Below are 72089 nucleotides of genomic sequence, written 5' to 3'. Positions count from 1 at the left end.
ACACCAAGACAGTTATCTAACTACAACACCAAGACAGTTAACTAACTACACCACCAAGACAGTTATCTAACTACACCACCAAGACAGTTATCTAACTACAACACCAAGACAGTTATCTAACTACAACACCAAGACAGTTATCTAACTACAACACCAAGACAGTTATCTAACTACAACACCAAGACAGTTAACTAACTACAACACCAAGACAGTTATCTAACTACAACACCAAGACAGTTAACTAACTACAACACCAAGACAGTTAACTAACTACAACACCAAGACAGTTAACTAACTACAACACCAAGACAGTTAACTAACTACAACACCAAGACAGTTAACTAACTACAACACCAAGACAGTTATCTAACTACAACACCAAGACAGTTATCTAACTACAACACCAAGACAGTTAACTAACTACAACACCAAGACAGTTAACTAACTACAACACCAAGACAGTTAACTAACTACAACACCAAGACAGTTAACTAACTACAACACCAAGACAGTTAACTAACTACAACACCAAGACAGTTAACTAACTACAACACCAAGACAGTTATCTAACTACAACACCAAGACAGTTATCTAACTACAACACCAAGACAGTTAACTAACTACAACACCAAGACAGTTAACTAACTACAACACCAAGACAGTTAACTAACTACAACACCAAGACAGTTAACTAACTACAACACCAAGACAGTTAACTAACTACAACACCAAGACAGTTAACTAACTACAACACCAAGACAGTTAACTAACTACAACACCAAGACAGTTATCTAACTACAACACCAAGACAGTTATCTAACTACAACACCAAGACAGTTATCTAACTACACCACCAAGACAGTTATCTAACTACAACACCAAGACAGTTAACTAACTACAACACCAAGACAGTTATCTAACTACAACACCAAGACAGTTATCTAACTACAACACCAAGACAGTTATCTAACTACAACACCAAGACAGTTATCTAACTACACCACCAAGACAGTTAACTAACTACAACACCAAGACAGTTAACTAACTACAACACCAAGACAGTTAACTAACTACAACACCAAGACAGTTAACTAACTACAACACCAAGACAGTTAACTAACTACAACACCAAGACAGTTAACTAACTACACCACCAAGACAGTTATCTAACTACAACACCAAGACAGTTATCTAACTACAACACCAAGACAGTTAACTAACTACAACACCAAGACAGTTATCTAACTACAACACCAAGACAGTTATCTAACTACAACACAAAGACAGTTATCTAGCTACAACACCAAGACAGTTAACTAACTACAACACCAAGACAGTTATCTAACTACAACACCAAGACAGTTATCTAACTACAACACCAAGACAGTTAACTAACTACAACACCAAGACAGTTAACTAACTACAACACCAAGACAGTTATCTAACTACAACACCAAGACAGTTATCTAACTACAACACCAAGACAGTTAACTAACTACAACACCAAGACAGTTAACTAACTACAACACCAAGACAGTTATCTAACTACAACACCAAGACAGTTAACTAACTACAACACCAAGACAGTTATCTAACTACAACACCAAGACAGTTATCTAACTACAACACCAAGACAGTTAACTAACTACAACACCAAGACAGTTATCTAACTACAACACCAAGACAGTTAACTAACTACAACACCAAGACAGTTATCTAACTACAACACCAAGACAGTTATCTAACTACACCACCAAGACAGTTAACTAACTACAACACCAAGACAGTTAACTAACTACAACACCAAGACAGTTAACTAACTACAACACCAAGACAGTTATCTAACTACAACACCAAGACAGTTATCTAACTACAACACCAAGACAGTTATCTAACTACAACACCAAGACAGTTATCTAACTACAACACCAAGACAGTTATCTAACTACACCACCAAGACAGTTATCTAACTACAACACCAAGACAGTTATCTAACTACAACACCAAGACAGTTAACTAACTACGACACCAAGACAGTTATCTAACTACAACACCAAGACAGTTATCTAACTACAACACCAAGACAGTTAACTAACTACAACACCAAGACAGTTATCTAACTACAACACCAAGACAGTTATCTAACTACAACACCAAGACAGTTATCTAACTACAACACCAAGACAGTTATCTAACTACAACACCAAGACAGTTATCTAACTACAACACCAAGACAGTTATCTAACTACAACACCAAGACAGTTATCTAACTACAACACCAAGACAGTTAACTAACTACAACACCAAGACAGTTATCTAACTACAACACCAAGACAGTTATCTAACTACAACACCAAGACAGTTATCTAACTACAACACCAAGACAGTTATCTAACACCAAGACAGTTAACTAACTACAACACCAAGACAGTTAACTAACTACAACACCAAGACAGTTATCTAACTACAACACCAAGACAGTTATCTAACTACAACACCAAGACAGTTATCTAACTACAACACCAAGACAGTTATCTAACTACAACACCAAGACAGTTATCTAACTACAACACCAAGACAGTTAACTAACTACAACACCAAGACAGTTAACTAACTACGACACCAAGACAGTTATCTAACTACAACACCAAGACAGTTATCTAACTACAACACCAAGACAGTTAACTAACTACAACACCAAGACAGTTATCTAACTACAACACCAAGATAGTTATCTAACTACAACACCAAGACAGTTATCTAACTACAACACCAAGACAGTTATCTAACTACAACACCAAGACAGTTAACTAACTACAACACCAAGACAGTTAACTAACTACAACACCAAGACAGTTATCTAACTACAACACCAAGACAGTTAACTAACTACAACACCAAGACAGTTAACTAACTACAACACCAAGACAGTTATCTAACTACAACACCAAGACAGTTAACTAACTACAACACCAAGACAGTTATCTAACTACAACACCAAGACAGTTAACTAACTACAACACCAAGACAGTTAACTAACTACAACACCAAGACAGTTAACTAACTACAACACCAAGACAGTTATCTAACTACAACACCAAGACAGTTATCTAACTACAACACCAAGACAGTTATCTAACTACAACACCAAGACAGTTAACTAACTACAACACCAAGACAGTTAACTAACTACAACACCAAGACAGTTATCTAACTACAACACCAAGACAGTTATCTAACTACAACACCAAGACAGTTATCTAACTACAACACCAAGACAGTTATCTAACTACAACACCAAGACAGTTATCTAACTACAACACCAAGACAGTTAACTAGCTACAACACCAAGACAGTTATCTAACTACAACACCAAGACAGTTAACTAGCTACAACACCAAGACAGTTATCTAACTACAACACCAAGACAGTTATCTAACTACAACACCAAGACAGTTAACTAACTACAACACCAAGACAGTTAACTAACTACAACACCAAGACAGTTATCTAACTACAACACCAAGACAGTTATCTAACTACAACACCAAGACAGTTATCTAACTACAACACCAAGACAGTTAACTAGCTACAACACCAAGACAGTTATCTAACTACAACACCAAGACAGTTATCTAACTACAACACCAAGACAGTTAACTAACTACAACACCAAGACAGTTATCTAACTACAACACCAAGACAGTTATCTAACTACAACACCAAGACAGTTATCTAACTACAACACCAAGACAGTTAACTAACTACAACACCAAGACAGTTAACTAACTACACCACCAAGACAGTTATCTAACTACAACACCAAGACAGTTAACTAACTACAACACCAAGACAGTTAACTAACTACAACACCAAGACAGTTATCTAACTACAACACCAAGACAGTTAACTAACTACAACACCAAGACAGTTATCTAACTACAACACCAAGACAGTTAACTAACTACAACACCAAGACAGTTAACTAACTACAACACCAAGACAGTTAACTAACTACAACACCAAGACAGTTATCTAACTACAACACCAAGACAGTTATCTAACTACACCACCAAGACAGTTAACTAACTACACCACCAAGACAGTTATCTAACTACAACACCAAGACAGTTAACTAACTACAACACCAAGACAGTTATCTAACTACAACACCAAGACAGTTATCTAACTACAACACCAAGACAGTTATCTAACTACAACACCAAGACAGTTATCTAACTACAACACCAATACAGTTATCTAACTACAACACCAAGACAGTTATCTAACTACAACACCAAGACAGTTAACTAACTACAACACCAAGACAGTTAACTAACTACAACACCAAGACAGTTATCTAACTACAACACCAAGACAGTTAACTAACTACAACACCAAGACAGTTAACTAACTACAACACCAAGACAGTTATCTAACTACAACACCAAGACAGTTATCTAACTACAACACCAAGACAGTTATCTAACTACAACACCAAGACAGTTATCTAACTACAACACCAAGACAGTTAACTAACTACAACACCAAGACAGTTAACTAACTACAACACCAAGACAGTTATCTAACTACAACACCAAGACAGTTATCTAACTACAACACCAAGACAGTTAACTAACTACAACACCAAGACAGTTAACTAACTACAACACCAAGACAGTTATCTAACTACACCACCAAGACAGTTATCTAACTACAACACCAAGACAGTTATCTAACTACACCACCAAGACAGTTATCTAACTACAACACCAAGACAGTTAACTAACTACAACACCAAGACAGTTAGCTAACTACAACACCAAGACAGTTATCTAACTACAACACCAAGACAGTTAACTAACTACAACACCAAGACAGTTATCTAACTACAACACCAAGACAGTTATCTAACTACAACACCAAGACAGTTATCTAACTACAACACCAAGACCGTTATCTAACTACAACACCAAGACAGTTATCTAACTACAACACCAAGACAGTTATCTAACTACAACACCAAGACAGTTATCTAACTACAACACCAAGACAGTTAACTAACTACAACACCAAGACAGTTATCTAACTACAACACCAAGACAGTTAACTAACTACAACACCAAGACAGTTATCTAACTACAACACCAAGACAGTTAACTAACTACAACACCAAGACAGTTAACTAACTACAACACCAAGACAGTTATCTAACTACACCACCAAGACAGTTATCTAACTACAACACCAAGACAGTTAACTAACTACAACACCAAGACAGTTAACTAACTACAACACCAAGACAGTTAACTAACTACAACACCAAGACAGTTAACTAACTACAACACCAAGACAGTTATCTAACTACAACACCAAGACAGTTATCTAACTACAACACCAAGACAGTTAACTAACTACAACACCAAGACAGTTATCTAACTACAACACCAAGACAGTTATCTAACTACAACACCAAGACAGTTATCTAACTACAACACCAAGACAGTTAACTAACTACAACACCAAGACAGTTAACTAACTACAACACCAAGACAGTTATCTAACTACAACACCAAGACAGTTAACTAGCTACAACACCAAGACAGTTATCTAACTACAACACCAAGACAGTTATCTAGCTACAACACCAAGACAGTTAACTAGCTACAACACCAAGACAGTTATCTAACTACAACACCAAGACAGTTAACTAACTACAACACCAAGACAGTTATCTAACTACAACACCAAGACAGTTATCTAACTACAACACCAAGACAGTTATCTAACTACAACACCAAGACAGTTAACTAGCTACACCACCAAGACAGTTATCTAACTACAACACCAAGACAGTTAACTAACTACAACACCAAGACAGTTATCTAGCTACAACACCAAGACAGTTATCTAACTACAACACCAAGACAGTTATCTAACTACAACACCAAGACAGTTAACTAACTACACCACCAAGACAGTTATCTAACTACAACACCAAGACAGTTATCTAACTACAACACCAAGACAGTTATCTAACTACAACACCAAGACAGTTATCTAACTACAACACCAAGACAGTTATCTAACTACAACACCAAGACAGTTATCTAACTACAACACCAAGACAGTTATCTAACTACAACACCAAGACAGTTATCTAACTACAACACCAAGACAGTTATCTAACTACAACACCAAGACACTTATCTAACTACAACACCAAGACAGTTATCTAACTACAACACCAAGACAGTTAACTAACTACAACACCAAGACAGTTATCTAACTACAACACCAAGACAGTTAACTAACTACAACACCAAGACAGTTAACTAACTACACCACCAAGACAGTTATCTAACTACACCACCAAGACAGTTAACTAACTACAACACCAAGACAGTTATCTAACTACAACACCAAGACAGTTATCTAACTACAACACCAAGACAGTTAACTAACTACACCACCAAGACAGTTATCTAACTACAACACCAAGACAGTTATCTAACTACAACACCAAGACAGTTATCTAACTACAACACCAAGACAGTTAACTAACTACACCACCAAGACAGTTATCTAACTACAACACCAAGACAGTTAACTAACTACACCACCAAGACAGTTATCTAACTACACCACCAAGACAGTTAACTAACTACAACACCAAGACAGTTATCTAACTGCAACACCAAGACAGTTAACTAACTACAACACCAAGACAGTTAACTAACTACAACACCAAGACAGTTAACTAACTACAACACCAAGACAGTTATCTAACTACACCACCAAGACAGTTATCTAACTACAACACCAAGACAGTTAACTAACTACAACACCAAGACAGTTAACTAACTACAACACCAAGACAGTTATCTAACTACAACACCAAGACAGTTATCTAACTACAACACCAAGACAGTTAACTAACTACAACACCAAGACAGTTATCTAACTACAACACCAAGACAGTTAACTAACTACAACACCAAGACAGTTATCTAACTACAACACCAAGACAGTTATCTAACTACAACACCAAGACAGTTATCTAACTACAACACCAAGACAGTTATCTAACTACAACACCAAGACAGTTATCTAACTACAACACCAAGACAGTTATCTAACTACAACACCAAGACAGTTATCTAACTACAACACCAAGACAGTTATCTAACTACAACACCAAGACAGTTATCTAACTACAACACCAAGACAGTTAACTAACTACAACACCAAGACAGTTATCTAACTACAACACCAAGACAGTTATCTAACTACAACACCAAGACAGTTATCTAACTACAACACCAAGACAGTTAACTAACTACAACACCAAGACAGTTATCTAACTACAACACCAAGACAGTTATCTAACTACAACACCAAGACAGTTAACTAACTACAACACCAAGACAGTTATCTAACTACAACACCAAGACAGTTATCTAACTACACCACCAAGACAGTTATCTAACTACACCACCAAGACAGTTATCTAACTACAACACCAAGACAGTTATCTAACTACAACACCAAGACAGTTAACTAACTACAACACCAAGACAGTTATCTAACTACAACACCAAGACAGTTATCTAACTACAACACCAAGACAGTTATCTAACTACAACACCAAGACAGTTAACTAACTACAACACCAAGACAGTTATCTAACTACAACACCAAGACAGTTAACTAACTACAACACCAAGACAGTTATCTAACTACAACACCAAGACAGTTATCTAACTACAACACCAAGACAGTTATCTAACTACACCACCAAGACAGTTATCTAACTACACCACCAAGACAGTTAACTAACTACAACACCAAGACAGTTATCTAACTACAACACCAAGACAGTTAACTAACTACAACACCAAGACAGTTATCTAACTACAACACCAAGACAGTTATCTAACTACAACACCAAGACAGTTATCTAACTACAACACCAAGACAGTTATCTAACTACAACACCAAGACAGTTAACTAACTACAACACCAAGACAGTTATCTAACTACAACACCAAGACAGTTAACTAACTACAACACCAAGACAGTTAACTAACTACAACACCAAGACAGTTATCCAACTACAACACCAAGACAGTTATCTAACTACAACACCAAGACAGTTATCTAACTACAACACCAAGACAGTTATCTAACTACAACACCAAGACAGTTATCTAACTACAACACCAAGACAGTTATCTAACTACAACACCAAGACAGTTAACTAACTACAACACCAAGACAGTTATCTAACTACAACACCAAGACAGTTATCTAACTACAACACCAAGACAGTTATCTAACTACAACACCAAGACAGTTATCTAACTACAACACCAAGACAGTTATCTAACTACAACACCAAGACAGTTAACTAACTACAACACCAAGACAGTTAACTAGCTACACCACCAAGACAGTTATCTAACTACAACACCAAGACAGTTATCTAACTACACCACCAAGACAGTTAACTAGCTACAACACCAAGACAGTTATCTAACTACAACACCAAGACAGTTATCTAACTACAACACCAAGACAGTTAACTAGCTACAACACCAAGACAGTTATCTAACTACAACACCAAGACAGTTATCTAACTACAACACCAAGACAGTTATCTAACTACAACACCAAGACAGTTAACTAACTACAACACCAAGACAGTTATCTAACTACAACACCAAGACAGTTATCTAACTACAACACCAAGACAGTTATCTAACTACAACACCAAGACAGTTATCTAACTACAACACCAAGACAGTTAACTAGCTACAACACCAAGACAGTTATCTAACTACAACACCAAGACAGTTATCTAACTACAACACCAAGACAGTTAACTAACTACAACACCAAGACAGTTATCTAACTACAACACCAAGACAGTTATCTAACTACAACACCAAGACAGTTAACTAACTACAACACCAAGACAGTTATCTAACTACAACACCAAGACAGTTATCTAACTACAACACCAAGACAGTTATCTAACTACAACACCAAGACAGTTATCTAACTACAACACCAAGACAGTTAACTAACTACAACACCAAGACAGTTAACTAACTACAACACCAAGACAGTTAACTAACTACAACACCAAGACAGTTATCTAACTACAACACCAAGACAGTTATCTAACTACAACACCAAGACAGTTAACTAACTACAACACCAAGACAGTTATCTAACTACAACACCAAGACAGTTATCTAACTACAACACCAAGACAGTTAACTAACTACAACACCAAGACAGTTATTTAACTACAACACCAAGACAGTTATCTAACTACAACACCAAGACAGTTATCTAACTACAACACCAAGACAGTTATCTAACTACAACACCAAGACAGTTATCTAACTACAACACCAAGACAGTTATCTAACTACAACACCAAGACAGTTAACTAACTACAACACCAAGACAGTTATCTAACTACAACACCAAGACAGTTATCTAACTACAACACCAAGACAGTTATCTAACTACAACACCAAGACAGTTAACTAACTACAACACCAAGACAGTTATCTAACTACAACACCAAGACAGTTATCTAACTACAACACCAAGACAGTTAACTAACTACAACACCAATACAGTTAACTAGCTACAACATCAAGACAGTTAACTAACTACAACACCAAGACAGTTAACTAGCTACAACACCAAGACAGTTAACTAGCTACAACACCAAGACAGTTATCTAACTACAACACCAAGACAGTTATCTAACTACAACACCAAGACAATTAACTAACTACAACACCAAGACAGTTATCTAACTACAACACCAAGACAGTTATCTAACTACAACACCAAGACAGTTAACTAACTACAACACCAATACAGTTAACTAGCTACAACATCAAGACAGTTAACTAACTACAACACCAAGACAGTTATCTAACTACAACACCAAGACAGTTATCTAACTACAACACCAAGACAGTTAACTAACTACAACACCAAGACAGTTATCTAGCTACAACACCAAGACCGTTATCTAACTACAACACCAAGACAGTTATCTAACTACAACACCAAGACAGTTATCTAACTACAACACCAAGACAGTTATCTAACTACAACACCAAGACAGTTATCTAACTACAACACCAAGACAGTTAACTAACTACAACACCAAGACAGTTAACTAGCTACAACACCAAGACAGTTAACTAACTACAACACCAAGACAGTTAACTAGCTACAACACCAAGACAGTTAACTAGCTACAACACCAAGACAGTTATCTAACTACAACACCAAGACAGTTAACTAGCTACAACACCAAGACAGTTATCTAACTACAACACCAAGACAGTTATCTAACTACAACACCAAGACAGTTATCTAACTACAACACCAAGACAGTTATCTAACTACAACACCAAGACAGTTAACTAACTACAACACCAAGACAGTTAACTAGCTACAACACCAAGACAGTTAACTAACTACAACACCAAGACAGTTAACTAGCTACAACACCAAGACAGTTAACTAGCTACAACACCAAGACAGTTAACTAGCTACAACACCAAGACAGTTAACTAGCTACACCAAGACAGTTAGCTAGCTACACCACCAAGACAGTTAGCTAGCTACACCACCAAGACAGTTAACTAGCTACAACAACACCAAGACAGTTAACTAGCTACAACACCAAGACAGTTAACTAACTACAACACCAAGACAGCTAACTAGGTCTTGAAGTCGCTCTCCAGGCTATTGCCACGCATGTCAGTAGTTTCCCTCCCTAAATCATCAATAACAACGTCCACATCCCTGACACACTCAAACTCAGCGCTATCCTCACATACCTCTACCTCTGCATGTCTTTAGTGTCTTGGCAAGATAAAAAATTCACCATTCAAAGATATCCCTCCCGTCACTACACTTCAACTTTGTATTGTTAGAATTTCTTCTATCTAGGCTAAGTGTGCACTAACCAGTCTAAGAACCATGGCCGTGTCTACCTGTACATCAAAATTGGGCCTGGATGAACAAATGTGCCTTTATTCATGCGTTCTAAACTACCACTCAGATGGCGCTTTTCCACTACCAACCCGAACCGGGCCGCATTTGCATCCGTGCCGTGCCGTACTTTCAGAAACGCTTCTCCATTATACTGAGCGACCCGGGACTGTAGGTGGAGTTACGTGTCATAAGAGCGCTTCACTGTAATAAGTGGCGCTATACAGCTCAACAGGGGAAATGCGATAAGAATTATGACAAAATGCAGCACTATCGTGCACAGATCAGCCTTACAACATGTAATGTTAAGTGCCTGTAAGCTTTCAGTTCTAGTAGACTAGTTTAGATCTCGCAACCAGGGAAATGCAGACACGATTCTATTGTTATTTCTCCTGACATGTTGAGCACTGTGCTTTTTTTGTTGGTGAACTACCGTAATAAGCCTAAAAAAGTTCAACTGTTCAAAAAGTGCAACTTCTCTGCTTTCAGAAACTGCAAAAAAACCCTGTCTGCACCCACAAGACGCGAATCTATCGGCATTAGTCAAATACATGCTCACAGTCACATCCAGTCATCCGCTCACTGCTCTCCATCAAAAAGGGCACATCCATCAATAATATTACATAATAACAACTGCTCTGATTAGATTGCTTAGATTGTTTAATACATCAACGGGGGGGGGGGGGAAGCGAGATTAACTCTGAGCGAGTATCATGCTTCCTCCAAGACACGAATCTACCGGCATTTGACTGCCGCTGGACTGAGGAACACCATAGGCACAGCACATCGCCATAATAGCGATTTTTTTTTGTTATGCTTGTTGTAAATAAAAGTTCTATGATGCATTGAAATGACATTAAACTAAGATAATAAGATGGTCAGCATAATTTTTCGAATCTTTATTAATAAGCTATTACCTATTACAGAAACAGTAAGTGACATTTTCCTAGAGCGAAATCTGTTGTGGTATTTAAAGATGGCGGTTAGAGAAGAAATCTATGAACATGGGATGACGATTTCCATTGACCAATCAACGGTGTGCAGCGTCACACGTAGCCTGGCAAAAAAGTACTTTTCCCAACTTTCGCTACCCATCCCGAACAGTTGGCACGGGTACCAGAAATGGCACGGGTACTTTTGGCAGTGGAAAAAGGATAATAAACCGGGCTGACCCTGTAGTGGAAAAGCACCAAGAGTGACTCTGAGGAGATTCATGGAAACAAACTCAAAACACGCGCAGCTTCTAGGCGGGAAAGCACTGCTTTGTTATCAGTCCCACTAGAGAACCTGAAAACGGACAGATCCACGGTTCATCTCTTCAGATCAAACCTCAGCACATATTGGTCTAATTTAGAGCATTCATGTGTATATAACTATTATATTATAGTGTAATTTAGAGCATTCGTGTGTATATAACTATTATATTATAGTCTAACTTAGAGCATCATGGACATTTCAGGTGAATGAAACAGCTGCATTACAGATACGGGTCATGTTTCTTACCTGCGCTCATGCGATGTTCACCAACCTCCACGTTTGTTGTTGAAGTTGTTATGATCGATCTGCTCAACTTCGTTACAAGCAGGGAGAATTGTAGCAGGTTTACGGTGTAATGTTTCCCCTCAGACACAGTTATAAACTTAATAATCTCTCGTTAGGTCTCCCGCTTCAACACTGTGTGCGTTTATCGACTCCACCATTTTAGTTCTAACTCTCGTTCCGTGGTATCGCGGGAATAGACTACGTCTGTACTGAGGTACAAAATCCAGGATGTTATATCAGGGAACTTCCGGTTTTACGAAAACGTCAAAAAATAAAAGCTCGAAATATAACATGTCTATTAAAACGTTGCCACAGATTTATTGGACTCTGCTTCACGGATATTGATGCAGAAATCACAATGTATGAATTTAAAACTTAAGATAATACACAAGTGATTGTTCCTGCACGTTTCTAACACTCTCACTGTCAAGACATACCTACATTTCATTTACTACTCAAAATGTGGACAACACATACACGCACGCGCGCGCGCACACACACACACACACACACACACACACACACACACACACACACACACACACACACACACACACACACACACACACACACACACACACACACACACACACACACACACACACACACACACACACACACACACACACACACACACACACACACACACACACACACACACACACACACACACACACACACACACACACACACACACACACACACACACACACACACACACACACACACACACACACACACACACACACACACACACACACACACACACAGTTGAGTTGCCTGTGTGAGGCCAGGCTAATAATACCCATTAGTGCACCCTCTGTGCTGCAACAATAAGCACTCTATTCCCACTCACAGAGTACCTCCCATGGCTGCACTACTCTTCACAGAGTACCTCCCATGGACGTACGCTCTTCCCATGGACGTACGCTCTTCCCATGGACGTACGCTCTTCACAGAGTACCTCCCATGGATGTACGCTATTCACAGAGTACCTCCATGGACGTACTTCCCAAGTAGGAAACAGACAGCATCTCCCATTCATTCCACATCTCTATTAGTGCTATATATCCAGAAATACTGTATATGTACAGTATGTGATTGTATTTTTGAATGGATTTGCCATGAAAAGAGCCTCCCACAATGAAGGCGCTTGTTGCTTTATGCAGTGACGGTACCTAGCTAGCTAACCCAGTTCACTCCTATAGCCTAAAAACAAAGGAAACAAACAACCAAACTAAATCGATAGCGATGGGCAGCGCTACATCAATATACATATTATATACACCTATAGTAAATACATTAAACCTTCAAACACTCCCCTGTAATATTACCAATACCGGGAAAAATAAGTCTCAGCTTTGGATCAGGTGGGCCAGACACACATTTGGGTGGGCTGGGTCCACCCATGGCCGTAGCTAGCACTGGCCTTGCAATCTAGATAACCTTACCTCCTGCATAATTACTTAGGTTTGCTTAACATAAGTGTGTTCTCCACGCAGCCTGGAAGTGTTATAAAAACATAACGCGACATGTTTGATATTAATTCAGCCCCTGTTCTTTAGTTGTTTATTAGGATCCCCATTAGCTAATGCCATGACTAGTCTTCCTGGGGTCCGACACAAACTCATATTTGGACAATTGTCAACATGATATACTATATATATTATAATATTATTTACTAACATGCTTGGGTAAAGAGTTCCATCCTGTAATGGCTCTGTGAATGACAGTAGATTTGAGAAGATTTGTCCGAGGTCTAGGTGGTAAGAGATATCCTGAAATGGCCTGTCTGGTCAGATAGTTACTTTAATTTCTGATAGACACTAAGTACACTAAGTTCTCTCTGAAAGCAGCCTTATAGCCTACGAGTTCATCTGTTTACTAGACTCAGCCAACACATCAACTGTTTACTAGACTCAGCCAACACATCGTTGTGCATTTCCCTTGACCAGTCAACTTTAGAATGGCTGCTATTGTGAAATAATTCTCCAGTAGTTTTTGCCTGCTGGCGGGAAAGCCATAGACCTTCATGAAAACAACTACTATCTCCCGATAAATTACTACATATCGATGTTAGGAAAGGAAATACTGACAGACTACAGACTGACCAATATCACGCTGCAAGTTCGTGTCGAAGCACAACGATTTTGGAAACAGAGGAACTAAAATTATTAGGCCTAGATTATGACAGAAAATAGATATTTTATAAATCATGAGGAAAATGAAAGTAAATGTTTGATGCCTATACCACTAAATATCTGCCAGCGCCCCTTGATCTACTAATTAATCTGGACTGGCCTTCGCCAAATACATAAAATGAACTCACCATCCTCCACCAGAAGAAAATGTTTGAGAAAGTCAGACAGATTTTATCCCATCAATGAACAACCACCAATACCACACACACACACACACACACACACACACACACACACACACACACACACACACACACACACACACACACACACACACACACACAGACACAGTTGAGTTGCCTGTGTGAGGCCAGGCTAATAATACCCATTAGTGCACCCTCTGTGCTGCAACAATAAGCACTCTATTCCCACTCACAGAGTACCTCCCATGGCTGCACTACTCTTCACAGAGTGCAGATTTTATCCCATCAATGAACAACCACCAATACCACACACACACACACACACACACACACACACACACACACACACACACACACAGACACAGACACAGACACAGACACAGACACAGACACAGACACAGACACAGACACAGACACAGACACAGACACACACACACACACACACACACACACACACACATACACATACACATACACATACACATACACATACACACACACAGTGTTGACCCTCTCAGAGGCTTAATAACTGCAGTTTTCAGGGCTTCAGGGAAGATTCCTGATGAAAGGGAGGTGTTAATTATTATTAGTTCGCTTGCCATGCAGCTAAATATGTTTTTAAAAAAGCTTGTTGGCAGGACATCAAGGGCACAGGTGGATGGTTTAAGACGTGACATGATTTTATCTAGGGTCTTGTAATCAATGGTGTTAAATTGTGACATGGTTGTTATGTCCGCCCTATTTGGGGTTGTTAATGGGGACATGTTTTTCATGCCTGACACAGAAGACCTAATGCCTTGTCTAATGGTTTCTATTTTATTGTTAAAAAAGGATGCAAGCTCATTGCATTTACTAGTCGAGTGAAATTCCTGAGCAATGGGTGTTGGGGGATTTGTTAGTCTGTCAACAGTTCTGAAAAGGATGCGGGCATTATTGATGTTATTGTTTATGATCTTAGAGAAAAATGATTGCCTGGCGCTTCTTATTTCTAAGTTATAGTTTTGAAGATTCTCTTTATAGATATCATAGTGGACTTGAAGGTTTGTTTTTCTCCATCTTTACGGATGGGGCAGTTCTCCAGGGAGCTTTTTGCTTACCAGAGATGCGTTTGGATCTAATGGGTGCAATATCATCAATGGTTTTTGTGATTTTTAGGTTGAAATCGTGTAGAAGGTCATTTACTGAGGTTGGAATAGAAGTTTGTGGGGGGGGGGGGGGGCTAGGGAAAAGGCCTGTGTGAACAGTGCACTGGTCTTTTCATTGATATATCGTTTGGAAATAGTTTTAGACATAAAACACAGTTTGAATAACAGGAAAGATAGATACGTCAAAGAATATGCAACAGTGGTCAGACAGGGCAATGTCAGTTACAACAACATTTGAAATATCTAGGCCTTTGGTGATGATAAGGTCCAGAGTGTGACCTCGATTATGAGTAGGGAGGTTCACATGTTGTTGAAGTTCAAAAACATCTAACAGAACAGAGAGTTCTTTGGCTTTGTTGTCCTCTGAGTTATCTACATGAATATTGAAATCACCAGCAATGATCAGACCATTAAATTCAGTAGTAATGATGGAGAGAAGCTCTGTAAGTTCATTAAAGAAGCTAGTAGAGTATTGGGGTGGTCTGTATAAAATTATAAAAAGAATTCGAGTGGAACATTTAAAAACAACTGAAAGATATTCAAATATAAACATTCCCAGAAGGATGTCTGTTTGCAGTTAAAACTGTCTCGGAAGAAAGAGGCGATTCCACCACCTTTTTTGTGGGATCTAACGACATCTAAGGTTCTAAAATTGGGGGGTGCTGACTCAATAAGAATTGGTGTCTTGTTATCTTTATCTAACCAGGTCTCAGTGATAAATAAGAAATCTAGTTCATAGGAGCTAATCAAGTCGTTGATTAAGAGAGACTTATTAGCTAAGGATTGTTCGGAACTGCCGGTGTGTAAGCCCTATGTGTGGGCTGTGTGTGGCAGGGTACAGAAATTAAATTTGAGGAGTGTATAAGACAGTGGATATGCAATTTTTTACCTGTTACGTTTCTGATCGACGAGTCTTCAATCAACAAAGTATCTTTTGGAGGTGAAGTCTGTTTCATCCGCTGCATGTCACACAGAGAAGTAGAAGAAGGAGGGGGTGACCTTGAGCTCGTGCCTGCGGGCCGGGGAGTCACCGGGGGGGGCCGGGGAGTCACGTGATTCCCAGGCCTGAGAAATCTTGGCGTGACTCTGATGTTCTTATCTCTGGCCTTGGGAGTCATGCCAGCTTGCTGCTCCGCGGGCCGGTGTCTCAGACTCCGATCTCGGCTCTGTTTAGTCATGCAAGCCCATGGCTCGGGCCTATCTCTTGCTAATAATGCTAACGGTGCTAACGAGGACTTCAGATGGCTGCTTTTCAGTAGTTTCGGGGGATAATTCATCTGTCCAGTGAATTTTGCAGCTGTCACCTGCCTCGTTAGCTTTGGGAAGTGTGAATTTTGATTTAAATCCTCTTCACAGGCTTGCGTGGGTGGAGAACCATTAGCGTAGCGATTCTCGAGTGCGGAGAGTCGTCCCTGGAGAGTATATTCCAATAAGTCTACTCTCTTTGAAAGATCCACACAACTTTGACAGATAGCAGGCATGGTAGGAATAAAAGCTATATAAAAAATTGTTAAAACTATAAAAAAGAAGCAAGAAAAAAGCAGGAAAGCAGTGGTATGAGAGGAGCGAGATAGAAACACGTCTAATCTACTCAGAAGCAGGAAGTAGTCATATATACATATAAATTACATGTTATAAGGTTGATCTGTGCATGATAGTGCTGCATTTTGACATTTCATGTCGCATTTCCCCCCTTTGATGGTATATGACGCTATAGTCAGTCCCATTGGTCCAAAATTCAAGTGCTGCGTGACACAGACGGGGTGAACTTTATGAATGAAAGTGAAAGTTCTGTCACAAAACGCTGTTACGTATCCTCACACATTTTAAATGGGTATATGGAAATCCTTGGCCTTTCCTAGTGGGTATACGGCGTAGTCCTGCGTATCACGTAGACTACACCACTGGTGGCCCTCCCTCCATACCAGGCGGCTTCTTCACTGGCTTCAATTAATTATGTGGTGGCCTGGGAAAACCTGGTGGCATTTTGACATTTTCATGTTTTAATATTTCCATAAATTAGAAGTTCTCAGCTATTCATAACTGGTTGAATGACTGAGATAGCCCTTTATTTTAAAAAGTTATGAGCATTTTAATGTATCATGTCAAAAAAAGTGAAAGGTCATTACTACCCCTTTCTCCTCCGGGTCGGGGGAGGAGCCTATGCAGATCGGCCGGTCTCGTTTGTCTGCTTGTGATGCGGTGAAGCACCCGCGGAGATTTTAAAACCTCAGTTTTGGCCGCCATTAGCCAAAAGCTGTAATTTGGCTCTACAAGTGTTAATATGTCATTTTATGAAGTTTTTATGTTTTCAGGCGAGAAAGTAACCATATATATTCACAAAATGTATCCGGTTTATCAAAATAACCCGTTTATATATCTAATCTGACGTTTTCCCCCCCACTTCTGTGGGAAACTTCGCTAGCCTAGCTAAAGGCTATCATGTATCCTGGGCTTATAAGAGATGATGTTACCCACGTAGGAGCTCATTTTCTATCTAGTCTCCAGAATGGGTACTGAATAACCAGTCACTATTCACCTTATACAACTACTACTACTACAAGTGTAGTCTACTACTGTTCATGTTAAATCCGTGTGGAGCTAATGCTATCATAGCGTCTCCACAGGCTAGCAAAGATGGCGCCGTTAGCATCAAAAAACACTATGATAACATCCTCCGTAGTATCTAGTCTATCTCAGTCACAGACATGTTCAACAACAACACGTTTTACAACAAGGAAGGGATACAACTAATAAACATGTTAACTCACTATTCACCTTACATATGTATCAACATGTAGCTGTATCAGCATGTAGCTGTATCAAACTTTTTTTTTTGTTCAAACTTCCCCCGCTGTGTTGTTGCGTCTGCATCGCACGTTGACGTACGTCAAGCCCATCCCACCAGGTTGCGCCAGAACGGTGGGTCACGGTCCCTGGTGTGCACGAAGCGTTAGTCTGCTCGCCTCGTCGGTATGCGAGGGACAGATCCATTTGTGTGTCTTCTAGTTAAGATTTTATTACTTTATGCTTATTGTGAGCATCAGTAAACTGGCAATAACACAGGTGGAAGTATCGTCTCTCCTTTCGCTCGTGTGCGTGCGTTGCTTAACTGAGAATGAGACACGTTCAACGTGACGTTGTTTTGCTAGCAAACTACCCACCACAAAAACATAAAAATAAGTACTTTCTCTTTTGTTTTCTTAAAATGTTTATTCACCATAATGTAGTATGGAGTTCAAAGTACTAGAATACCACATAATATCAAAATCGCCAAAATCGCGATTTCCATCTATTTTTGCTCTTTGCCACAAACGAACGCCAGCGACATCCGACGGGTTTTCCCAGGCCACCACACAATTTATCAAAATCACCTCTCTACCTCATCTCTCCTGCACTTCTCTCACAACAGTTATCACTCAAGGTCTAGGGATCTCATCAGGTTCACCATCCCAAAAGCCTGCACTGTTTGCGGCCGCAACTCCTTCCGTTTTGCTGCAGCAAAGGATTGGACCACTTTACAAAACACACTTTAACTCACAGCACTTACCATTTTAAAACAGAAACTTCAACAGATCATAGTTGACTGTTGTTCCTGTTGTTGACTGCTGGTTGATTGACTGTTATTTATTTTATTTTCACTGTCTTTGCCATTCTCATGTATTGTATGTACTGTTTTGTGTTGACCCGGTGTATTTCTGTTTAGTCAAAAGAGAATCTTCTCTGCCCCCTGCTGCACAGACGAACACATTGCAGCTAAAATGGCGGTTGGTTATGATGAACCAATCATCGGTGGGCTTGCTCGTTGCTACCAAACCTTTGTTTAAGACAAAAACTATTCATTGTTAAAATCAAGCTACGATCAGTTGTAAGTAGGTGGGACACGTTAAAAATATTAACCTAATTAATTAGAGGCTTTGTAATTAATTAATTAATCGCATATCAATACTTGACACAAGAAGCAACAGTTTTCAATTCAAATGGATTTGGTATGAAGGAGTGAATCAATGAATAAACACACGTTTAAAACAGCAAAATACTGTTTATTTTAGCTACACAGACCAACAGATCACACAACGTACCTAACCTAAAATTACACTAACCCTCCCCACCCTCCACTACCCACCCAAATATCTGTGGTAAAAAAAAATAAACAGACCAACAGTTTAAGATAGTCACAAGTGCCATCTAAAATGGTAACAAAAAAAACAGTACCCTTCACAGTAACAGTTGGTCTCAGGATACCTCTAAGCTGCTACTTCTTCTGCTTCCTCTCTTTCAGCCAGTTGCTGAGCCAAACTGGCTGGCCAAATACAAAAAATTAAAAATAAATAAAGTGATTAAAATGCTTTAAAAAGTGAATGCGTTATTTTTTCAGTAACTAATTAATCAAAATTAACGCATTAAAGCTCCAGCCCTAGTTGTAAGGTATTTATTTCTGTACTCACTGCTTGCTTTACTTTAAAACATGTTCTTATTTAAATTGGTTGAACAGGTTTAACACAATGGTGCAGCCAGGAAACCCCACCCCCTTCTTTAGGGCTCCTGCCTCCTTGAAACTCCTCCCACACTGGATACAGGAGTAACTTCCAGGAGTGTCACGTCCCAGCGTGCTTCAAGGCATCAACCATCATCCCCGGACTTCCTGACTGACAGGTCTCAGCGGGTGAAGCTGGGGAAGAGCATTTCCAGCTCCAGGTCCACCAGCACGGGCTCCCCGCAGGGCTGCGTCCTGTCTCCAGCACTATTCTCCCTCTACACCAACAGCTGTGTCTCCCGCCACCCCTCGGTCAAGCTCCTGAAGTTTGCAGACGACACCACCCTGGTGGGCCTCATCTCCGGGGGGGACGAATCTGCCTACAGGGGTGAGATCGAGGGGCTGCAGAGCTGGTGCAGTTTAAACAATCTGGAGCTAAATGCTCTAAAAACAGTGGAGATGGTGGTGGACTTCCGAAGGAAAGCAGCCCTGCCCCCTCCCATCACGCTGGGAGGTACCCCGGTGGCCTCCGTGGAGTCATGCCGCTTTCTAGGCATGACCATCTCCCGGGACCTAAAGTGGGAGCAGAACACCGAGGCCCTCACAAAGAAGGCCCAGAAGAGGATGTTCTTCCTCCGGCAGCTGAGGAAACTCAGGCTGCCGAGGTCCATGATGGTCCAGTTCTACACAGCCATCATAGAGTCCATCCTCACCCACTCCATCATCACCTGGTTCCCTGCTGCAACGACCAAGGACAAGGCCAAGTTGCAGCGGGTGCTACGTTCAGCAGAGAGGGTGATCGGCTGTCCCTTGCCCTCCCTCAACTCCCTGCATGACACCAGGGCTCTGAGGAGGGCAAGGAAGATCATGGCAGACCCCTTCCACCCCGGCCACGGCCTCCTCACCCTGCTTCCCTCTGGAAGAAGGTTGCGGCTGCCTAAGGCACTGAAGGCCCGCCACAGGCTCAGCTTCTACCCCTCAGCCGCCAGGCTGATAAATGACTCTGGCTTCCCCCCCCCCCCCCCCCGCCCCCAAGTCTGCCCAGGACTGAACTGGACTCACTGTAAAAACTCTGCACTGCACTTTACTTTATACCGCACTATCCAATGCACTGTTGTCTGTCCTGTGTTGTTGTTGTTGTGTTGTCCTGTTTTTTGACATGTGAAAAAAGTATAAACGCACTTGCTGTGGTGACGAAGCAAATTCCTATATGTGTAATGCATAGTGGCAATAAACGTTATCTCAATCTCAATCAATCTCAATCTCAATCTCAACTTGTGTATGTCGTTGCTGATGCTTCTTTAGGGATCCTGACTCGGTAAAACTCTGCCCACACTGGGAGCAGTGATATGGCTTCTCTCCTGTGTGTATTCTCTGATGGCTCTTTAAGGATCCTCCGTGACTGAAACTCTTCCCACACTGGGAGCAGGGATATGGCTTCTCTCCTGTGTGTATTCTCTGATGGCTCTTTAGGGATCCTGCCAGACTGAAACTCTTCCCACACTGGGAGCAGCAGAACGGCTTCTCTCCTGTGTGTATTCTCTGGTGTGTCTTTAGGGCTCCTGACACAGCGAAACTCTTCCCACACTGGGAGCAGTAGAATGGCTTCTCTCCTCTGTGTAGTCTCTCATGCATCCGGAGGGTTCTTGTATTGTTGAAACTCTTCCCACACTGGGAGCAGAGATATGGCCTCTCTCCTGTGTGTATTCTCTGGTGGTCCTTTAAGGTACTTGCCCTGTTGAAAGTCTTCCCACACTGGGAGCAGTGAAATGGCCTCTCTCCTGTGTGTATTCTCTGATGCTTCTTTAGGGAATCTGTCCTGTTGAAAGTCTTCCCACACTGGGAGCAGTGAAATGGCCTCTCTCCTGTATGTATTCTCTGATGGTTCTTTAGGTCTCCTGCCTGACTGAAACTATGCCCACACTGGGAGCAGTGATATGGCTTCTCTCCTGTGTGTATTCTCTCATGCACCTTTAGGGATGCTGACGCGGTAAAACTCTTCCCACACTGGGAGCAGGGATATGGCATCTCTCCTGTGTGCATTATCTGGTGTCTCTTTAAGGATCCTGCGGTACTTAAATTCTTCCCACACTGAAGACAAGGGTGAATCTTCTCTGAGTCTGGGTTGGAGCTCTCTCCTGTAAGAATAGGAACATATATAGGATTAGAAAAAACATGAAAATGATCTCTGGAGTCTGCACACGTTGTGGGAACTCAAGGTTGTCAGAGACTGTTGATATTACAACAAACGCAAATGAGTACCTAATCAATATTTCATGATTAAGCAGTGTTTCCTCTACATGCATTTCATCGTGGCGGACCGCCACGATGGAATTTCCTCCGCCACCATTCAGATTTCTCAAAAAAAAAAAAAAAAAAAATTTAGGCCGCTTTTCAGACCTTCACATCGCTAGACACACCCACAAGCGCGAAGCGACGCGCTTGCAAAACTGTTTTGTGATTGGTCGAATACATCTAGGCTGCGTGTAGTCTACAAACTACTTCAAATGTTACAATATGCGCGACGACGGTGCTGGATCCTGGATCTGTGCATCGGTGTGCAGGAAGAACACGGAGCAGGCGCCAGACCAGACTAGATGATCGTGGAGTGAAGATATTATGAAAGTGTACGTGCTTGTCGATCACCCGTCGCATCGCGTACGCTTTAATAATCTCTTCACTCCACAATCATCTAGTCTGGTCTGGCGCCTGCTCCGTCTGTTTTTCTTCCTGCACACAGGTAAACAGATCCAGGATCCAGCAGCGTCTTCGGGCTCGCGCAAACAAACCCGGCGAATTTTTTTACTTGCCCCAGGCAAGCGTTACTGTTGAACCCTGCTGATACATGATTCTTCCCTGCACATTGACAATGTTTTCTCTCTCCTCTTTCTTCTGCGTTGTGAAGGGATCCACTGCAGCGTACACGAAAAGCGGCTACTGTGTCAACCGCTTCCCATAATAGTTACAACAACCATAAAGCCTCCATAATGATAATGAAAAGAAGGGGAGACGAATTTTTTATTGACAACGGAATTACATGCTGGAAAAACATGCAGACACAGACAATAAGAGACACACGGGAGAAGTACGGGAAAACATTTTATTTTTTTTGGCCATCCTCGAGTTTTGGCTGAAATTACGTCGTTGTTTTGAGCGCGCGTGCGCGTTACATGCGCGTGCACGCGGAAAAAATCGCGAGCGCGCGCTGCGCGCGCTGTGCGCGCGCGATCAACGCTACCCGCCACCATTGTAAAAATTCCTGGAGGAAACACTGATTAAGGATTGTGTTATGGAATATTTATTAGAGACACATAGGCTTACAGGATTTATTATAAGTCGAACAACATCAGGTGATGGACAGCCGATTCATACGTATGCAAAACATCATCACATGTTCATGGACAGGCTTATCCTAGTCAGGTATGCAACACTCCAGCATGGTTAAACGGGGAGGTTATGGGGTGGCTGTGGCTCAACCTGTAGAGCCGGTTTCTAAGTGTCTAATGATCGCAAAGTCGATTGGCGGGCCACGTGTCGAAGTGTCTGTGAGCAAGGCACTGAATACCTAATCGCCTTCAATGGCTGTGACCCATTGCCTAGATCAGTGTTTTTCAACCACTGTGCCGCGGCACACTAGTGTGCCGTGAGAGATCATCAGATGTGCCGTGGGAAATTATCAAATACCACTTACCGTATTGACCCGAATATAAGACAGGGTTTTTTCCCCGGAAAAAAGTCTGAAAAAGTTGCATCGTCTTATATTCGCGCCCTAGACTTTTACACGTCAATATTAATTCACAACAATGTATGGCGCCAAAAGACTGTTCCCCACACGAGCCACCGTGTTTCTCCCTCTCACACACACCCCAGTGACGGGTGCCTGGAGAGATGGAGACACACTCACACACCCGCGGAGAGACACCGCAGAGACACACACACACACACACACACTAGGGCTGCACGATTTGGGGAAAAAATCGAATTGCGATTATTTGGACAGATATCGCGATTGCGATTAATTTGCGATTATTATTTTTTTAAATAGCAAAAAAAAAAAAAAATAACGTTTTTGTAAAGTGTGGCCATATCTCCGGCTAGGAAGGTCGTATCAACGTGCAGTTTGTTTGTACGTCTTCAGGGGACTTAGAGGCTCCCTCCTCTAGCACCCCCACAGCCCGAGCTACGAGTGAAAGAACTAAACTTACATTGGGTTGCTTTAAAGTTGGGTTGCTTTAAAATCAAGCTTCAGATTAAAACATGTGATGGAGCATTACTAACCTGACTCAGGTGGTTTGTTTCACACAACCATCTAGGAAAGCTTAATTGGAAGCTGTTTGGAAAAGGGCAGGTACTTTCAAAAAATACTTGGCAGGTGATTGGATGAATCTATCTATTTTCAGAGAGCATTACCACATGATACCATCAAACTACTTCTGCTGAAGCCATTATCCACCATGAATGTTGCTATTGCTAGCTACCGAAACGTGGGCGTTTCACGTGCGATGTTGTTGGTGTGCGTTCATTGACGTTGACGTTCATTGACGTTCACGTTCATTGTTGACGTTCATTGACGTTGACGTTCATTGACGTTGAATCCGACGCGCTGTATGACGTATCCCATACGGGTAGTGGTGGTCTAGTGAGTTGGACTTGTGATCGGAAGGTTGTGTGAGTTCAAATCCCGCCTGAAACCACACCACTACTAGTGTGCCCTTGAGTAAGGCACTTAGCCCTCAGTTACTCCAGGGGGAATGTCCCTGTAATTCGTAATTGTAAATCGCTTTGGATTAAAAGCGTCAGCTAAATAGCAAAAAAAAAAAAAAAAGTAAAAAAAAAAAAAAAAAAAAAAAAAATCGCAGGCAAATCGCAGGCTTTGCGATTAGCTAATCGCATAATTTCAAATCGCGATTTCGATTTAAAATCGATTAATCGTGCAGCCCTAACACACACCCGCGGAGACACACTCACACACACACCCGCGGAGAGACACCGCAGAGACACACTCACACACACACCCGCGGAGAGACACACTCGGACCAGCTCGAAAAAAGTGGCTCAAGTGGTTGGTCAAGTTAACAAACAACAGAGGAGGAGTTACGATGCCAATTTTAAGACCATGGTGGTCAATGAAGCAGAGGCATCAAACAACTGTCGAGGAGCCAAGAAATATGATATTACAGAGTGTAATGTTAGAAGTTGACGAGCCCAAAAAGATCGGCTTAAGAATGGTAACAGTCAGAGAAAAGCGTATCGCCGTCCGCAAAGCGTCCTCTTCCAGGTGATTGACAGCAGGGTGTGTGAATACGTGACTGAAAAACCTAACGATTGTATGCCCATACCCCAAGATGATAAAAATAACCTACATTGTTTCATTCATTCATTAAGACGATTGCCAGATGCATTGATGACATGTCTGCAGACATCGAAAATGTTGTTGGAGAAGATACGTGGCAGTGGGCAGTTTGCTTTGCAACTTGAGTCTTGGCTCAACTCTTGGCCAATGCACGCTTTGTGGACGGAGACACAATCACAGAAAATTTCTTTTTTGCAAGACATTGCATAAAAAAACAACAGGGGAGGACTTCAGTGGGACAGCTGCGTAAGTGTCTGCACTGATGGAGCAGCAGCTATGTTGCCGAGACTTTACCAGCGGAGATAGCTGTTGTTCGTATGGTAAACTTTGTAAAAATAAGACCTCTGAAAAGCCGCTTATATGCAGCATTATGTGAAGAGATGGGAGCCCAGCATAAGACGTGATTGCTCCATACACCGATGATTACGCGGAAAAGTGCCGGCCCGCGTGTTTGAGTTAGAGTTACGGGAGGAGCTGAAAACCGTTTTAACTGATGAGAAGTGTGATGACGCAAAGTTGCTTGCAAGTGACAAATTGTGCGCAAGGCTCGCATACATGGCCAACATACAGGGCCAGGCTTCGCACTGAGTGAGTATAACGACAAGTTCATATAATGTTACGTATATGATAGGCTACTATGTATCATTTTGTAACATTTGGGATGGCGGTGTGCCGTGGGATTTTTTCAAGGTAAGAAATGTGCTGTGGCACAAAAAAGGTTGAAAAACACTGGCCTAGATGCCCCCACTAGAACAAATGCATTTCGTTGCAGGCTCCCTGTTCTTTTGTATTTTATGTTGTTTAACTGCAGGCGGGGAGTTCTATAGAGCAGAGCTGTCCTGACAGATTTAGTCCGCCTGCCAATATGTGTCCTAGGGTGATGTAATCATATCTTTCGAACGCTGTTGCTATGCCAACGTGCATTCCGCACATTCCCGGACTGATGGGCCAAATAGTGTCCGTCTGTGACATTATGCCATTCTACCGCTGTGTGTCTTACTACCACAGATTAATGTGTGTATCTTAAATTGGGAAGACAAACGTAATCTTCTTTCACTTGAATAGCATTGCGGTTGATCAGGGCTCGACATTAACGCTGTTTTACTTGCCCGGACCAAGTAAAACATTCGCCAGGGTTGTTTGTGCGAGCCCGACGACGCTGCTAGATCCCGGATATTTTTACCTGTGTGCAGGAAGAACAACAGACTAGATGAGCGTGAGTGAAGATATTATCAAAGCGTACGGGTGAACGACAGGCGCGTACGCTTTGATAATATCTTCACTCACGATCATCTAGTCTAGTCTCGCGCCTGCGCCGTCTGTTGTTCTTCCTGCACACAGGTAAAAATATCCGGGATCTAGCAGCGTCGTCGGGCTCGCGCAAACAACCCCGGCGAATGTTTTACTTGGTCCGGGCAAGTAAAACGGCATTACTGTCGAACCCTGTTGATTTAGGTTCATTAGTCAGCTACTGCTTTTATGTAGGCATGGACATTTTATATGAAAACACCTGCTAGCTACCATGCTAATTTCACATTCGCACCGCTAATGTTACGGAGTTGGCTGGTTAACCCACATCACATCAGCCAAAGCAGTGATAAATATATTTCCGCAACTGGATCTATTTCCAATCATAGCTAGCTAGCTTACTTAGCTATGTGGGAATACGGTACATGTGGGAAAACTAGGGTTAGGGTTAGGTGCTAGGGTGCTACTGTTAGGGTTAGGGTTAGGATTAGACATGCCAGCATGTACAAAGTCGATGTAGCACCTAACCCTAACCCTAGTTTTCCGTATTCCCACATGTACCGTAACATATATATTATACTGCAATTTCAATCAATTGTAACAACGTTTGTTTGTTTGAATGAATGAACAACTCCTGTGGGGAAATCCTGTGGAAAATGAAAAGAAATGTTGATAAATGATGCATACACCGCTGAATATCTGCCAGCGCCCTTTGATCTACTCATTAATCTGGCCCGGCCTTTGCCAAATACATAACATGAACTCACCATCCTCATCATCTTCATGATCCTCACCAACTTTATAATCTTCATCATCGTCACCATCTTTATCATCCTCACCATCCTTCTCCTCTTCATCCTCTTCCATCACCACATCTTTCTCCTCTACTTCCTCTTCTTTCACCATCACAACTTTCTTCTCTTCTCCTCCTTCCTCCTCTACTTCCTCTTCTTTCACCATCACAACTTTCTTCTCTTCTCCTCCTTCCTCCTCTACTTCCTCTTCTTTCACCATCACATCTTTCTTCTCTTCTCCTTCCTCCTCTTCCTCTTTAATTGCCACATTGAGTTTGAGTGTTTTCCAGCAGTCTTCCAGCTTCACTGCCACCATCCATCGGCCGTGTGTGCTTTCCAGGGCTGGAGAACCACAGCCAGAACCAGGGGACTGTGTGGACCTGAGTTTGGACATGGTAGCTGGGCTGTGAGGTGGATCTGTGCAGTGGAGAGGAAGAATAAACAGTGATAAGTATATTTCACAAACAATACAAAAAACAACCCCTAACCAGACACTTAACTCTCTACTCCCTCCACCTGTCATTCTAACCAGACACTTAACTCTCTACTCCCTCCACCTGTCATTCTAACCAGCCTGGGAGTAACTCTACCAACAACCTAACAGGGAGGACATGAACACACTCACTGTTACTAGGATAAAACACACACATCAAGTATGTTGCTATATCATTTGAATGTGACCAGAAAATGGGGCATAAAATAGTAAAATACATAAATATAATATATAGGCTATGTATGAATATAGCCATATATGGGGTTTTCTGATGCAGTTACATGTGTCAAAACATCCTTCATGATTTGTCATGAAAAAAGCCTCCCACAATGAGGGCTTGTTGCTTTATCCAGTCTGTGAGATGTGACTCTAAAAACTGAGTGAGCCTCAATCTCGTGACTAGTAAATCTCAGGCAGAAGAAAATGTTTGAGAAAAGTCAGACAGATTTTATCCCATCAACGAACAACCACCAATACTACAGACAACCACAGACAATCAGCAATACCACAGACAACCAGAGACAACCACCAATACCACAAACAAGCACAGACAACCACCGATACAAAAGACAACCATTGATACCACCGACAACCACGATATCAAAGACCACCACAAACAACCACGATACCACAGACAACCACCAATACAACAGACCACCACAGACAACCATGATACCACAGACAACAACCGACACCACAGACAACCACTTATACCATCGACAACCACAGACAACCACGATACCACAGACAGGCAACCACTTATACCATCGACAAACACCGACAACCACCAATACAACCGAAAATCACAGACAACCACAGATACCACCGACAACCACAGACAACCTCAGGGTTACAGGACAAACTCACACAGGTCACGGTCAGGGTTACAGGACAAACTCACACAGGTCACGGTCAGGGTTACAGGACAAATTCACACAGGTCACGGTCAGGGTTGCAGGATATACAGGGATAGTTCTACATCATATTCACGCCCATATGTTTTGACACGCGCACTTGTATGGCTGCTCGAACCCGTTAACATTGGCGCCGAAAAGAAACGCACGTGCGCTGCTGATGTTGATGCTTGCGGTGTATTTAGATTTATAGTAGGCAGGTCCAAAGTCATGCACAGGTACGGGCTATTGTTGCCTGGGCAACAGCCCCTTTACCCTGATTGGCTGAGTTGGCCCCTCTGGCGAGACTGTTATTGAACATTGAAAACTAACAAGCAGAAACACACTCACTTTTGCCACCACAGTTGAAAACGTTGCGCTAAAGTGCCCTCTCGATTGGCGAAATCGTGGGTAAACATCATAGGCGGGGTAGTGGTGGTCTAGTGGCTAGAGAGTTGGACTTGTGATCGGAAGGTTGTGAGTTCAAATCAGCTAGTGTGCCCTTGAGTAAGGCACTTAGCCCTCAGTTACTCCAGGGGGAATGTCCCTGTAATTCGTAATTGTAAATCGCTTTGGATTAAAAGCGCTTGCTAAATGGCAAAATTATTAACATCGCAAGAAAGTTTCCATTGAAAAAGCAGGAGAGGAGAGGAGAGGACAGGACAGGAGAGAGGAAGAGAGGAGAGGGGAAGTGAGGGGAAGAGAGGAGAGGGGATGAGAGGATATTTAGTACAGTTGTTAGACCAATCTTTCCTCAAGCGAGGGAAAGCCCTTCCGGTGTCAGGTGATTTTTTGAAGTTATGGAGATAATAACAAACGCCCTGCGAATAAAATAATCCAAAACAAATCCACTTGTACTTCAAATAAGGTGCAGCTTGTAACATTTGCATCTCGTCGCACAACAACGTTGCCTTATATTAACTTTATGCTATCATGCTAACGTTACATGAACCAAGGCTAATATCAACCATGCAGCAGCATGCTAACGTAGCTAGGTTATGTCCATTTACTCCATTAAATTAGTGTGCGTTCTGTAGAGAAGAGATACAGGGATGTGAGTGTTTTGAGTGTTGAATCATGCTGGATTATACATTGCACCAGATTATACATTGTTTACAGTCAATATATTGGGAATTTGAACCAACTAATGTTAGTGAAAGCTCATAGAAGTCGCCATGGCCTGTGTTGTTATGAGATCCAAACTTGAATTATTGTAATAAAGTTTTTTAGGGTGCTTACAGTATGCCTTCAAAAGAGAGGAGATCAAAGCAGAGAGAGAAAGAGCTCAAGGAGGCAGCAAAGGGGACTGCAACCTTGCAGACAGCAGCTACAGCTGAAGCATTGTGATCATGTCAAGCAGGGTATATCTGGGTTTCCGTTAACCGGTAATTACCGGTCTTTGTCCGATAAAATCTGTTGAAGTCCGACATATTTAAACCTCTTCGGTCATAATGTCCGGTGAAAATAATTCCCTCTAAGCACAATTTGAATACAATTTGCTAAAATTAATTTGTCACATATTCCGATTCGTTCTACATTAAAAAAGACGAATATATAGGCTATATGTTTTATTTTATTATTAATGTGTAGACTAGCCTACGCGATGAACAAACAGCGGCAGGGTTGCCAGATGGGATTGACAATTTACAGCCTAACTAGTCCGTTAAATAACCGCTAAACCCAGTAGCCCATTCGGCGGTAACCCGCCCCATCTGGCAACCCTGTCTCTCAACGGCGCGAGTAGTTTAGTCAGTTAATTTAGTTTGATCTAGTCTAAATAAAACCACTGCAGTGACCGGAGTCAAGGTTATTGTTCTGCGTGTTTTGGATGTGCTAGAGCACAGTGAATGACCACCGAGGGCCGTGAGATGCGGCTAGAAAAGGACGCTAGCCATCTCAACCCCGTTCATTGATTGAGCCTGCCGTGCCCGTTCCAGCCCTGAGTCGGGAGAAGTACTACGGGAGTAGTGCGCTACTATCGACAACCTGGGCTCCTGGTACCATTAGATTAGGATTGATTAGATTCGGTTGACAATACCACACTACATTTGAGTTTAGGGATATCAATGTTATATATGTGTGTATGTTTTATCTTTATGTATTAAATGTTATAATTGTTCCACATTTGAGACCTGTCTTCCCCCCACTCAGTTATTCAGTCGGTGTCCATCATTTTAGTTCAATTTAGTCTATCTATAGTGTTAGAGTTTAATTTGTGCCACTAAATTGAAATAGTCCACGGGTGTGTATCCCCCCGATACATCCTCCTCATTCTCATACTCCCAAGTCCGAGTAAGTATGATTTGACAGGCAGCTAGACTTAATGCCTTCCCAATCAGCGAGACGTGGTTATAGAAATGACGTTGTTTTATTGATAAAAAGGCTAAAACTGGAAAGAGAATATAGAAAACTTACATTACTGTCGTGAAACTATTTAACACACTTCAGTTAACGTAATGTGGAGTCCGTTCATTGATCGATCGATGCAGTCCGTTCAAATAGCCATCAAAAGCTAAACTAGGCATACTTAAAATTACCAATTACATACTCAAATCCCATTAATGCAATTGAAATAAACATCTTAAAGTAGCCCACAGTCGTAATTCAAAGTAGCAAAGGTGACTAGGCTGCCCAGTGTGGCGCGCGTGCAGCCCTGGACATATTATGCCATAGTAGCGCATGCGAATCATGCAAGCCTATATTATTATATAGTTTGCATCTAATCGTATCGGATGAGAAATAGACATTAAATGGCATAGGCCTATATAGGCTACACAACAGCTAATCACCGCGACAAACACCTATATTATATTTTAATAATGATGACCGGAATTTCTCCCGTTTGTCCGACACATTGAAATCTTCCCGGACACGTTGACCGGCACCAATTTTTTCTAACGGAAACCCTGGGGTATATACAGGAATCTTGAGGTTAATTTCAATACCTTTCTAAGACTTTTTAAAGACCTTGTCAATATTTTTCCAGACCTCACTGCCACTTCGAGCTGTAACCGTTGACATCAGTGACTCTTTAACTTAACAGTTTTAGTTTGCAGTAGACTAGACCACTATCATACAACTAGGGATGCTCCGATTTATCGGCCACCGATTTAAATCGGCCGATTTCACTCCAAATGACTCGATCGGTGATCGGCAAAAATGGCCGATCGCAAAAGCCGAAGTTATTTTATTGTGGGAAATTTTTATGTTGCGATAACTTCTCAACAGGATTTTACAGGGTTCGTTCAAACTATCGTAATTCTTGAACTATATGTGTGCAATCTAAAAAAATCCAACAGTTTCTGAAAGCAGATTCGTAGCACTCTCTAACCATTTAGGGTTATTACGGTAGTTCACCCCAAAAATAATGCATTGACCTCAAAGCGTCATAGGAGCTGGAGAGTGATTTCAAGAGAAGCGGTATTTTTTTTATCATACAGCCCCAAACACAAACACGTCACAAAACAAAAGTATTTACAAAAGCCTTACCAAACAGTAGTCTATGGCAAACGAGAATGGTGAATCCAATCCATAAAGTATTTAGTGATCGTTAAACTGTTGTTTAGGGATGCACGATATTATCGGCACCGATATTTATCGGCCCGATATTGAGGAATTAATGTTTATCGGTATCGGTATTTATTATAAAATTTAGCCGATATTTAACCGATAATATGAAGCCGGAAATATTTCTGCTTTCGGTTTCCGGTTTCCGCGCTCTGCTTCCGGTTTCCGCGCTCAGGCACGCAGTTTGTATAGACGAGACGCGAGCGAAACATGCCTTCCCCGGTGTGGACATTCTTCACAATTTCTAAGGCAGATATTGCGTTTGCAATTTGCAATACATGTTCAACAAAAGTTCGGAGAGGAGGGCAAAGGTCTACGAGCTACAACACAACGAATCTAATAAGTCACCTGAAGAATCACCATTGCAAGCACGCTGTATGGAAGGAATATCAAGCACTCGTTGTAGCAGAACACGGTAGCCTAGCCGCGAAAAAAAAGCCATTGTGGATTTCATGAACTTGTAATGAATATACATGTAAACATACTGTATACTGTCTAAAGCTATGGTTAACATATACATGTAAACATGCAGTATACTGTCTAAAGCTATGGTTAACATGTACATGACATGTAAACATACATTATACTGTCTAAAGCTATGGTTAACATATACATGTAAACATACAGTCTACTGTCTAAAGCTATGGTTAACATCTACATGTAAACATAGTACAGTATACTGTCTAAAGCTATGGTTAACATATACATGTAAACATGCAGTATACTGTCTAAAGCTATGGTTAACATGTACATGACATGTTAACATACATTATACTGTCTAAAGCTATGGTTAACATGTAAACATACAGTATACTGTCTAAAGCTATGGTTAACATGTACATGTAAACATACAGTATACTGTCTAAAGCTATGGTTAACATGTACATGACATGTAAACATACATTATACTGTCTAAAGCTATGGTTAACATGTACATGTAAACATACAGTATACTGTCTAAAGCTATGGTTAACATGTACATGTAAACATGCAGTATACTGTCTAAAGCTATGGTTAACATATACATGTAAACATACAGTATACTGTCTAAAGCTATGGTTAACATATACATGTAAACATGCAGTATACTGTCTAAAGCTATGGTTAACATATACATGTAAACATACAGTATACTGTCTAAAGCTATGGTTAACATGTACATGTAAACATGCAGTATACTGTCTAAAGCTATGGTTAACATATACATGTAAACATGCAGTATACTGTCTAAGGCTATGGTTAACATGTACATGTAAACATACAGTATACTGTCTAAAGCTATGGTTAACATATACATGTAAACATACAGTATACGGTCTAAAGCTACGGTTAACATAAGATCTTTATGAACTTTGGCTAAAAAAAGCATTGTGCACTGTCTATAACAGATTCTGTTTGTTAGAGGAAATAATAAATGAACATTTGAAGACTCAGAAGTGTTCTCTTTGTTGTGTTAACAATAGTGATGTAAGTTAGATTTGGTGAGATCACTATGGAATATTAAATCATCAATCTTTGCTCACTACATAGCCTTTCTTACCTTCAGGTGTGCATGAACTACAGGTTATCAACTGTGAAATTATATCTGAATGGTCTTTATTGTCATTGATATAGTACAGGTACCAAACAACGAAATTTGGGAGGGGGGCTCCCCTGGTGATAGGAAAGAAAGAAAAAATAAAATAATAATAATAATATCGGTATCGGTTATCGGCCACGAGAAGCGGGTAAATATCGGTATCGGTATCGGTTGGAAAAAATGCATATCGTGCATCCCTACTGTTGTTTATTATATTGAGTGGGTACTTTACAACAAAAAAACAACGAGTCGGTGAGTGGTGTAGTTCTAGGCTGCGTTCGTAAATTCGCTCTGGAAATCTGACCAGCAGTCATGGAATGCCTCTTGTCCAATCAAATTACTTGGTCCCTTTATGACGTTGAGCCCAGTGTGCCCTCCTGCGCTCTCAGAGCGAATTTACGAACGCAGCCCTAGACTGTCTCGCGTCGCTTCTACCATGCTGCTTCTATAACATCAGGATCAGACACAGGGCGAGACTTTCAAAATAAACCTTTTGCTTTAGACTTGCGTAGAATCGATTTTATTTTTATTTAAAAAGTCAGACCGGAAAATGTATTATTGTCGCCAGACCCACTGCGTGGGAATACGACGCGTGCGGATGGGAGACAACATCAAAACTTGCACTTATTGCTCGTGTGACATTGGTTAATGGACGAGCATTCTAATAAAATAAATGTACAACGTTAAGCTGCGCCCAAAACCCTGATATGTTGCCATGTGAAATGATAAGACAAGAGGCCACGATATGATAATCGCCGAAGGAGGCGATTCGACTGTAGGCATGTGAAGTTAGAATTTCTTCAAACTTGCAGTGGTAGCAACGGTGTGTGTGTTTTAGTAAATATAGCGTGTGTGTGTAGCTGTACGTGTGTGTGTGTGACCCTCCTGTGAGAGGTGTGTGTGTGTGCGTGACCCTCCTGTGAGAGGTGTGTGTGTACCTGTGTGAGGTGTGTGTGTGTGTGTGTGTGTGTGTATGTGCCATATCTCAGTATGTAGACTATGCAGTGTAAGTAAGTGTGTGAGTTTATTCTGTTATTTATGCTATTATATCTAGTATTGTGTTGAGAAGCAATGGAAATGAATCAAGAATTGATCAAGTAGGCTAACTTACATTATCATTGTTCTATATGCAACAGAACAGATCACCCAGCATTGCTAATGAAAAGAATCAATGAATGTGAGTCTAATAACAATACTTGCTCAATAGGTCTTAAAATCTATTAAAAGTGTTCTTATAAAGGTCTTAAATGTAACTTGTTGAAACCTGCAGGAACCCGCATAATTAATTTAGGAACAGGTTGCTTACATTAATTATGCGGGTGTTACGGCCAGGGCCATCGCTACTTACACGCGCATCATTGTTAGACTGTTAATGATAGAGCTAACCATCTACGGACAAAAAAAAGTGTCACCTTTTTGGACCATCGCCAGTTTGCACCCCTGCGTATGTAAACCATGAAGGCCACGTTTATGATGTCTTTTATACAGCCATATCGACTGACTTGGGTCTGTGTTTGCTTGGTGCCTAATGGATCAAGACTTTTGTCTAAAAAGCAAAATATATGTAGGCTATTATCCAGTCAGTAGGCCTACAGTTATGTATTTTAAAAAAAGATCGGTATCGGTAGATCTTGAGGAAAGAAATCGGTGATCGGTATCGGCCCCAAAAATCCAGATCGGAGCATCCCTACATACAACACAATTTCCAGTTCATCTTTGTTTTTTAATAAAACTAATTAATTCACAAACTTTTACTTTTTTTGTTTTTAGGACTCAAACTCTTTGGACAGAGTCTAATTCAGAAAAATACCTACAAAATTCAAGACCTCATAAAATCGTGCTAAGACTTTTTAATACTTATTAAGGGTCTTGATTTATCAGCTTTTAATACTTTTCAAGACACCTACATAATTACATTAATGTGAAGTAGGCCTATTTTATCAGAACCATCCTACATAATTACATTAATGTGAAGTAGGCCTATTTTATCAGAACCATCCTACATAATTACATTAATGTGAAGTAGGCCTATTTTATCAGAACCATCCTACATAATTACATTAATGTGAAGTAGGCCTATTTTATCAGAACCATCCTACATAATTACATTAATGTGAAGTAGGCCTATTTTATCAGAACCATCCTACATAATTACATTAATGTGAAGTAGGCCTATTTGATCAGAACCATCCTACATAATTACATTAATGTGAAGTAGGCCTATTTGATCAGAACCATCCTACATAATTACATTAATGTGAAGTAGGCCTATTTTATCAGAACCATCCTACATAATTACATTAATGTGAAGTAGGCCTATTTTATCAGAACCATCCTACATAATTACATTAATGTGAAGTAGGCCTATTTTATCAGAACCATCCTACATAATTACATTAATGTGAAGTAGGCCTATTTTATCAGAACCATCCTACATAATTACATTAATGTGAAGTAGGCCTATTTTATCAGAACCATCCTACATAATTACATTAATGTGAAGTAGGCCTATTTTATCAGAACCATCCTACATAATTACATTAATGTGAAGTAGGCCTATTTGATCAGAACCATCCTACATAATTACATTAATGTGAAGTAGGCCTATTTTATCAGAACCATCCTACATAATTACATTAATGTGAAGTAGGCCTATTTTATCAGAACCATCCTACATAATTACATTAATGCGAAGTAGGCCTATTTTATCAGAAGCATTTTCTTTAAGGTTGAGTAGGCTACTAACTAATAATTATTTTAAAAAAAATAATAATAATAATAAATGATAAATGCACAGTATATTGTATCTGTGCTGTGAATACTGATAGTGTTATGAATGAGTTAATATGTTCTGTAGTGGTCACTGGACCAACCCCAAAAGCTTCAGCTCAGAGAGCATTTGAGAGCCTGGTGATTAAGTAAAATAGCTAGGCCTACTTCTAATAGCTGTAGTGAAATATGGGATGGTAAGGCCAGATAATGATTCACAAAGGCTTTATAACATGCTGTAATTGTTCTGTATACAAGTAGGCCATTTTTCTTTTTTCTACATAAAATGACTAGATATAACCTTCTCCCGTCTAACTCCTGGGCTTCACCAGAACCATTGGCCCTTTTCCAGGTTCGAGCAAAATAGCCCCTCCAAATGTCTGTGCACGTCCCTGGCCAGGTCCAACACGTTTGGACGATTTCTGGGATCTAACATTTAGGCCTAAACCGTAAAATCATGATATATTTTGGTTAAAGTGTTTGCACCAAAATCGAATATAAATCTCAAACTCACTCTAAAGTTGAGTTTAGTGAGTTTAGAGTCTAAACTATCTTTAAATAATGATGTTGATCTTTCGCTACGCTTCATCTTTTCTCCCCGTTCGTCCGGTCAGGTGGCCATTTTCAATACAATGGTTTTTGTTATTCAACAGTTCAGCCATTTCGACAATATAGATACATCTATATATATATATATATGTATATATATATACAGTAATATAAACAATATAAATCAATAGATAAAGAGACATATACAGTAATATAAGTAAACAGACTTAACATATCGATGCCCATATCACGTTGCTTCCGTTTACAAGTACCGGAAAACGGCTAACGCGACAAAAAACAACAACTTTACTTACGATGACTGCTGTGTAGTTGATTCACTTAGACAAATGTACAAATTGTAAGTCGCTTTGGAGAAAAGTGTCTAAATGACTTCAAGGAAAAGTGTCTGCTAAATGACTTCCATGTCGGCGGTTCAACGTCGTCGTCGTCGTGCTGCTTCCTGTCGTCCAGTCACCGAGACGTCGTCACTTCCGGGCTATTTAGCTTGTCCTAGCTAGCGTCTGGTTGCAAACTTCGTATTGTCAAAGGCGAACGCTGCACCTCCAAACATCGTCCTAACAATGGCTACTAGGTTCATACCGCTGTCACAATGTCTCATTTTATATGTGGTGTTGTTGTAGTGACGACAAACAACGTATAAGTAAAACGTTTACTCGGCGCTCTTGTAGCACAATGCAATCACAAGTGTAAACACGCAATCTGGTCCCACGCCCTAGAGCTTCCCCCTAGGAACCAACATTGCTACACTGTGTACAGTAAATTCATCCTACATGGACTTCCTGGTATTAATATACAATTTCGGTATATATTGCAAATTTCAAAACTCCTAATGTTAATAATTATAACATACTATCAACACTATCAGACATGCATACTATTCATTCTGTACCCAGTACTGTTGTTTTGTTCTGCTGTTACACACTCAACCCAATAGAGCTCTCAGGTCTTCTGACGCTGGCTTTCTCTGTGTACCACATGTACAAAAGAAGAGATTTGGTGAGGCTGCATTCTCATTTTATGCACCGAAATTGTGGAATGCACTGCCAGTTTACATTAGGGATGCAACCTAAGTGCATTAAGTGTTCCTTGATGTTTATTTGAAACATAGATATTGACGGGAGTGGAACTATGTACAAGCCTTCTGGGCTTCGTTCCCTCCTTGCACAATCTCTTGTGTGCTAAATAAATAAACTAAACTAAACTAAAACCTCAGCACATATGTTCAAGTCAAGACTAAAAGCCCATCTTTTTAATATTGCCTTTAAATGACTAAATAATTAAATTATGATTATATAACGATTAAAGCACTGAGCTGCAACGTTTACAGGAAAAGTGCTATACAAATAAAAGTTATTATTATTATGTTATTTTATGTTACGACAATTGTCATAGATACCAGTGGAGGCTGGTGGAGGTAGAAATCAAAGGACGAGGCTCATTGTAATGCATGGGGACAAGGGAGGGGGGTGATGATGATGATGATGATGGTGATGATGAAGGTGTTTATTGTTATGACCGTAGATCGAGACCAACCCTGCACGCCGTGGAGCGCCTGGAGGAGGACAAGTCCAAGTACGTCAAGAGCCAGGAAGTCATCAACGCCAAACGCCAAACCTGTCAAACCCCAGACCCTGGTCAAGCCCATCAAACATCAACTTTATTCACGCAGTTCTTCTGTGCTATGAGGCTGGGGGCAGATGGAGGGGGCAGTTCTTCTGTGCTATGAGGCTGGGGGCAGATGGAGGGGGCAGTTCCTCTGTGCTCTGAGGCTGGGGGCAGATGGAGGGGGCAGTTCCTCTGTGCTATGAGGCTGGGGGCAGATGGAGGGGGCAGTTCCTCTGTGCTCTGAGGCTGGGGGCAGATGGAGGGGGCAGTTCTTCTGTGCTCTGAGGCTGGGGGCAGATGGAGGGGGCAGTTCCTCTGTGCTATGAGGCTGGGGGCAGATGGAGGGGGCAGTTCCTCTGTGCTCTGAGGCTGGGGGCAGATGGAGGGGGCAGTTCTTCTGTGCTATGAGGCTGGGGGCAGATGGAGGGATTTGTGCTGGTCTGTGCAGCCAACAACTGAGCAGTTTCCCTGCTCAGCTCTTAGCTTCGACATAATGTTAGCGTGTCATAATGTTAGCGTGTCATAATGTTAGCGTGTCAGGAGGGAAAAATGGCGCACCTTTGACTTCTGAAGCTGTGGGCGGTGATACTCGGGGATGGGGGGTGGTACAATTGTAAAGTGGGGCACTTTGACGTAGCAATGCCCAGCCAATCTGAATGGCTGGTTGAATCGAAATATGCAGCTTAGAAACAACTTGACAGAATTGCTTTAGTTCACAATTTCTGTGTTAGTAAATGGTAAATGGACTGACTTATATAGCGCCTTTATCCAAATCGCTTGACAACGGCCTCTCATTCACCCATTCACACACACATTCACACAACAATGGCGGCAAGCTACCATGAAAGGCGCCGGCCCCTCACTGGGAGCAATTTGGGGTTCAGTGTCTTGTGTCACGACCCAACAGCAATGTGCGTACATTGATACTCAATGGGCTCGTTCCCACACAGGGCCGAGGCCGGACACAGGTAGATTAGCTCAGGGTTAGCTGACAGCACCCAGGTGGATCATGTTAAGGGGAAATGGCTTACCTGGCTCCGATGTATCGTGGCGTGGTCCGCGGGGATACTGAACAGCCCGCACGTTCGTTCAGTGGGGTGTTCCTTCCCGTTCAGTATTGACATATAACATAACAAACAAAACCGGACACGACACAACACGACCTCGGGGGTAATCCACTATTCCACACGGTAATAGTCTTGATAATAATTGTCCAAGGGGTTCTCTTCTAGATAAGGCGTCTCAATCAGTATTTCTCTTCTCGGTTAACTCCACTCTCAACTCTCTCGACTCGACTCTCCCCAGGTAGCAAATGAGCACCTGTCAATATACCTTTCGAGAGACCCGCCAACAGGCAAGCCACTCCCCCATGTACCCTGGGTAGCCAATCAACACCCCCTGAGCTTACCATGACAACTAGGAACAGTTGGATCGTGACACTTGCCCAAGGACACTTCGACATGTGGCCAGCCGGGGCTCGAACCGCCGATCTGCCAACCTTGCGATCATTAGACGGTGGCTCTACCTCCTGCGCCACAATTATAGTACAGTCTAGTACAGTCATCAGAGACCCAAATGTACACAAGCACTGGAAAACTGAGATTTTTCATAATATGACCCCTTTAATGCTCTCGAAACCCTGGCCACGTCAAATCTGTGTCTCTCTGACTAAATCAGATTACATTTCTAATGATTATAATTCCCTGGACAGAATACTTATAGATATTTGCTGACATCTAGTGGTTAGCAAATGCATAGTTATTTACAGTTAGGTCCATATACAGCTGGTCATATAATTAGAATATCATCAAAAAGTTGATTTATTTCAGTAATTCCATTCAAAAAGTGAAACTTGTATAATGTATACATTCATTCCACATAGACTGATATATTTCAAGTGTTTATTGCTTTTAATTTTGATGATTATTACTGACAACTAATGAAAACCCCAAATGTAGTATCTCAGAAAATTAGAATATTGTGAAAAGGTTCAATATTGAAGACCCCTGGTGCCACACTCTAATCAGCTAATTAACTAAAAACACCTGCAAACGCCTTTAAATGGTCCCTCAGTCCAGTTCTGTAGGCTACACAATCATGGGGAAGACTGCTGACCTGACAGTTGTCCAAAAGACGACCATTGACACCTTGCACAAGGAGGGCAAGACACAAAAGGTCATTGCTAAAGAGGCTGGCTGTTCACAGAGCTTTGTGTCCAAGCAAATTAATAGAGAGGCGAAGGGAAGGAAAAGATGTGGTAGAAAACAGTGTACAAGCAATAGGGATAACCGCACCCTGGAGAGGATTGTGAAACAAAGCCGATTCAAAAATGTGGGGGAGATTCACAAAGAGTGGACTGCAGCTGGAGTCAGTGCTTCAAGAACCACCACACACAGACGTATGCAAGACATGGGTTTCAGCTGTCGCATTCCTTGTGTCAAGCCACTCTTGAACAAGAGACAGCGTCAGAAGCGTCTCGCCTGGGCTAAAGACAAAAAGGACTGGACTGCTGCTGAGTGGTCCAAAGTTATGTTCTCTGATGAAAGTACATTTTGCATTTCCTTTGGAAATCAAGGTCCCAGAGTCTGGAGGAAGAGAGGAGAGGCACAGAATCCACGTTGCTTGAAATCCAGTGTAAAGTTTCCACCGTCAGTGATGGTTTGGGGTGCCATGTCATCTGCTGGTGTTGGTCCACTGTGTTTTCTGAGGTCCAGGGTCAATGCAGCCATCTACCAGGAAGTTTTAGAGCACTTCATGCTTCCTGCTGCTGACCAACTTTATGGAGATGCAGATTTTCCAACAGGACTTGGCACCTGCACACAGTGCCAAAGATACCAGTACCTGGTTTAAGGACCATGGTATCCCGGTTCTTAATTGGCCAGCAAACTCGCCTGACCTTAGCCCCATAGAAAATCTATGGGGTATTGTGAAGAGGAAGATGCGATGCGCCAGACCCAACAATGCAGAAGAGCTGAAGGCCACTATCAGAGCAACCTGGGCTCTCATAACACCTGAGCAGTGCCACAGACTGATGGACTCCATGCCACGCCGCATTGCTGCAGTAATTCAGGCATAAGGAGCCCCAACTAAGTATTGAGTGCTGTACATGATTATACTTTCCATGTTCATACTTTTCAGTTGGCCAACATTTAAAAAAAAACTTGTTTTGTATTGGTCTTAAGTAATATTCTAATTTTCTGAGATACTGAATTTGGGGTTTTCATTAGTTGTCAGTAATAATCATCCAAATTAAAAGCAATAAACACTTGAAATATATCAGTCTGTGTGGAATGAATGTATACATTATACAAGTTTCACTTTTTGAATGGAATTACTGAAATAAATCAACTTTTTGATGATATTCTAATTATATGACCAGCACCTGTATATTTGGACACAGACAGAATTTTTGTTATTTGAGCTGTTTACCAAAACATCTTCAAGTTACAGTTATATAATGAATATGGGCTTAAAGTGCAGACTCTCAGCTTTAGGGTAAGGGTATTCACATCCAAATTGAAGGAAGGGTTTAGGAATTACAGCTCTTTAATATGGAGCTCCCTCTTTTTCAAGGGACCGAAAGTAATTGGACAATTGACTCAAAAGCTGTTTCATGGGCCAGTGTGGGCTATTCCTTCATTATTTCTTTATCAATTAAGCAGGTAAAAGGTCTGAGTTGATTCCAAGTGTGGCATTTGCATTTGGAAGATGTTGCTGTATACGTACAACACGCAGTCAACGGAGCTCTCCATGCAAGTGAAACAGGCCATCCTTAGGCTGTAAAAACAACCAAAACATCTATCAGAGAGATAGCGGGAACATTAGGAGCCAAATTAACTGTTTGGTACATTCTAAGAAAAATACAACGCACTGGTGAGCTCGGCACCACAAAAAGGTCTGGACGTCCATGGAAGACAAGAGTGGTGGATAATCACAGGATCCTTTACATGGTAAAGAAAAACCCTGTCACAACATCCAGCCAAGTGAAGAACAGTCTCCAGGAGGTAGGCATATCATTATCCAAGTCTACCATAAAGGGAAGACTTCACACAAACAAATACAGAGGGTTCACCACAAGGTGCAAGCCATTCATAAGCCTTAAGAATAGAAAGGCCAGATTAGACTTTGCCAAAAAACATCTAAGAAAGCCAGCCCTGTTCTGGAACAGCATTCTTTGGACAGATGAAACTAAGATCAACCTGTACCAGAATGATGGGAAGAAAAAAGTATGAAGAAGCCTTGGAACGGCTCATGATCTGAAGCATACCACATCATCTGTAAAAAACGGTGGAGGCACTGTGATGGCATGGGCATGCCTGGCTTCCAATGGCACTGGGTCACTAGTGTTTATTGATGATGTGACGGAAGACAGAAGCAGACAGATGAATTCTGAAGTGTTTAGGGATATTCTGTCTGCTCAGATTCAGACAAATTCAGCAAAGTTGATTGGATGGCGCTTCACAATACAGATGGACAATGACCCAAAACATACTGCATAAGCAACCCAGGAGTTTTTTAAGGCAAAGAAGTGGAATATTCTGCAATGGCCAGAGTCAATCACCTGATCTCAACCCGATCAAACATGCATTTCACTTGCTGAAGACAAAACTAAAGGCAGAAAGACCCACAAACAAACAACAACTGAAGACTGCTGCAGTAAAGGCCTGGCAAAGCATCACAAAGGAGGAAACCCAGTATTTGGTGATGTCCATTGGTTCCAGACTTCAGACAGTCATTGCCTGCAAAGGATTCTCCACAAAGTATTAAAAATGAACATTTTATTTATGATTATGTTAAGGCCGATTTAAGCTTCTGCGTCGAATTTACGCGCGTCTACGCCGTTGCCTACGTAAGGGGTCTCCAAGTTTATAGTTCTACCGCGGACCGCGTCGCGTTGGTCGGTGTACTCATAGCGGCATAATAGCGATCAAAAAACTTATTTTTTTTATGCTTGTTGTAAAGAAAATGTCTATAATGCATTGAAATGACAGTAAACTAAGATAATAAGATGGTTATCATACATTTTCTAATCTTTATTAATAAGTAATTACAGAAAAAGTAAATGACATTCCTGTCATGACTTCTGCATTTACGAGAGAGTCGGAATGTGACGCTACCAAGCGGACCAATCACAGTTCTTATAGATAACTAAACATTAAATATGTCTATCATAAATATAATTTAAACCCAACGAACAGCCATGGGGCTCCCTGTAACTAATCATTTATTTCTAAATAAACAGGATTGTACATCTCGTAAATGTGAATCGCGCCCCTTATAGGAAGGCTGTGCCTGGCGCTTCCATAGGGAGCTCCGTTGGAACTCAACGGAGCTCAAAGCGGCATAATAGCGATCTTTTTGTTGTTATGCTTGTTGTAAATAAAAGTTCCATGATGCATGGAAATGACATTAAACTAAGATAATACGATGGTTATCATAATTTTTCAAATCTTTATTAATAAGTAATTACAGAAAAAGTAAATGACATTTCTGTCATGGCTTCCGCATTTTGGCCGACGAGAGAGTCGGAATCTTGTCGGAATCATGTGCTACCAAGCGGACCAATCACAGAGCTTACGGTTGCGTAGAAACTGACGCGTAGTTACATTTTTGGAGAGGTGCGCGTTAATCGACGGCGTAGGCTACGGCGTAGCTTGCGTAAGCCCGCGTAGCCTTGCGTAGCCTACGCCGTCGATTTTACGCAGAAGCTTAAACAGGGCTTTAGTTTGTCCAATTACCTTTGAGCTACTGAAAATAGGGGACCGTGTATAAAAATGGTTGCAATTCCTAAACGTTTCATAAAATATTTTTGTTCAACCCCTTGAATTAAAGCTGAAACTCTGCACTTCATTTCAAATCCATTGTGGAGGCATACAGAGCAAAGATTAAGGAAATTGTGTCACTGTCCAAATATTTCCGGACCTAACTAGGCTAAGCATAAATTGCGAAGAGCAATAGAACAATAATTATGTAGGCTGTAAATTAAAATAAATGTAAAACTAATATAAATTACACTGTCAGTTGTATGTGTGTGCATGTGTGCGAGCATGTGTGTGTGTGTGACGGGGAGGGGGGAGGGTAGAAGTCCCAGAGTCAGTGAGAGGCAGGGGGCTTGGCAGGCCCACTGCCATGGGGAAGAAACTGCTCAGGTGGCACAAGATTTTTCCGGATGGAAGTCTTTGAAGAGGTGGTGACCTGGGTGGGAAGGATCAGCGATGATCTTTCCTGCTCTCTTACTGGTCCTGGAGTGGAACAGGTCCAGGACAGATGGCAGGTTGCAGCTGACCGAATAATCCGCTGTAGTCTGCCTCTGTCTTTGGCAGTGGAGGCAGCGAACCAGACTCAGGTGCTCTGAGGGCGGACTCGATGATGGACGTATAGAACTCGACCATCACTTTGGTCAATTATCACAAGGGGCAAAAACAAACGTCACTGATGTTGTGTCACAGTGAACTTCTCATTATCCAAAGAACTGTTCAGAGGCACATGTCAATGCATCTCTGCAATAGGAGTGTCATCTCTTTGCATCATATTCATTAGGTGAATCACACGGATTAGGTGGCAGTTTTGCCCCGGGCCCTCATGTGTTTTGGGTGTGTTGGTTTGACCCACCTCAGGTTCTCCTTCCCATCTGAGACCTCATGGTGCAATCATTCCTGTATCCCCCCCCCCAAAGTTAACTTATGACCATGTCTGCCTTTATACTCTCTCCCTGTTCCGCTGTGTACTGTAAACACACGTTTATTACAGCCCTCATTCTCTCAGCCCAGCAGGGAGGAAGCCTGAAGGAGTTCATCCTGTTGGCTGTCTGGAGTATCTGGGGGAGATGAGTAGACCAAGACAGACTGACAGGCCTCAGTATCCAGAATAGATACACAATAGTCTTCTGTCCATACAAGCAAATGTACATACAGTAGATGATGGTGAGCCAAGAGACCCCCCTTCTATAGGGCTCCTGCCTCCTTAAAACTCTTGTGTATGTATTCGTTGATGCTTCTTTAGGAATCCTGACTCTTTGAAACTCCTCCCACACTGGGAGCAGGCATAACTTGTGTGTGTATTCGCTGATGCCTCTTTAGGGATCCTGTGCTGTTGAAACTCTTCCCACATTGGGAGCAGTGGAATGGCCTCTCTCCTGTGTGTATTTTCTGGTGTGTCTTTAGGTTTCCTGCCCTGTTGAAACTCTGCCCGCACTGGGAGCAGTGGAATGGCCTCTCTCCTGTGTGTATTCTCTGATGTGTCTTTAGCTGTCCTGCCCTGTTGAAACTCTTCCCACACTGGGAGCAGTGGTATGGCTTCTCTCCTGTGTGTACTCTCTGATGCCTCTTTAGGGATCCTGATTCAGTAAAACTCATCACACAGTGGGAGCAGTGGAATGGCCTGTCTCCTGTGTGTATTCTCTGATGTGTCTTTAGCTGTCCTGCCCTGTTGAAACTCTTCCCACACTGGGAGCAGTGATATGGCTTCTCTCCTGTGTGCGTTCTCTGGTGTGTCTTTAGATCTCCTGCATCCCCGAAACTCTTCCCACACTGGGAACAGTGGTATGGCTTCTCTCCTGTGTGTATTCTCTGGTGTCTCAGTAAGGATACTGTAAGATTGAAACTCTTCCCACACTGGGAGCAGTGGAATGGCCTCTCTCCTGTGTGTATTCTCTGGTGTGACCGTAGGTTTCCTGCCCGACTGAAACTCTTGCCACACTGGGAGCAGTGGTGTGGTCTCTTTCCTGTGTGTATTCTCTGGTGTGACTTTAGGTTTCCTGCCCGGCTGAAACTCTTGCCACACTGGGAGCAGAGGTATGGCCTCTTTCCTGTGTGTATTCTCTGGTGTGAGTTTAAATTTCCTGCATCCCTGAAACTCTTCCCACACTGGGAGCAGTGGTATGGCTTCTCTCCAGTGTGTATTCTCTGATGCTTCTTTAGGTGTCCTGCATCCCTGAAACTCTTCCCACACTGGGAGCAGAGATATGGCTTCTCGCCTGTGTGTATTCTCTGATGTGCCTTTAGGTGGCTCATATGACCAAAACTTTTTCCACACTGAAAGCAAGGGTGAGTCTTTTCACCTCTGTGAGTCTGTCGGTGTGATTTAAGGTCAGTTGGACAAGTGGAACTCCGAAGATTGTTCCGTCTTAAGCCCCTCTGTCTGTGTCGTTTATGGTTTCCTGATGCGGTGGAGCTGGGCTCGATGTCTGAGTCTGGGTTGGAGCTCTCTCCTGTAAGAATAGGAACATATAGAGGATTAGAAACAACATGAGAACAAGTACTGCTTCCATAGACTCAGCAGTGCCAGAAGTAACACCACATCTCTGGAGTCTGCACACACTGTGGGAACTAGAAGTTGTCAGAGTGTGTTGATATTACAACAAATGCAAATTAGTACCTAATTTCTGATTCATACGAATGCAAAACGTCATCACATGTTCATGGACAGCCTTAACCTAGCCAGTTATGCCTCACTGGCACTGGTTAAACAGTGTCTTATCCTAGTCAGGTATGCAACACTCCAGCATGGTTAAACAGTGTCTTATCCTAGCATGTTATGCAACACTCCAGCATGGTTAAACAGTGTCTTATCCTAGCCAGGTATGCAACACTCCAGCATGGTTAAACAGTGTCTTATCCTAGCATGTTATGCAACACTCCAGCATGGTTAAACAGTGTCTTATCCTAGCATGTTATGCAACACTCCAGCATGGTTGAACAGTGTCTTATCCTAGCATGTTATGCAACACTCCAGCATGGTTAAACAGTGTCTTATCCTAGCATGTTATGCAACACTCCAGCATGGTTAAACAGTGTCTTATCCTAGCATGTTATGCAACACTCCAGCATGGTTAAACAGTGTCTTATCCTAACCAGGTATGTGTGACACTCACAATTGTGTTGTCACAATTTTGTATATATTGTATTGTATTAATTTGGTAATTATGTGTTGCAATTTTCACCTCCCGCCAATAGAGGGCGTTTATCTTTTCCGAGCTATCGGTACAATAAGACTGGTGCAGCGGGTTTGTCAAGGTGTGATGTGTTGTGATGTTTGTCAAGTTGTGATGTGTTGTGATGTATGTCAAGGTGTGATGTGTGGTGATGTATGTCAAGTTGTGATGTGTTGTGATGTATGTCAAGTTGTGATGTGTTGTGATGTATGTCAAGCTGTGATGTGTGGTGATGTATGTCAAGCTGTGATGCGTTGTGATGTATGTCAAGTTGAGATGTGTTGTGATGTTTGTCAAGCTGTGATGTATTGTGATGTTTGTCAAGTAATAGGTGCGTATAAATGTTGTGGTGTATTTAGGTTAGGATGTGGTATGTATAATGTTTTGTGTAAAAAGAAAATGGAAAATAAAATCTTACAAAAAAGAGATGCATGGGGAACAATGAGAGTGCATAAAGAGAAGATTAATTTGATGTTAAGTAAATAAAGATTAGACAGCCTGCTAAACAAGCAAAATGATGTCTCCTGTTTTATTTCGTCTTTCTACATAAAACAGATCCCTATACGTTGCTGGCCCCGCCCCTTACCAAGGCGGGACCTGTAACAATTCTTGGCGCCCAACGTGGGGCGGGCATCAGATGACCGCCTGGGGATGCTCGTCCGTGCAACTACCAACTCAAGCCCACAAGTAGCCAGACCGGCTGACGTCCGCCTGGAGGAGCTCGTCGTCCGTGCAGCTACCAACCAAAGCCCATAAGTGAACTGACCAGCGTGGAGGAGCGAGGGGTGTGCGACTGAGGCAGCTACGGTGACCAAGTGAGGAACCTGGCTGGAAGAGTGCAGCACTCCAAACTCAAAGACGTCTGGGACTGTGAACAGTAAAGATGGACGGAGATGGCAAGGTAACCGCAGGTGGCGACGAAAGAAAGAAACTGGTGTGGCAGATAAAGAAGGGACTCTACCAGCTGACTGGGGAAGAGATCTTCAAAGTCGTCCAAAATATCCCACAATCTGATGAGTATGCTAATATTAAGGAGGGTGATGGGGAGAATTGTTTTGATTATATTTGTACTTACCTCCATAGCGAACCAGTGTTGGGGTTAGAGGATCAGGGGTTTGCACTGTTACTACAACTGAATGATCTGGTGCAAGAGTTAAGGCCGGTTTAGGCTTTTGCGTCGAATTTACGTGCGTAGCTTACGTAAATTCTTACGTAGGTCTCGCAATTTACACTTCTGCGTAGGCCGCGCTGCAATTACACCGTCACATCGCTAGGTGGCAGTGTGTTTTCAGCCCCTGTGCTGTGCCTCTTCCGGTTAGGAACTCAACGGAGCTCAAAGCTCTAAGCGGCATAATAGCGATCTTTTTGTTGTTATGTTGTTGTAAATAAAAGTTCTATGATGCATTGAAATGACATTAAACTAAGATAATACGATGGTTATCATAATTTTTCAAATCTTTATTAATAAGTAATTACAGAAAAGGTGAATGACATTTCTGTCATGACTTCCGCATTTTGGGCGACGAGAGAGTCGGAATCTTGTCTGAATCATGTGCTACCAAGCGGACCAATCACAGAGCTTACGGTTAACGTGCGCTCTGACGCGTGGATAGATTTTTTGAGAGGAGCACGTCCAGGCTACGCACGTCCACGCGGGACTACGTAAGCTTACGCGTAGCCTACGGCGTCGACTTTACGCAGAAGCCTAAACCGGCCTTTAGTTGTGCTACGTCAGCCTACTACTGTAATGTCTGAACCGATAGGTAATGTGAAGGAGGTTGATGTGTTTACACCTGCACCCATACTCACCTCACCAGCGGTCACTCTACCTATAGGAACAGAACGCAGTCCTGATGATACGTCAACACCTGTTAAAGCAACACCAACATCTCACCCTGTTAGAGTTGAACAAAGCAGTGCAGACACATCTCAAGTTCAGTTAATTAACAGACCAACACCTGAGTACCAGACTCTGATGGCTAACTACGAGGCTTTAGGGAGAAGGCTAGCTGAACTTACAGTGAATCAGCCTCCCACACCCACACCTGATAGCCAACACCCTCTGAGTACTAGTCACACACCTACCGGCACCAGGAGTGACAATGTTGTCTCCATGAGAGATTTACCATTACTACGCAGAGAATTTAAGATTCAAGGCGGTCAGGTTGGCGACAGTACATCAGACATAGGGTTTAACAGTCTATGCAAACAGATAGATGAGGGTATCAGAGTCAAACATACAGAGAATGAAGTTATTCAAGGCGTGTTACGCATAGTTAAACCAGGACAGTTTAAAGATATGCTCATCAACAAAGATGACCTGACTATCAGTGAACTTAAAGGCTTCCTACGCTGGCATATGAGCGAGAAGAGTGGCAGCGAGCTCTTTCAAGAGTTAATGAGCACAAAGCAAAATGAACAGGAGAGCCCCCCAACAGTTCCTATACAGAATGATGGGCCTGAAACAAAAGGTTCTCAACGCGTCAAAACAGGCCAACACAGACATTGAGTATGAGCCTCGCACAGTCCAGAATGTGTTCCTACGTACAGTCCACCAAGGTCTCCTCCCGAAACACAGTGATGTCCGTACTGAACTCAAGCCATTCCTGTCCGACTGTACTGTTACTGATGAAACTCTCTTGAGACAGGTGAACAAAATATGCAGCGAGGAGAGTGAGAGACAGCGGCGACTGGGCTACGGCACCCGCCAAAAGGTAACCACTGCTCACAGCGCACAACTGTAACCAAACGTGCCTCCTGAACCAAAACAAAAGAGCAAGGACAACCTGCTAAATGAACTCTGTGCCAAACTCGATGCTCTGACCAACGTGGTCGACACTCTTAAAGACACAAGAGCCCCTCCTGAACATGCACGTCAGCGGCAGGCTGCTCCAACTGAGTACCAGAGAACGCCCAGACAGCCTGAGTACCAGAGAACACCCAGACAATTCGGGTGCCCGAGCTGTGTGGCAGCGGGTAACAGATGTGGTCACTGTTTCGTCTGTGGGGAAGAGGGCCACAGAGCCGTCGGCTGCCTGAAGAGGAGAGGAGGGCAGGAACAGAGCAGAGGTCCATCCTCCCGACCACCGGCAGGCGCGCACGCCATGGGCAGCCCACCAAGTACAAGGCTCCACAGTGGCCGAGCGGAGAACAGGAGACACTGACCGAGCGAACGCCAGGAGTGCAGCCTCCACCTTCACAGCTCAGGAGGTACAGACCCATGAGAGACTGGTCCAGCTAGTGGGGAAGAAGTGCACCATCAATTGCTACATACACAGCTATGCGGTGGAAGCCCTCCTGGACACTGGGGCCCAAGTAAGCATTCTAGACCGTCAGTGGGTGAGGACATACCTCCCTGATCACAAGATACGGCCGTTGTCTGAGCTCACAGGACAAGTATCTCTGGAAGTGGTTGGCATCAATGGCTAGGGTTGGGTATCGTTGGGGTTTTATCCGGTACCGGTACCTAACCGATACTTTAAAAACGGTACCGGTACCGAAACGGTACTTAATTCGGTACTTTTGATTTTTTTAAATGACATATATATATATATATATAATAATAACACGGTCGACAACATTAAACAGCTTTTCACTTTTTTATTGCTGAGGCACTGTTAGCTACTAGACACTGTTAGCTACTAGACACAGAGACACTGTTAGCTACTAGACACAGAGACACTGTTAGCTACTAGACACAGAGACACTGTTAGCTACTAGACACAGAGACACTGTTAGCTACTAGACACTGTTAGCTACTAGACACTGTTAGCTACTAGACACTGTTAGCTACTAGACACAGAGACACTGTTAGCTACTAGACACTGTTAGCTACTAGACACAGAGACACTGTTAGCTACTAGACACTGTTAGCTACTAGACACTGTTAGCTACTAGACACAGAGACACTGTTAGCTACTAGACACTGTTAGCTACTAGACACAGAGACACTGTTAGCTACTAGACACAGAGACACTGTTAGCTACTAGACACAGAGACACTGTTAGCTACTAGACACAGAGACACTGTTAGCTACTAGACACAGAGACACTGTTAGCTACTAGACACTGTTAGCTACTAGACACTGTTAGCTACTAGACACTGTTAGCTACTAGACACAGAGACACTGTTAGCTACTAGACACTGTTAGCTACTAGACACAGAGACACTGTTAGCTACTAGACACTGTTAGCTACTAGACACTGTTAGCTACTAGACACTGTTAGCTACTAGACACTGTTAGCTACTAGACACAGAGACACTGTTAGCTACTAGACACAGAGACACTGTTAGTTACTAGACACAGAGACACTGTTAGCTACTAGACACTGTTAGCTACTAGACACAGAGACACTGTTAGCTACTAGACACAGAGACACTGTTAGCTACTAGACACTGTTAGCTACTAGACACTGTTAGCTACTAGACACAGAGACACTGTTAGCTACTAACTATATTACTACACTTACTATAAACTCACTCTTCTTAACTCGTAACACAACTGCTCAGCTGAGCTCACTACCACGACACGCACTGATTGGAAATTTAACAGGCGATGTCACGTCACGACTCAGTCACGTGTGATTGACTGTTGCATGACACCGGACACCAGGGGGGAAAAAAGTAGAAAAGTACCGAAATGAGGTACCGAAATCTCCTTTGCAATTCGGTACGGTAAATACAGAATGTAAAGTAACCGGTACCTACCGGTACCGATTTTCGGTACCCAACCCTATCAATGGCGAACCCTTACCATATGATGGTTGGGTGGGGGTGATGGTGAACCTCCCTGGCAACAGTGACCCAGACCTAGCAGTACAAGTGCCCTTCCTCGTGAGCAGCGTGTCCATGGAGCGGCCCCTGATCGGGTTCAACGTGATCGAGCAGCTAATCCTGGGACCAAAGGAGGGCACTGGAATCATACCCGCAATAGCACACCTACTGCGTGGAGCTCTGAACATCCAGGAGGACCAAGTAACTGCCTTGGTCAACTTTGTCCAGACACAACCCACAAGTGATGGTGATGGGCGCTATGGCGTGGTGAAGGTGGGACCTGGGGACGTCGTCATCCCGCCGGGACAGGTCAGACATGTGAAGTGCAAGGTGCCCCCCAACTTCGACACCGCCAATTCACTAGTGCTCTTCGAACCAAATGAGGAAAATGCCCAGCTACAGCAGCTCGATGTTGGCGATGGTCTCGTACAGATTGAGGGACTAGACAGACCCTACGTGAGAGTCCCCATCGGCAACTACACGAAACATAACATGACACTGCCTCACAAAATGGCCCTAGGGAGCATCCAAGCAATCTCCAAGATTGTCCAGACAGCAGGGCAGGAAAAGGAGGAGCTACGGATGGGAGTGGAAGTTGGCAGTGTCCAGTCCTCAGCAGGCCCACCAGCTGGCAAAGGAGATGTGGCAGTGAAGTGGGATCCACCAGTCGATTTGAGCCACTTAAGTGAGGAGCAACAGGAGGTTGCAAAGAAAATGATGCGTGAAGAGTCAAACGCATTCGCCCGGAACGACGATGACATGGGGTGTATACCCAGCCTAGAAATGACCCTCGCACTCAAGGATAACACTCCAGTTCAAAGGTCATATACCTCCATTCCAAAACCGCTGTACCGAGAGGTCAAGGAGTACATCGAGGACCTGCTCGCCAAAGGCTGGATCATCAAGTCCAAATCTCCATACTCAGCCCCAGTCGTATGCGTACGAAAAAAAGATGGCACCCTCAGGCTCTGTATTGACTACAGACTGCTGAACCAGCGCACCATACCTGACCGACACCCCCTGCCGAGAATCCAGGACATCACTGACACCCTGGGAGGATACAGTTGGTTCTCGATCCTCGACCAAGGGAAGGCATACCATCAAGGGTTCATCGCAGAGGGATCACGCCACCTGACGGCCTTCGTGACACCCTGGGGACTCTACGAAAGGGTACGTATACCCTTCGGACTAACCACCGCCCCAGCGGCGTTCCAAAGGAGTATGGAAGAAATGCTGGCGTCCCTCCGTGATGAGTGCTGCATCCCGTACCTGGACGACATTCTGTGCTTCGCCCGGACCTTCGAAGACCATGTGGAAGGCCTAAGAAAGGTCCTGAGAGCCCTGCAGCGTCACGGGGTCAAGCTCCGACCCGCCAAGTGTGAGCTGTTTAAGCCGGAGGTGAGGTATGTGGGACGGCTGGTGTCCGCCGAGGGAGTAAGAATCGACCCCAAAGACCTGGCAGCTGTGACCTCCCTCAGAGATACACCACCGACCACTGTTGGAGATGTGCGGAGGATTGTGGGATTCCTGAGTTACTACCGTGCCTATGTCCAGGATTTCTCCCGCATCGCGGCACCCATCTATGAGCTGCTGCAAGTGAACCACAGCCCAACAGAAGAGACATCGGCGAGACGCCGGAGAGAGAAGGGGAAAGGAGCACAGCTACCATCAAAGACACCAGTAGAATGGACTGCGAAACATCAGGAGGCCCTCTGTAAGCTCATCAATGTGCTGGTAACTCCACCTGTGCTGGCGTACCCGGACTTTGACCTGCCATTTGTTCTACACACAGATGCGTCAGAGAAAGGACTTGGAGCTGTCCTGTACCAGCGCCAGGATGGTAGACTCAGAGTCCTCGGATATGGCTCGCGAACTCTCTCACCTGCGGAAAGAAACTACCGACTCCACTCAGGAAAACTTGAATTCCTCGCATTGAAGTGGGCAGTCTGCGAAAAGTTTAGAGATTACCTGTACTATGCGCCGCATTTCACCATCTATACCGACAACAATCCTCTGACATATGTTATGAGTACGGCCAAGCTTAACGCAGTGGGACATAGGTGGGTGGGCGAGTTGTCCGAGTTTAGATTCGATATCCGGTACAGGCCAGGCAAGAGCAATGTCGATGCGGACACACTGTCACGGTGCCCTTTAGACATATTTCAGTATCTGACGGAATGTACAGAGGAACTGGTCAGAGAAGTCGTCACGGCCACCTGGGAAGGCTGCAGGGACGGCAAAAGCCAAGATGTCGCCTGGATTGCTGCCATGACCTTGTCTCAGGGTGACCAGCTGGAACCCAGCAGTGGAGTGTTCATGCCATCCATCGACCCTGCCGAACTCCAAAGAGCACAGAGAACAGATCCAGTGATCGGGGAAATCCTGAGGCTAAAGGAGTCCGACGAAGTCCCGACTGATGGTGTGAGACGTGACGCCACTGGCCTGGTCAGAAAGATGCTGCATGAATGGGGCAAGCTCAAGGTCGAAGATGGACTGCTGTACCGCAGGACCATGGGAAGACGTCAGCTAGCCCTGCCCACCAGCTACAAGTCTATGGCGCTCAAGCACCTGCACGATGAAATGGGCCATGTTGGGACTGAAAGAGTCATCACCCTGGCCAGGGAACGCTTCTACTGGCCTTACATGAAGCGCGACATAGAGGCCTACGTAACCAAACAGTGCCCATGCATAATGCAGAAGAAGCCTGCGACACATGTGAGAGCCCCGATGGGCAGCATAACTACCAACGCAACACTCGAGCTGGTCTCAATTGACTACATGCACCTTGAAACCAGCAAAGGAGGCTACGAGTATATTCTCGTTGTAGTCAACCACTTCACGAGGTATGCCCAGGCCTATGCAACACGCAACAAATCTGGGAAAACGGCAGCAGAGAAGATATTCGATGATTACATCCCAAGATTCGGCTACCCCTCAAAACTGCATCACGACCAGGGCAGGGAGTTTGAGAACGATCTCTTCCGTACATTACAGCAGCTGAGTGGAGTGGGGCATTCGAGAACAACTCCATATCACCCCCAGGGCAACCCCGCAGAACGCTTTAACCGTACAATTTTGCAGATGTTGAGGACCCTAGGAGACAAGGAGAAAGAAAAATGGAAAGAGCACCTACCCCAGATTATACATGCATACAATTGTACCCGTCATGAGGCGACAGGGTACTCCCCCTTCTTCCTGCTATTCGGCCGCCACCCACGCCTGCCAATAGATCTGCTGTTCGGCCTGGGGACAGAAGATGAGCCAAAGACGCCACGGGGATACGCCGAGAAGTGGGCTGGAAGGATGACCGAGGCATACCGTATCGCAGGGGAAAACAGTAAACAGTCGAGTGCACGTGGAAAGAAATACTACGACAAGCATTTGAAAGGGGTCGTGCTACAGCCAGGGGATCGAGTACTCGTAAGGAACCTGAGTCAAAGAGGAGGTCCCGGGAAATTGAGATCCTACTGGGAAAAGACGATTCATGTCGTGACAGCCCTGTGTACAAAGTCGTCTCTGAAAGAGATGGATCCAAGGTCCGTGTCCTACATCGTAACCTGTTGCATCTGGTCAACGACCTACCTACAGACTTACCTCCACTGCCAGTAACAACAGCAGCGCCGCAGGAGAAGAGGAGAACTAGGCAAACCAGAGCAACAGGACAGATGAGACCAGAACAAAGGAGTGATACCGAGTCGGATGATGGAGATGGATACTACTGGCTCAGGGTACCTGCAACTGGAGTTGGAAATGGAACGAACACCATACCTACCTATAATCCTGTGCGGAGCTCTGGTCCTGCTGAATCCACAAGAGCCGCCCAGAGAGAACCTGTAAGAGGGAGAGAACCCGTAAGAGGGAGAGAACCTGTAAGAGAGAGAGAACCTGTAAGAGAGATGGAACCCGTGAGAGAGATGACACCTGTAAGGGGAAGAAGAGCGGCGTTAATGGAAGAAGGACTGAGAATGGAAACAAGAGCAGTCCGAGACCCCAGACCAAGCAGAGAACAGTCCTATACTGAGCCTGAAAGTGACAGTGAAGATACTGGGCCTGTTGTAGAAGGTGCAGAGACAATACTTACCCAGACAAGTCCAACTGAGAGTGCTAGAGCAGCTGAAGGGCCAAGAGTAGAGGAGGACCATCGCGGTCATGACATGTATTCAGCCAGAAGATCTACTCGTAATAGACAGCCGACAGCACACTTTACCTATGACAGATTAGGCCAGCCATCAGTACAGACACCAGCTACAGCCAACAGTATAGAGGTTTCTGAGATGCCACTTTGGGGTATGCAGCCATACCACTTCTTACCTTACTCTGTCCCACCACTATATGGCATTCCACCACCACACGTGACATACCCTTATGGCTTACCCACACCTATTCACATGCCAGGGTATACATACTGATAAGGGTAACGAAAGGGAGTTTTTGAAATATTTGATTTGAATGAGCCAGGAGAAATGGCAGGAGCCACATTTATTTTGTTGGGGAGTGTGTGACACTCACAATTGTGTTGTCACAATTTTGTATATATTGTATTGTATTAATTTGGTAATTATTTGTTGCAATGTTCACCTCCCGCCAATAGAGGGCGTTTATCTTTTCCGAGCTATCGGTACAATAAGACTGGTGCAGCGGGCTCGTGTCCTCAGATTAGACAGCCTGCTAAACAAGCAAAATGATGTCTCCTGTTTTATTTCGTCTTTCTACATAAAACAGGTATGTAAAGTCACCAAGAAGGAAAACGTTTTAAGAACCAGATGTATAATAATATAAAGTGTTAGTTGATACAGTTATAGGTATCGTTAACCACTGAGGGGTGTATTCTGTCGAACTTTGCAAGTTCGCTAGCATTGAGGCTAGTGGCATGCTAATTTGCGTTGAGGGGGAGAGTGGTGATTCACACCAGTGTTAAGTGTTTCTTTTGTTTCGTTTTGGCTCCTGGGCTCATTGGGTTTGGTTTGTGAATCAGTTAGTATGTATGTATGTATGTATGTATGTATGTATGTATGTATGTATGTATGTATGTATGTATGTATGTATGTATGTATGTATGTAATAAAAGTATAAGCTCACTTCAGTTACTGTTGGTAAGTGTAGCCTAGTTTTGTATGTAAATATGTAGTTTGCTGGACAGAGACTGATATATTTTGAATATTGTGTTGAAGATAATAAAATATAATAATAAAATATAGATAATAAGATTATAGTGAACTGTAATAAAAACAGTAAGGAGCGTAACAGTTAGTGTTAATAGGTCAATTTATTTAATTGGTTTAGTATTGCATGAAGTGCAGGTAGAAATATGATGTGTACATGGTGTGATGTGTACATGGAAGTTTGTTAGGTTATGATGATTGTTGGTTGGAAAGGATGGTTGTTGAGATGCATGGGGAACAATGAGAGTGCATAAAGAGAAGATTAATTTGATGTTAAGTAAATAAAGATTAGACAGCCTGCTAAACAAGCAAAATGATGTCTCCTGTTTTATTTCGTCTTTCTACATAAAACAGATCCCTATACGTTGCTGGCCCCGCCCCTTACCAAGGCGGGACCTGTAACATATAGATGCAACACTCCAGCATGGTTAAACAGTGTCTTATCCTAGCATGTTATGCAACACTCCAGCATGGTTAAACAGTGTCTTATCCTAGCATGTTATGCAACACTCCAGCATGGTTAAACAGTGTCCCACCCACCGCCCCAGCCTCCACCTGCTCAGTCGCTCTGTATTTAACCTACGGGGGGTTTGAGTAGCTATGGACTCCCTGCTTATGTTCTTCTGTATTTAACCTACGGGGGGTTTGAGTAGCTATGGACTCCCTGCTTATGTTCTTCTGTATTTCATGTTGTTTAACTTCAGGCAGGGAGTTCTACAGAGCAGAGCCAGCTAACTCTATTACCGACCTAGTATTATTCTTCCTGCTACAACTGGTGAACTGATAATTCACTTGCTTAGTCAAATGTATTGATTGTAAGTCGCTTTGGAATAAGGCGTCTGCTAAATGCCAAAAATGTAAATGTAAAATGTAGGTGTCCTGACAGAAATTAGAGAAATTGTAGCAACTTTTGTTTGTTGTGAATGAATCAACAACTCCTGTGAGGAAATCATGGGAAAAATGAAAATAAATGCTGGTGTTTTGTTCCCTAAGTAGGGCAAAGTAATTTGTCCGTTTTTTACAGATTATGAAAATTAATTTTTTGTTGTTGTGCGTCATACATTGAATTTGGAAAATAGTTGAACAAGATTATTTGAACGTTGGTACAACTCAAAACAACTTGCACAGAAAGTTCTTCAGGTTTTTCACACTTCTGATAGGAGGAGGAATATATACACTGAACAAAAATATAAATGCAACACTTTTTTTCCCCCCAATTTTTCATGAGTTGAAATCAAAGACCGTACACTTTTTCTACACTAAAGGCCTATTTATCTAACATTTTTTAAACAAATGTGTTTAAATCTGAGTTAGTGAGCACTTCTCCTTTGCCGAGATAATCCATCCACCTGACAGGTGTGGTATATCAAGATGCTGTGAAGTGAAAGTTGAATTAAAGTTAATTTAAGCCCGGTACAGACATACAGATAATCTGGCCGACTTTGGCCCGATTTCCCCCCTTCCGACCAAGGACAGCAAACGCCTACAAGATTATCCTGTGCTGTGAGGTGTGTTAAGAGTCCATTTCTCCTCCCCTTTCCTTTTTTCCCTCCTTTCCTTTCTTGTCCTGTATTGTCATTGTTATGTGTTGTGAAAAGCAATAAAAAATCTTGATCACAAAAAAAAGTCAATTTCTCCTGACAATCTGCTCGGAAAATGGTCGGGGCAGACAATCGTACATATTAAACGTGTTCAATATTTACGACCCAAAATACTCATGTGTGTGGGCGAAACTGACAACAACCGAGTCCGATTGTGACGTGGAATAGAATGTAGCCAATCAAGAAGCGAGCTGACTTCTTTTCTTCTTTACTAGACTACCTGTCATTATCTGTCAGTGGGGTTGGGAACTAACCCTCAGGAAACAAACTTGGAGGGCTGACATGTTTAAATTGCTAAATAATAATAATAACAATTATAATAATAATCATTCAAGATGTTTTATTGCCATTTGTAACAAGTACATTGGATTGCATTCGCTCATGCAGTATAAATTCTAAACAGATTCTCAACAAAAGTAAAAAGTTAGCACACAATAAGTACAGTCGAAAGTACGAATTAGCAATACTATGGCACATTAAGGCAGGTGGTGCAAAAAAAAAGAGAGAAATAGGCATTTAAAGGAGTCATATTATCTTTTTCCACAAGTTAATGTAGACTCTCTGGTCCCCATAACATGCCATTGAAGTTTTTTGATTAAAATACTACTCAGATTTGAATCTAAAGGAATTCTAGCATGCCTCCCCGCCACTCTGTTTCTCTACCAGCTGCTTCTCTCCACGCCCCCTACTAGACCTCAGCCACGCCCCCTACTAGACCTCAGCCACGCCCCCTACTAGACCTCAGCCACACCCCCTACTAGACCTCAGCCACGCCCCTACTAGACCTCAGCCAATACATTGTTGCGCATTTCCCTTGACAAGTCAACTTTAGGGACAGGAAAGGAAAAACTACAGAGTGACCAATCTCGAGCTGCATGTTCATGTCAAATATAATATGAATATATATACAGTATATTATGCCTACTCGGAGATGAGTGCAAACATGTTGATTTGCACGCTTGGCTTGCTTTGCATGTAGCCCACAAAAAAATTACAGAATTGCTATACTTCACAATTTCTGTGTTAGTAGGGTCATCAGACCCAAATGTACAGCACAAGCACTGAAAAAAAAAAAGAGTTTTTCATAATATGACCCCTTTAATATTATAATCCATAATGCATTCAGTGGGACTTTGGTGGAGGGCATGTGACATTTCGTGCCTCTTCAGAACAGAATTCTCTGATCTTCTCAAAAAGATAATTCTGCCTGGCCGTGTCCAGTCCGGGTGGGGCTTGCACAGGAAGTCCATCTATGGGGGGAAGGACATCAGCGTTGCGCAGCAGCTGAAACTCCACTGGTTCTGCATCACATTGTTTTCTGGCCAAAACCACACCAGGTCTCTGGGCATCAAAGCTGTAACAGAATAGACGCAAGACAGTACATTTAAAATATTGCCCACTGTTACCAACACACCATTTTCACAAAATACTACTATGTTCATAAAATAGAATAGCTAATATAATGATAATTACCTGAAGTGCTGGTAATTCTTAATATATGGGAGCTTTCGGAAGTGGCTACCCAGATGCTGTTCCCAGTCGTAGCTTTCCACAAGCACTGTGCCATTCTCCAGTCCGACAAGCTGGGGGATGTTTACTTGCTTCACAGGAGAGCTGGCCCTCACAACCCTAGCAATGTCTGACAAAGTGTCCACTCTGGTCTTCCTGAAGCACTGCTTGACCAGTCCAAAGCACCAGCTGGGGCCAAACTCGGTGTGGCTTGCATTCAGGAAGTGGAGGCCCAGCTTCAGGTGAAGGTTGTTCATAGTCCGCCAGGCACAGTACCATAGCATCGAATTGTTCTTGTTTTGCCCACTGCAGTTGTCACAATGAAGGTCCACGTTTGCTTCTCCGACTCCATAGTTGTTGAAAAAATGATGGACGTAGTTGATGACTGCGCTGCTTCCCTGACTCGTTGACATCCCTTCATCAATTAGGTAATTCACTTGCTTCGGCATCCCTTCACAGAAGACACCAAAAAGGCCACACTTGCGTGGAGTCAAAAAATACATGGGCCCAGGCTGATGAGGGTCAGTAGGGAAGTGCACCTGAGAGAGAAGGAGAGATAGAAGAGACGGAATAAAGATTAGATACATTCAATATCCGTCTAACATAGTGTGTTTTGGTAAACCAAATCAACGGTGTCATAGGATGAAATTATTCTCACCTGTTGTGCAAAATCAAAACTGTAGTGCATTGTGATCTGCCTGCTTGCGGGTTTGGAGGGGCCTAGAGACAGATGCAAATCCTCACAGGTCTTGGCACAGGCAGCATTCAGGTCCTGGTAGAACGACCGCTCCTTTCGAACGAGGTCGAGATGCTGTTCCTGCTTCTTCAACTTGGCTGATTTGACCTTGGCCGACAGATTGGCACTTTGTCGCAGCTGGTAGTTGTTCTTGTGGCACTGAGAACACAGATCTGTCCGGGGTTTGGTGCTGGTTATCTGAGGCAGCAATGACTTCCACAGCCTTCGGAAGCTGCGCAGACCAACAACACGCTCCCCTGCAAAGACATCGTTTTTTATGAGTATGAGATTGGTTTCAATAGGGGGGTACATGCCTATCTATACAACATTACCGTTCATTTTTTCTCAAGAGCAACTTTTCTGTAACATTTCTGAACATGAGTCTTATACACAACGTTACACATACCAAGCTTTCCCACAGCATCTTTGTAGAGATGCCAAACTTTGGTTTTGGTGATATTGGTTGGAAGCAACTTTGCACTCAAGTCTCTGTGACCAGGGTGCCTGCCAGGCAGGACGATGGCGTGGTCCTCTGCGTAGTTCACTATGAATGCCACCACTCTTTTGATGTCCTCTGTATTGAGGAAGTTCTTGTTTGTCCGATCTTGTTTCTTGCACCTCGGGCGTGGTACTGCACCATTCTCCTTGTAGGATTGGGCAATTGATTGGAGAAGGTTTTTGCTGATCCTGAACAAAAACAAACAAACACACTGGTTTCAGACTGTGATGTGCTAGCTCCCTAACTAACAAAAGTGCTTACTAGCTAACAAACAACTGTTTGGCTAGCCTAACGGGCTAATAAACAAATATATAAATAAACAAACAAACTCTGGCTGTTCCTCTCTCTACACAAAAGCAAAACAATGCATCACTAAACTTACCCGAGTACAAAGCAGAAGGTTTGTCGGCAGACAACAGTGCTGTGAATCGCATATGTTGTTCGATGAAACTTTCGTTTCGTTGACACTTTATGTTTGGATTGAGTCATTTCTGAATCATTCATGGATGTCAGTATCGTTCCCAAAACAAACATGTCTCTGTTGTCTGCTGACAGTGACGCTGTGTTAAGTCTGGTGTTGTAGATCAGTTCTGGAGACAGTCTTTGGCTGCAAGAGACAGCCTGTTGTTCTGAATTCTCTTTTCGTCTCTGCTGGCACTTGCAATCAAAGTTTCTTATCTTGTCCATTTCTTTTGAGTAATCTGGATCCACTGTTATAGTATCGACTGATCTTAAAACCTTTTCTATGTCCATAGTCACAGTGCCATTGTCCCGCTCCTCGTCAGAAAACAAACTGTTGTTGAAGTCAAAATCGAGGTCTGAAATGTTGTCGCTGTCGTCATCGTCCACCTCGCTATCATCACATTCCGAATCCGAGCTAATGCCAGCATGCATATAATCCAAGATGAACGAGTCCATAGATTCTTCACTGTCGATGGTTCTACCGGCTGCTGAAAGATTTATAGTGGTGGTGTCATGCCAAATACTGTCCGCCTACCAAATTTTGTCCAGGGTGATGTAATCCGGTCTTTCGAACGCCACGACACGTTCGTTGCTATGCCGACATGAATATTCCAAACATTCCTGAATAAACTCTACCGCTTATTGTTTTAGCAAACCCACATCACATCAGCCAAATAATGATAAATATAATTCCATAACTGGATACTACTTTGTTTCCAATCATAGCTAGCTAGCGTACTAACATACTTATCAAATGTACATTGGGGACAGTAATAGTTCTGTGACATGACTGGCATGCTGCTAGATGATACGTAAATAAGTAAGCTAGCTAGCTAGCTAGGATTGGAAACAAAGTAGTATCCAGTTAGGGAACTATATTTATCACTAGTTTGGCTGATGTGGTGTGGTGTGATGTGGGTATGTTTGCTAAACTAGCCAACTCTGTAACATTAGCGTAACAAATTACTTGTGAAATTAGCAGGCATGAACACTAGAACACGAGCGTCGGCATAGCAACGAACGCGTCATGGCATTTGAAAGACCTGATGACATCACCCGGACATATTTTGGAGCCCAGGCCGTATTTGGCATGACAATGACATGAGGTTCAGCCTCCATGGTTAGTAAACAACAACAACAACAACAACAACAACAACACAGACTGCGCCTGTAATCATGGGAGAGGTTGCATGTGCAGCCAGTGAAACCAAGGGAACAAGACCCCAAACCCACTGATGAGTACGCCCCCAAACAAGCTTAGTTTGCTAACAAATTATGTATTAGTGATCCAGTGATATAAAAACGGCTGTTTGTTATATTGAGTGGGCTCTTCAACACTTAATCTTTCATAATATGGTATAATATATAGTAAATATGGTATAACTTTCGTAACATGTAAATAACATTTATGTGACTTCACGGTTACATGTTACTCCTTTCACAAGCCAGTGTCACAAATAACTGCCAGCAACCTTTGATCTACTCATTAATCTGGCCTGGCCTTCACCAATAAGTAATACATAACATGAACTCACCATCATCATCATCATCATCATCACCACCACCATCTTCATCATCCTCTCCATCTTCATCATCCTCTCCATCTTTCTCCTCCTCTCCTTCTAACTCCACTTCCACCATCACATAAGTCTCCTCTTCTTCCTCTTCTTCTTCTTCTTCTTCTTCTTCTTCTTTCACCACATCTTTTTCCACCACATCCTCTTCTTTCATCATCACATCTTTCTTCTGTTCCTCCCTTTCTCTCATTACCATATCTGTGTTCTCTTCTTTCATTATCACATATTTCTCCTCCATTTCCTCTCCTGCTTCTTCCTCTTGTTTCACCACCACCTCTACTTCCGCTACTTTCACCATCATATCTTTAATCTCTTCTTCCTTCTCCTCCTCTTTAATTGCCACATTGAGTTCCAGTGTTTGGTTCCAGTCTTCCAGCTTCACTGCCACCATCTCTGGACCCCGCTTTCTGCTTTTCTTGGCCGGAGAACCACAGACAGAAACAGGGGACTGTGTGGACCTGAGTTCAGACATGGTAGCTGGGCTGTGAGGTGGATCTGTGCAGTGGACAAAAGGAGGCATAAACAGTGATGAGTATATTTCACAAATAATACCAAAGAAAACTAATCATACACATAACTCTACTCCCTCAATCTGAAATTTAAATCTTTGAAAAATAGTTCTGTACATTGTTACATTGAGCAGGATGGTGCCAGTAATTATCCATCAACATTTGCCAAGACATCACTTTAATACTTCACTTAAAGACATCACTTTAATACTTGGCCGAATATTCATGTTTGTATGCTTATTCAAGTAAAATGTAAAATGATAATAATTGTCAAAATGATGTGTTTTGAATTGTATACTTTGTTACATAATATTTCATGAAAGATGTAGGCCTAGTTAAAAATTGTGACTGCAGCTGGTGAAAGGGGGAACAAGTCACCCATCAAAATGTTAACTATTATTTTGAAAAACTGAAATACATTTCAACGTTGTTGAAAATCACATCACACACTCAGCTACTCAGGCCAGAATACTGCAATGCAATGAATTCGATGAGTAATCCCCACTGCAAAGAGATAATATCCAGTGAGCGGCAGTACTCAGGTCAGAGGAGCTGATAGAATGTCAACAGTGACTCAAATAACCACTCGTTACAACCAAGATATGCAGGAGAGCATCTCTGAACGCACAACACGTCCAACCTGGAAGCAGACGGGCTACAGCAGCAGAAGGAGAACACACCGGGCGTCACTCCAGTCAGCTAAGAACAGGAAACTGAGGCTACAGTTTGCACGGTTGCCTGGTCTGATGAGTCTTGATTTCTGCTGCCACAGATGGTAGAGTCAGAATTCAATTCAACTTTATTGTCCATGTGCAGTGCACTAGGAACATGATTTGGTATTCTACCATACTAAACATGCACACGTCACGTGCCCGATCACGTCTCTTCACAACACTGGCTCCCCGCTGGTGGAATGAGCTCCCCACGGCTGTCAGAACGGCAGAGTCACTACCCATCTTCCGTCGTAGACTGAAGACCCATCTCTTCAGGTTACATCTTAACTGCTCCTCCTGAGACATCTTCTGCCCCTCACCACTACGTCTCCTAAAAGACACCCGGTTTCCCCTCTACTGTGTCCCTAAGAACTTCTATTGCCCCCCTTTTACTGTTTCTCAGTTTCTCCAGTAATATAAAAATAAAATAAAAAAATAGGAGAAGGCGATAATAGGGAGAAGGTTTTTCCTTCTATCAGTGGCCCCGGGCCCGAGCTAGAGTACTCTTCATGCAACGAATGGTGGACTGCTGATTCACATGCTTAGTATTCAAATGTATTGATTGTAAGTCGCTTTGGAATAAGGCGTCTGCTAAATGCCAAAAATGTAAATGTAAATGTAAACAAGCTACAGTACATACAACAACAAGACAATACTCAAGACAAAATATAGCCTACAGTGCCAATATGAGTGAATGTTATGAACAAATATACTGTACAACTAAGTGCAAGAACATGTAAAGTGCAAGGTGCAATGATCAGCAGTTATTGAGGAGGGCTGTGGCTTTGGGGAAGAAACTGTTCAAGTGGCGTGATGTTTTTGTCCTGGTGGCCCTGTAGCCTGTACCTGTACTTGGTGGCCCTGTACCGCTGTCCAGAAGGGAGTAGCCTAATGCAAACAAGCTGTGAGCTGGATGTGAAGGGTCAGCCACAATCTTGCCTGCTCTCTTCAGTGATCTGGCGTGAACCGCATGAAAGCGTGGACCCATTCTGCCGTGCATCGACGGTTGTGCATCAACGGTTCAGGCTGGTGGTGTAATAATAACGTAATAATAACTTTTAACGTAATAATACCTTTTTTATCTGTATAGCACTTTTCCTGCAAATGTTGCAGCTCAAAGTGCTCCAATCATTATATAATCATCATCTAATCATTTAGTCATTTAAAGGCAATATTAAAAAGATGGGTTTTTAGTCTTGACTTGAACATATTTGCTGAGGTTGCATCTCTAATGTAAACTGGCAGTGAGACACAATCTGGAGCATAACATGAGAATGCAGCCTCACCAAATCTCTTCTTTTGTACATGTGATACACAGAGAAAACCAGCGTCAGAAGACCTGAGAGCTCTATTGGGCTGATATACTAGCAAAAGGTCTTTCAGATATTCTGGTGCTGTAATGGTGTGTGTTGGGGGGTGTGGGGTGTAATGGTGTGTGTGCATGTGTGTGTGTGGGTGTGTGTGTAATGGTGTGTGTGCATGTTTAAAAGGGGGGTGGTGTAATGGTATGGGGGGGGTGTAATGGTGTGGGGGATATTTTCTTGGCACACTTTGGGCCCCATAGTCCCAACTGAGCATGGTTCCTATGACCACAGTGTACCCATCTCCTAATGGCTACTTCCAGCAGGATAACGCGCCATGTCACAAAGCTCAAACTGGTTTCTTGAACATGACAATGAGCTCACTGTGTTCAAATGGCCTCCACAGTCACCAGATCTCAATCCAACAGAGCACCTTTGGGATGTGTTGGAACGGGAGATTCGCACCATGGATGTGCAGCCGACAAATCTGCAGCAACTGCGTGATGCTATCATGTCAATATCATAGACCAAAAACTCTGGGGGAATGTTTGCAGCACCTTGTTGAATCTATGTCACGAAAAGGCTGCACGATTATGGCTAATATGAGAATCACAATTATTTTTGCTCAATATTGTGATTAATCACAATTATTAATCAATTTTGGGGAACACTATTATTTTATAGCACCTTGTAGGCCTATATCAACGTAAAACTGCCGTCACAATAATAATTATTCTATAAACCTATACATGAATAAATTAAAATAAACAATTCTTTCTTCACATGAATTCAGTCTTCTTGAGATAAAATACATTTCCCTCCAAAAAAAGAATGCCACCACATAATAAAACCACAAGTGTGTCCTTGCGTAAGCACTTACTTTTAAATTAATCCAGGGAGAATGTCCCTGTAATTTCTAATTGTCTGCTAAATGGTTAAAATAGAAATGTAAATATGTATCATCTATCAATTCTATTATTTACCTTCTTATTCTACTACCTTATCAGAGCTGTTCGTTTGTTCTGTTTGGGCTGCGTTCGTAAACTTGCTCTGGAATCTGATCAGCACTCACAGAAATGCCTCTTGTCCAATCAAATTACTTGGTCCCTTTATGACGTTGAACCCAGTGTGCGCTCCGGCGCACTCAGAGCGAATTTACGAACGCAGCCTAAGTGTAATAATAACATGAATTAACACGTACATTTAAACTATTTCGAATTATTTGGCATATTTTTGAATGTTTTAAAAGTCCGGGAACAGCTCGTCCCCATGGCGATAGCGTTGTGGCCAGAGCGTTTGACCTGCCGAAACACAGACGCCATTTTCCCCGTCTGAAGTCTTGTTAGCCGCGCCGCCATCTTCGTCCAGTGTAAAATCAATCTGTAACTATGTGAAGCCTCCAGTCATGTAGTGTAAGTGTAAGTGTAGTCATTCTCCTAGTAGTCCAGACTGAGGAGGTTTATTTACTGTCAACAAACGGAATGAACGAGGCGCAACTTCCACCAGAGAACCTACACGGACACTTTCACATAGCGGTTCATTTCCTCCATATCAACCTCAGCACACAGCAGCTATGTAACTTAGAGCATCGTGGACATTTCAGGTGAATGAACCAGCTGCATTACAGATACGGGTCATGTTTCTTACCTGCGCTCATGTGATGTTCACCAACCTCCACGTTTGTAAACTTGTTATGATCGATCTGCTCTGGCTGCTCAACTTGAGTCACAGCGAGGGAGAAGTGTCGCAGATTTAAGGGAACTTCCGGTTTTGCGAAAATGTGGCACTTCCGTGCCAAAATAAAAGATCGACATATAAAACGCTTATTACAACGTTACACCGATCAGCCAAAACATTATGACCACTGACAGACAAAGTTTATCTTATTACAATGGTGTGTATGCGTGTGTGTATAACATCAACAATTTCTTATTTGTATAGCACTTTTCCTGCACATATTGCAGCTCAAAGTGCTCCAATCATTATATAATCATAATTTAATTTAATTATTTAGTCATTTAAAGGCAATATTAAAAATATGTGTTTTTAGTCTTGACTTGAACATATTTGCTGAGGTTGCATCCCTAATGTAAACTGGCAGTGAGACACAATCTGGAGCATAAAATGAGAATGCAGCCTCACCCAATCTCTTCTTTTATACATGTGGTACACAGAGAAAACCAGCGTCAGAAGATGATCTAAGAACTCGCTGAAACGAATGATACCAAATAACAACAATTAGTAGATAAGATTTAGCTCTTTAGCTCTCTCTCTTAAGGTTTAGCTCTCACATATATGTGTGTGTGTGTGTGTATAAATAATAAATAAGTAAATGTATTTATTATGTGTGTGTGTGTGTGTGTATATATATATCACACACGCTCATTGAACACTTTATTGAACACTTTATCAAGAACACCATCTTTTGGGGAATAAAATATACATTGTATATACAAGTTTAAATTGTGTTAGCCTCTTCTTATCCACCTAATTTTTCTGGTTTTCTGCTCGAAATGACATGCCCACAGTGAATATAGAATATCTCCACAATCACAAGGGCCTTCATAATGATATTGTTATCAAATGAAAGCTAACACCTGTGGGGTGGCTGTAGAAGTGTCAGAATCAAAATATATGTTACTGTGTCAGAGCAAATAGAGCTAGAACATTATAAAACATCTCAAATTCAGTCTCCGCCTTAAAAAAAAACTGCTTTTACAGTGAATATCACCTTGGAAACCTGATAACCAAGCCCAAATCATCTAGGAATCAGTACTCCAGGGTCTTATTAGTACTTGTGCCAAAGTTGATGCTAGTAATGTGAGCAAATGCAACTTTGTACCTGTTTTAGTACAGGTATGTTTAGGCGGACACCTATATGTTTAGGCCATTTGGAGATATTTTGGCACCATCTTTGACCTTTGACCTTTCTCATGTATCAGATTTTTTTTTATTTTTTTGGGTTGGCCGACCAATGGTATGGACATTTGGCGTTGAAACCGGACATGACACATTCTCCAGTTGGAGAAAACTGGATGTGACTTAGGCCGTGTTTACCGTCTCGGGGAAAAAAATGTGGCATCGTATAGCATGCAAAATTGTGAAAAAAATGTGATATCGATGAAGAGAATTGATCGAGGTAAACTCTTTATATCACTTCGGATGCCCATCTGGGTCCGTGGATGATTGTTTATATTGAAATGACCTTTGGGCTCTCAGGAACTAGAAGGAGGGGTCCGTCTGAGCAAATCAGCATAAGTAATCATTCTACACCTGAGACAATAGAAAACAGCCCCTCCACTCAAGTGCCGCCATTTGCATTGTCACAAAGACCTGATCACCCCCTTTATTTACCCTAAATCTGTCTGGGGCAAAGACCTGATCACCCCCTTTATTTACCCTAAATCTGTCTGGGGCAAAGACCTGATCACCCCCTTTATTTACCCTAAATCTGTCTGGGGCATCCAGAAACTGCAAACAATGTAACCCATCCACCTTTTGTGATCACTCTGCGCAGGGAATTGGGGAGGCCTTGCCAAACTGTATACATATGAAATCTTGGGGAGTGCTCGGGACCTCTCTTCATGAACTGACTGTCGGCTCTGCATTGTTACTTACTACAATCTTACTACTTACTACAATAAAGAGCCTTTCTCTGCGATGATCCACAGCTCTGGTTTCCTGAATTGTTTTATTGATTAGTAATTGAAGTAGTGTTGAGTGGGGGGCAGGCCCATCCTCCTCTGGCTGGTCGGGTGAAACTAGGCTTTTCTTTCTTTTTGCACAAGCTAAAAATGGGTTAGCTAAAAGTAAAGGTATGTTTTATGCTAAATGTCCACAGAGGCTGCCTGTTTGATATACGTGGACAGGGCGTTCCACAATGTTGGTGCATAAAAGCAGCTTCCCGCTTTGTTTGCAGAGTACATTGTCTGACCTGTGTGTGTCATGTGACCTGTGTGTGTCATGTGACCTGTTGTTTGACCTATTCTTTTTTTTCATTATTCTTTTTTTTCTTACTATCCTTCTTTCTCTGTATTGTTTTAACGCTATGTGTAAAGCACTTTGAATTGCCCCTGTTGTATGAAATGTGCTATACAAATACACTTGCCTTGTCTACTCTGGGCACGATTGGAAGACCAGTTGGCCTCCCCTTGGGGCCCCCCGGCTTCCCCGTGTGCCTGGTCTGTTCCGCCGCCGGGCACCTGCTTGGCCGTCCTTGTGCGGGGCCTCTTGGGTCTGTGCTTGCTTGGCTGGGCCGGGTGTGCTGGTGGTGGGGCGGGCTGGGTGCGTGGGGCGGCGGGGGCTCCCCGGGGGGGGGGGGGGGGGGTGTGGGGGCCACCGCTGGGTACTGGTAGGCAAACTGGCTAGTAGTCGCTCTATGTGTAGAGGGCTGCAAGGGAATTTTTCCTGGCTACATAGTGTACAGGTTTTTACTTTTGCCTGCTCGCGGCTCTGTCAGTATTGATTGATTGATTGACTGATTGACTGAACATTTTCATTGTGTGAAGCGCATTGAGTTGCATCTTGTAAGAAATGCGCTATACAAATAACATTTGATTTGATTTGATTTGATTACAATTTTGTTACAAGTTAAGATTGCGTAATTGGGTGTGTTACCAAACGTATTAATTGTATTAGCAATGCCCACCCTTACAGAGGTGACCTTGTCTTTAAAGAAACCTGCAAATTCATCACATTTCATACCAGATGCCTATGGGGGATTTAGCAGTCAGTCAGTGGTGGAGAACAAAACCCTAGAGTAATTTTTTGAGAAATAATTTTTGAGACGTGGGTCCTTCTCTCACTTCAAAAGTGTTATTACAAGTAGAATCTTTTTCTTTGATAATGGCACGGTGAATCTGTAGCTTAGTTTTCCTCCATGTCTCTTTTTTTTTGTCTTTA

At 42.5% G+C, this 72089-nt stretch overlaps 2 protein-coding genes across 2 annotated transcripts; both read right to left on the bottom strand.

Moving 5' to 3' along the window:
* Window positions 1-39528: 39528 nt before the first annotated feature.
* LOC308151809 (uncharacterized protein) lies at window positions 39529-68895 on the bottom strand (the record flags this gene model as incomplete). Its single annotated transcript, XM_080524702.1, has 5 exons — window positions 68835-68895; window positions 64623-65159; window positions 47473-47622; window positions 40333-40401; window positions 39529-39782 (listed from the first exon to the last, which is right to left on the bottom strand). Exons 1-5 carry the CDS (start codon window positions 68842-68844, stop codon window positions 39529-39531), a joined length of 1020 nt encoding a protein of 339 aa, XP_080380828.1. The 5' UTR covers window positions 68845-68895.
* On the bottom strand, window positions 60692-63543 carry LOC308151213 (uncharacterized protein; the record flags this gene model as incomplete). The annotated part of the gene is made up of 4 exons (XM_080524039.1): window positions 60692-61235; window positions 61355-61929; window positions 62049-62285; window positions 63364-63543. The coding sequence occupies 4 exons, from the start codon at window positions 63541-63543 to the stop codon at window positions 61004-61006; spliced, it is 1224 nt and encodes a 407-aa protein (XP_080380165.1). The 3' UTR covers window positions 60692-61003.
* Window positions 68896-72089: the final 3194 nt, after the last annotated feature.

The sequence above is a fragment of the Nansenia antarctica genome, assembly GCF_963989245.1.
Source record: "Nansenia antarctica genome assembly, chromosome: 2".
NCBI classification, from domain to species: Eukaryota; Metazoa; Chordata; class Actinopteri; order Argentiniformes; family Microstomatidae; genus Nansenia; species Nansenia antarctica.
This window is presented reverse-complemented; position numbering and strand designations above follow the sequence as displayed.